This window comes from Hemitrygon akajei, unplaced genomic scaffold (assembly GCF_048418815.1).
Source record: "Hemitrygon akajei unplaced genomic scaffold, sHemAka1.3 Scf000040, whole genome shotgun sequence".
NCBI lineage: Eukaryota > Metazoa > Chordata > Chondrichthyes > Myliobatiformes > Dasyatidae > Hemitrygon > Hemitrygon akajei.
This window is the reverse complement of record NW_027331926.1, coordinates 8,584,029-8,656,117: the sequence shown is the minus strand read 5'-3', so window position 1 is coordinate 8,656,117 and position 72,089 is coordinate 8,584,029.

Sequence of the window (72,089 nt, the reverse complement as noted above, 5' to 3'; positions counted from 1 at the left end):
GTGTCCCGCTGTTCTCTGTTTAAATCGCCGCGGCGCCAACAGAGCATTCGGACAACTTTCCAACCAGAACGCCAAATTAAAGCCTTTTGCATACAGGAGGAAACAAGAACACTCGATGAAAACCCACAGGATCTCGAGATGAAATCCTTGCAGATGCTGGCGGGAGTCCTACGCCTGATTGCTGTTCCCTTCTCCTCTTTCCCCTTCCGAAAGAAAACTATTATAAACTTAGACAACTGTCTTCACTGGCATACGCCCCGCAATTTTAATGGCATTTTTTCTACCGTCCCTTGGCACATCTCCCTCGCCCACGCTCGTTCAGGAACTTGTTTTATGTAGAGTGACTTTAAACAAACCTCGCTCACGCCATGACAATCCCAGCACAATCGAATGTTTCCTTATGAATCCGGTTCGCCAGTAAAGTTCAATCTTTGTGAATCCGGTCTGCTGCCGCTCCGGCTTAATCTTGTCTATCCTGTCCGATTTCTACCAAGAGTGAAGACAATACTCCAATTCAGGCCGAGCGAACGATTGGAAAGCGGGCTGTGCAAAACGTTTCGGTAGATGCACGCTCACCGTGCACTGTCACCGTCTCTTTTTGCGCCGTCGTCACCACTCTCAGGAAGCTGAATCCTTGCACTCTAACTCCGAAACTCACAGCGCCGTCTTCCTGTGACGGGCCAAAGTCAAGGAACCTTTTCCCAGAGAGCGGAGCAGCTGTGGAATTCTCTGCCCCATGAGGCAGTGGAGGCTACTTCAGGTGACATATTTAAGAAAAGGTCCGATAGATTTTTACATAGACGGGGAGTTAAGGGTTATGGGGAAAAGACACGCATGTGGAGATGAGTCAATGGTGAGATCAGACATGATCATATTGAACGGCGGAGCAGGCTCGAAGGGTCAGACAGCCGCTATGTGTTCCTTTCGCTGAAGTTCTCATTAACTAAGCTCAACCCACAGATGGGGCAGAAAATTAGAGGGTGGTTGAGAGAGAGTTCAAAGGAGGGAGAGAAAGGGAAGACGATGCGGAGAGAGAGGTAGAGGGTGGGGGAGAGAGAGGGAGAGCGATGGAGAGTAGTGGAGGTTGGAATAGAGAGGGTGAGCGATGTGGGTGAGGGGTGAAAGGCGGGACAGGAGGGGAAGAGCAATGGGGAGAGGGGGGAGCAATGGTGGAGAAAGAGGGGGCGAGATGGGGAGAGAGGGGAATGAGGAAGAGAGCGGAGGAAGATGAGAGAAGAGAGTGAAAGGAGGGGAGGGAGAGGGGAGAGAGGAGAGAGGGGTGGAGAGAAAGGAAGGAGGAGGCAGAGAGAACAAAAAAAAACAAAGTAAGAGCAGTCCTCAGAGTCCCAGCCTGTGTATTCACGGCCTGGCCCGGGATAACGAGCGGAGGCGGTGAATGTCCCAACTCCAGGCTGGGGAATTCTGGTTGTTGGCTGAGCGGAGAAGTCGGGGTTGAGATGCTGTGGCCTTTAATCCAGCCTGGGTCGGGTGAGTAGACTTAGGGTAACAATGATGAGGAACTGCTTTTCCCACAGACTGGCGAATCTGTGGAATTTTCCGCCCAATTAGCCCCGATTAGTTGTTTGAGATGTTGACTGTGTGCCCATGTAAGAGAGAAGGTTTAACATGCGATGGGTTAAAGAGTCGGCGCATCATCGTGGAAGGAACGGCTTTTGGGGTCCTGCACGTCTTCATCAATCATAATTGTTTGGCTGGCTGACAAACTGGAAAAGTGACAGAATAAAAAAAAACACACTGCGGGAAAGGGTGAAGGGGAACATCGCCTCGGGCGCTTAAAGTCCAAATTTCAAAGTAAATTCATAACAAATGACGGATATGGCTCTCTGTGCTACCGGGCATTCAGTTTCTCCCCGGCGTTCACAACGAAGCAAACAGTAGAATCAATGATAATCAATGTGCAATGTATTGACAATCCATCAATCAATAGGAATGAGTTTCACAATTCTGGAAAGTGACTCCGGACGAGCGTGCCGTTGTGAAACCAATGTTTCTTGAAGCCAGTGCCCTACTGTAGTAGCGAGTTGAGAACGTGGCCTCGACGGCGGAGGGACTTGATAATGGATACTGCTTTCCCCTGGCAGGTTTTCAGGTTAATGCGTTTTGGCTGCACATGCGGGGTGATGGGACAGAGTGGATAGCACGGCTCTGATGGGCCGAAACCCGAGGAGCTTTTTGTATGAGACGGCCGTAGACGTGTGCCGCCGTGCGGGAATCGCTGCGCAGAAGTAGGTCGCCGAGTCCGTCTCCTCGCTGCCGTTGAGCTGCCGAGTGAAGCGGTTCTGGGAAGCTTCGAGTTTACTGGCGAAATTTAGTTTCAAAGGTGGGGCGCAGGTGCCGAACTCGCTGCAGACCCACTCCAGACACCTTCCGATTTGCCGGTACCAGTACGTATTGTAGCTGCTCATGACGCCTCCCTCCGATCTGCACTCAAAATTGAGCTGGTCTCTCGGCCGAATTGCCGCCGCGGTAGGGAACTGGATCACTGTCGGTGCAGCTGCCAGTACTGGATTAGAATGCAAGAGAAAATAATTCACGGTCAGGAGGCTGATAACGGTATAATATTCCGCGTTTTATAAAAGAAACGATATGGGATCGTCTTTGAGTCCTTGATACTATCAGCTGATTCGACCCGCTCTAAGAAAGTAATTCATCAAAATAAAACTCACAATGGTCCAGGAGAGTCAGGGATAAAGTGAGGAAGGTGACGGGCACGTCAGCCGGGAGATGCATTGTCCTTCTGAAACGCTGTTCGTGAGCGAAAGCGCCCTCTTCTTTTTTTCACCTCGACTGTTAGTGGAATGTACCGCCGGAAATAACACCTGACTGTGCGTGGCAATTGTCAATTCATCGTCTGCTTACGTCATCGAGGACTAATTGTCTACGTTGGATACAAAAAGCAATTGCCAGGAGTCATGTATTAGAGAGTGCAGAGAGAGCCCTTCGGCCACATTCTTCTCTGCTGATCATATTTCCTATCGAAGGTTGTCGCATTGCCCTATGAATCGCGCAATGTGTTGATGAAAACTTTCCATTGCACAGACCGGTCTGGATGTCTTTAAGGTGCTTGTAACTAATATGCCCTGCCCAATTATTCTGGCACGCTTTGTAGAAACAGAATAATTTAAAGGCACCTTTTAACATCTTTGCACTTCTCACCTTAAAAGCAGACCTACATCTTTTAGATTCATAGGTTTTGGTCTACAAATTTGAGGAAGGACATTCTTGCTATTGCGGGAGTGCAGCGTAGGTTCACACGGTTAATTCCCGGGATGGCGGGACTGTCATATGTCGAAAGATTGGAGCGACTGGGCTTGTGTACACTGGAATTTAGAAAGATGAAAGGGGATCTAATAGAAACCTAACTGTTAGACTAGCTAGAGGCAGGTAATATGTTCCCGATGTTGGGGGACTCCAGAATCAAAGGCCACAGTTGAGGAATAAGGGGTAGGCCATTTAGAACGGAGTTGAGGAAAAACCTTTTCACCCAGAGAGTTGTGAATCTATGGAATGTACTGTCTCAGAAGGCAGTGGAGGTCAATTCTCTGGATGCTTTCAAGAAAGAGTTATATAGAGCTCTTAAAGATAGCGGAGTCAAGGGATATGGGGTGAAGGCAGGAACGGTGTACTGATTGTAGATGATCAGCCATGATCACAGTGAATGGCGGTGCTGGCTCGAAAAGCTGAATCGCTTAATCCTGCACCTATTGTCTATTTTCTATTGTCCTAGAGGAAATGCTGCTATTATCTCACTTTCTATGCCCCTCATGACTTTATAACGCTTCTTCAAGGCATTCCTCATCCTCCTTCTCTTTAGGAACTACAGACCCCGGGTTCCCAACCGCTCGTTGCAACTAGAGATTCCCATATACGCCCTAAGCGCCTCTCCCCCACCAGTTGCGGCCACGATCGTCTGCACCTGCCGAACTGTAAGTGAATGGACGAGTGCCGTATCGAACGGCCATGAGCATTCAGTGTCAGGAATTGAGTTTGCGTTTGAGGGATACCACGTCATCAAAGTATAACACAATAGCGAGGAAGCCTAATATTAAATCCATTGCCTCTTCCCATTCCGTTATGTCAGTCCACAGCATCGTCTGTTGCCGATGTAAAATCATTCAGCCATTTTGTGGGCAAGCAACTCCCCATTGTCCGCCTGTCTCGCATCTAACCTGACTGTACGGGGAGCGGTTTCTTAAACCTCCAGCACTTGCCCTCCCCATTCCCTTCTTGGTTCTTTCATTCACCCTTTCTAGCTCTTGTCACACCTGTTCTCTTCACCTTGCATCCCCATCACCTCCCTCTGGTGTCCGCCCTCCTTCCGTTTATATGATGTTCCATTCTCCTATCAGGTCATTTCTTCAGGCCATTAACCTTTCCAGATTGCAACTCCCAGCATCCTACTACACCGCTTCACCCACCCACCTCTCTTCCACTCACGTGGTTGTACCATTGAAATTCGAGGTTGTTGTTACTTCCTTCCCCAACCTTCTGGTTCTGCCTTCCTCACTCTTTCTTTCCAGTCCTGATGAAGTATCGCATAGATCCTGCCTCAGATGTTGACTCCTGCAGCATTTTGTGTGCGGTGCATATGGGTTTGTAGGGAAGAAAACTGGCCTTGTTTCGCTTTATTGACTGAAAGGAAGTATTTACTGTTTTTCACTAACCGGTTTCATGTTCGAAGAGCACCGTCTGTTGTCAAAATAGGGATCATATTCTCCGTGGTTGCAGATTGCATTTGTTTTATTCTCGCTACAAGAATATCTTACAATAATAATACAAAGGTTAATAATCATCAGCACCATCATTCTCAGACTGGTAAAATCTAGGGATGTTTTCAATGGAGCATCATACTCTTCCATTGGTTAACTTTAACTTCATTTCTCTGTGTAATGATCTTATTTATGTTTAGTGGTGTGTACTTCATATTACAATTACATGCGCTCGCGTGGAGCGTTGAAGCCCGTTTTCGATGATGAAGGTATGACCTCATCCCTTTTACCTGTATGTTGTATAGATTCTAAATGCCCCCTTCAGTAATAGGCTCACTTTAACAAAAGCTAGCTCGAGTGCCCCAGTTTTTTTTTCAATTTTTCTTCGTACGTTTTCGAGGTATTAAATTATTAATATCGGATCATCGAATTACATTTGTTTTATGGTCACTGTTGAAATCTGATTGGCAGATGTTCTTTAGCCTGCCAACAAAAGTTTTCCTTTTATCACACAAAACATACAGAACTCAGTACATGGAAAAGCAGCAGAAATATGCCGAATTGAAAGAGGAAACTGGAAGGCTTTGGAACGTGAGCAGACTATGCATTGTTGGGGTTCCCATCCCCCTTCAAATCTAATTTAACCCCCCCGCTCCATAGTACTAACAAAACTCCCTGCAACGATGTTAATCCCTCTGTAGTTCAGGTGTAATCCGTCTCTCTGGTACAGGTCCCACCTTCTGTCTTCTCTCCGTAAACTTTGACGCCCTTACTGATTAAGAACCTATGAACATATACCCCATGCCACCTGGCTCAAGGGCAGATTCTACCCCGCTCTAAAAAGGTCTATGGCCATTGAGTGGTCCGCAGGTCCGATAAAACGGGCTTTTGACCTCGCACTCTAATCTGGCTAATTAGATATTTGTCTTAATGTGCGGGTGGGAAGGTGAACATCTTAGTCTGGCTACTGAGTACTGTTGCATGAGACTTTAAACTCCACTTTGTCTTTGTCTTTTGTCGGTTCAGCGAGCTGCAATTCTAACTTCCACCACCAGCCGCTCCCCGGCGTTGTCAACAGGTTTTTGTTGGGAGTCCCTCTCTCTCTGAGCCACTGTGTAGACTCCACGCGCAGAAGTATACGGCCGAGTTCTTCAATTCTAGGTTGGAGTTCCTCAGAGTGAAGGTCTCTCCGTCCGGTCTCTTGGCGGTGAAACCGTCCACGGGCTCGTCGGAATTGACAGCGCCGGTAGCAGCGGAGTAAAACAGGTTCTCCAGCTCTTTCCCCGGGAGCTGTCTGTACCAGTACATGGAAGGGTCAGCACTCGTACCCTTCACTGTGCACGTCATCGTCACGTTCCCGCCGGGGGATCTTGAGAGCACGGCCGGTATCTGGGCGATAGTCTGCGAGCTGACCTCTAGGAAAGAGACGGGGAGAGGAGCATGGTTAATGATGCTGGTGGAGATCTGGAAGTGTGGGGGAGGTTGGTTGTGCAGGGGATCAGTGTAGCTCTGGAAACGTAAGAGGAAAGGACATTTTCGCTAATGATTAAAAACAGTGGAACATTTGAAAGAAATGGAAAAGCAGCCTGGGAAATAAAGAAAAATAGAGGGAATTAAAACGAAATTTTGAGAAAGAGGGAAAATCATCTGTGAACGAAAATATAGGTGCAAAGACTGCAAGGAGGAAGTGAGGAAGAGAACGAGAATTGGGCAGGAAGATTGAACGCAGTCTGGAGCAGGAGAAAGATGGACGGATTGTAAAAGGAGGATAATTTATTTAGAAAGAAATTAGAAGATGAACACAGAGGGGCGACAAGTGGATCAGGATATAAAGAAGGAAAAGGGGAAAATGAGAATAAAAGTGTTTTTCGAGTTTGTCGGGGCAGGAAATTGCTTACCGTGGGCCCAGATCATAAGTCCGAGTAACACAAACATCCTTGTTTAGAAACGTTCCTTCAGATAATGAGCGAGTCTTGTGCTCAGCTGCCGTTTATCACATTTGTAAAGGCAGAGAGAGCCAGTAAGATGCCACGCCCATTTTAGCAGAAAGACCCACCCTCCACCTACAATTCGACTCTTGATTGGCGGATGAATACAGTATAAATGACATATCAATCGCTTTTCTTTTTTTGTTCAGCAGTAATCCAGTACACTGAAAGCTTGACTAGCGCTAGTTAATATAAATTTACATTGAAATATTTCCAGCGTTCAGCGCCAGCGACCCGGGTTCAAATCCCGCCGCTGGCTGTAAAGGAGTTTATCGGCTCTCCTGGTGAACGCGTGGCTTTCCACCGGGTATCGAAAGCACTTGCGTAAACAAATAAAAATATCATGATCCTCACATTGCTGCCCTTATTGTCCATGAGGCATTAGGCTCTGTTCTGCAGATCAATGACACTCTCCTCAACACGAATCCGTTCTTGGCTGGCAAGCTGCAGGGGATCGAGGTCTGATCTGGCCACGGTCGGAGGTGAGACAGGATCAGCATCGCTAGTGTTTTCATGTTATGAGAGTTCACGGCCACTGGACGGTAGTCATTCGAGACTTTAAGTTGGCCATTGTTGGCTACTGTGACATGCATGATGTTTCCACGCTTTCAACCCTGAGAGTCAAGTTGGAAATGCGCTGGGGAACTCCATACAGCCGCTGAGCAGGCTCCCTCAGGACCTTGGGAGTTCATAACTTGAGATGACAATGCTTTGCCCTGTCCGAGTCTCCCCAAAGTCATTCTCTCCTGCTCAGTAGTTTTGGTGAACTGGGGAATTGGTGGAAGGTGAGGATGGGGTTGACGAACTGGACGTTCGGAGTTGGGATCTGGGGTTTTGGATGGCAGGTGCAGGGCAAGGAGCGTGTCTGGCTTAGATGAGAGCATTTGGCAATTGACTTGACTTGCATATCGTTCATGCAGATCAAAGCATTGAGGTAGTAACATGATACATTAAAATAAATAACTGGATTGCAGGTCGAGAATAACGTGCGATATCCTACCCAGTTTGAGCGGTGAGTACGCTGTCCTTGAGCAAGTGGTGCGGACTTTGAAACATTTGTGTTTTCTTCTCGACGGAAGGGGGTAGTAGGAAATATTGGGCTGAATTGATAATAGACTGTGCCGGCTGCTTTGTCGAGGCAGTGGGATGTATAGTTAGAGTCTGTGGAGATCAGGCTATATCCCGTGATGTGCTGAGCCGTGTCTTAACAGGCAATGATACATCCACGGATATCGTTATACATGGGCTGATGTGTCTGCATGGCACGCAAACTAACGATGTTTATTATGTCTGAGCACTGGTAGCTAATTATCTTCTATACTGGTGGGTCCCCGGTCTGGTAGGACTTTTCGACCGGGCATGAACCTAAGATGTTGCGGGAGCAGTTGACCCAACACACCACCGGCGCAACTCCCCTCCATCTCCCGGAGGCAGAACAGCAACCAAATAGATAGATAGATAGATAGATACTTTATTCATCCCCATGGGGAAATTCAACTTTTTTTCCAATGTCCCATCCACTTGTTGTAGCAAAACTAATTACATACAATACTTAACTCAGTAAAAAATATGATATGCATCTAAATCACTATCTCAAAAAGCATTAATAATAGCTTTTAAAAAGTTCTTAAGTCCTGGCGGTAGAATTGTAAAGCCTAATGGCATTGGGGAGTATTGACCTCTTCATCCTGTCTGAGGAGCATTGCATCGATAGTAACCTGTCGCTGAAACTGCTTCTCTGTCTCTGGATGGTGCTATGTAGAGGATGTTCAGAGTTATCCATAATTGACCGTAGCCTACTCAGCGCCCTTCGCTCAGCTACCGATGTTAAACTCTCCAGTACTTTGCCCACGACAGAGCCCGCCTTCCTTTCCAGCTTATTAAGACATGAGGCGTCCCTCTTCTTAATGCTTCCTCCCCAACACGCCACCACAAAGAAGAGGGCGCTCTCCACAACTGACCTTTAGAACATCTTCAGCATCTCACTACAGACATTGAATGACGCCAACCTTCTTAGGAAGTACAGTCGACTCTGTGCCTTCCTGCACAAGGCATCTGTGTTGGCAGTCCAACACATTTCGGACTTTGTGCCGGGAGCTAAAATAAGGATTCCTGCAGTTAAGTTCGTTCATTTCGCCGGTAACGGAACAGAGACTGATATCTCAGCAGGACGTGCCTCAGCTGGAGGTGTCAATTAGCATCCGGTCTCTCTCTCAGAATTGGTGGAACCCATTCAAAGCTGGTCCGTGGATCGAGTGCGCTCTCTACCGTCGCTGTGGAGAAAACACTCACCAAACCCAAGTTTATTCAAATACAATTAATTTCTTAAGCGAATTCATTCGTTCTAAGTTTCCACTACAAACTCTGCTGTCCTGTATGACAGAGGAGACTGGAATCTGACAAGAGGGTGGGGATCTCCGTGGATCACAGAAGGTCGAAGGCAGAACACCACAGCACATGAACTGGCGCTCTGAATCGAGGTTAGAGTCACAGAAAAGTAGGGCTCAGAAACAAACGCTTCGGCCTATATAGCTGTGCCGAACTATTTAAACTACCCAATATCATTGACCAATGCCCGGATCAGATGCCCTCCATAGCTCTGCCATACATGAACCAAAAGCACCTTCGCTGAAATGCTGATATCGGAATCTCATGCACCATTTGCGCGCGCTGTTCCTTCCTCATCCCCTGACTGAAGACGTTTCCTTTCATGTTCTCCTTAAGCATTTCAACTTTCACTCTCAGCGCATTTCCTTACGCTGCCCCATCCAGCCTCTGTGTGAAGGCCTGCTTGCATTTATATCCCTCATACTCGGGCAGGTGGCGCTCGTGAGTCTTGGACCGTAGCCCGCCGAGGGTAAGGAAAGCTCTGATTTTACACCTCCGCTGCCTTCCGGCCATACGCCCCCATGGGAAAGGCTTGGGGGGTAAGCCCCGAGGAAGAAATCCAGATCCGGCGTCCCTAAGGAAGCTTGATGTTGTTTGCAGCTTGACTCTGGCAACCTCTACGACGACAACTGCTGTCAAGCTGTAGCGGCGCTCGCCCTTCCCTTGGACGACATCAGTGACGTGAAGAAGCCGCTGCATGGACAACAGCCGGTTCTTCAAATCCTCCCACCCAGGTTGGCGCCCTGGAGTGGATGCAGTTCACCAGAGACGCGAACCAATGATCCCCTGGGATCTGTGGCTACGAGAATTATTACTACTTCTGCTCATCCTCATAATTGTGTCTACCTCTGTCAAATCCCCCCTCAATCTTCTGCATTACAAGCAAAAACGTCCTAACCTATCCAACCTCTCCTGATAACCAGCGTCCTGGAGTCCCGGCGACGTTCTTGCAAATTTTACTTTCAAACGTACTTGGATCGTTCCTGTAGGTAGATGAAAGACTCTGAACCCAATACTGTAAATGTTGTCTCTCCAACTTCTTATTCAACTGCAATATATCCTGCACCCAATCGTCATCTAAACTTAGATTATCGTCCAGCCTCTAGTTTAGCAGTCTGTTCTCGTTTCAGTCACACCTCGTGATTCCAGCTTCGGATCCTCCAGCACTTGGATCACGGCAGTCTCTCGCCAGAGAAGGAATGGCCGCGAATCCGCATCAGCCATTTTACTTTCTCTGAACTCTGGCACACGTGAGGAGGCGGCCCGTTGAAATTGCTTCTGGTTTGCAATCCGCACGCACAGGAAGGCAAGAAACCACCAGGGGTAGTTGCCCCTACTCAATTCACCCTGAGAACATCCCTCCCTACCAGCGTGCCCATGTACAGCAGTCGGAGCCTCAAGAAGGCAATGTCCTCCATCACAACTCCCCCACCATCAGCACCACGCCATCCTCTCGCAGTCCCCAGCGGACAGGAGGTAGAGAAGGTGAAAGTCCCCATAGGACTAGGTTCAGGAACAATGACTTCCCTTCAACCATTCGGGGCAAACGGACCGGCACAAATCGAATCACTTGTAAAGCAATGGAGTGTGTATTTTTTTCTTTATTACTGTGTTGTGAACTGCATGGATTGTGTATAATTACTGTTTAATTGACTTTTTTTTCTGATAAATCTTGTGTCTCTGATGCCGCTAGCAGCTCGTTTTTTTCACTGCGCCTGTGTACAGACGGAGTTGTGCAGACGGCAAGAAACTCAACCTCGGGTTTTGCTTTTCAAAATTAAGTTTGACTTCTCCACGCTGCGAATAATCTTACAGCCCTCCAGCTGGCTTCCGCTCCCCTGACTCTGTCGCTTCTGGGGTTTTTTGTCGCGCTCCTGTATCTGCCGGCTCCGCTGTGAGTACTCCAGGCACAGAAAAGCAAGGCCGAGTGACTGACTTGCAGCTCGGAGGAGTTCAGGAGGAACAGCGTTTCCTCGGGTCGCACGGCGGCGAATCCATCGACAGCCTCCGGCGGAGTAACCGAACCCGGGCTCACGGAATAAAACAGGTTCCGAAGCTGCTCTCCCGCGCGCTGCCGGTACCAGAACATACTAAAGGTACCGCTGCCCGTCAGAGTGCATTTCAGAGTCACGGTGTCGCCTGGAGAGCCGCTGTAGGCCACTGGAGTCTGCCGGATGGTTTGCGAGCTCGCCGCTGGGGAAAAATATCGTGGAACGTCAGTGAACAGGCAGAGTCGGACGGTGGGGTGCGGAGAGATAGTTTCGGCGCGGTGGGGAAAATGGATCCACGTAGTTCGGGAAAGATAGGTAGTAAATTTAGCAAAGAAGATATAAGGAGTCAAGAAATCGTAGAATTGGAACTGTGTGCAGTGTTGCAGTCTCCGTATCCTCCCCCACCCCGGCCCCTTTTCAGTCCCAAACGTCAGGAGCACGGTGCAGAGTTCCCGTCACCATATCTCTCCCTGTGCCAGATTCGCACCGTGAACCCAAGATGGGACAGTACAGCTCAAGCACAAGCCTGATGCTAGTCTACGTAATCGAGTCTGCCGGCACGTGTTCCATGGCCCCCTCTTATCTCTCTATTCACGGGTCTATCTAAATAATTCTTCTAAGTCACCGCCAAACACCCACTGTGATTACAAAAGTGGTCATGGAAATCTCCTTCTATCATTCCCTGTTTCCCTTTAAACTCCGGCCCTCTGACATCTCCGCACTCACTGTGGTTGTCCGCCCTGATATGTTTACAGACCTCAATCACTATCCTTCCACCGCCGACTCCACTGCTTGTCTAACATCTAATTAAAGCTAACACTGACCAGTTTCGTGACAACATATTGGGAATCCGTTCACAAAAACAAAAACGTAAATAAAATAAAATTAAAAAGCAACAACAGCACACAGGATTCTTCCGACAAATGCGGCGAGAAGAATTGACACATCATTTCAAATGTTGCCGCGACACAAATAAAAAAAAATGCACCCTTGCACCCTGACTTTCAGATATTTATCTTTACAACTTTAACTGCTAAAGATCCTTCTCGCGTCCATGGCCACGTTCGGATCTCACTATGGACGGACACTAAATTTCATCTGTCCTACGTGTCTCGCCATGGACAATGATCCTTGATTCATGCATCTGAACTCCTTAAAGGAAGCGAAAAAACGATAAGCAAATTAAATCTTTGCAAACATTCTTACGAAAAACACCGTCGCGATTAGCAGTATCAATCGCTCAGTCGACATTTGTTGTTTCATCTTCAAGTAAGATGGCAGACTATATGCCGCCATCTCTTTATTGCGACTCTCGTCATGTGATTGGCTGTTTCGCTCCTGTGTCTCTGATTGGAGAAGTGTGCGCAAAATCGGATAGATGAAGGCCGGATGTCCCAGTGTTGCAGAGGAAACAGGGAGCACTCCGTTTCCACACGCAGATCATCTCAGCGGTAATACCTACGGCAATTTTTAGACTTTATGCAAATTACGCATCTTACTGGATTGCAATAAACTCACTAGATATCAATCAAAAATTTAAAACGGGAGATCCCCTCTTTGAAATTAATATTAGAACAGCAGAGTAGCTGTTTGCGCGACGCCATTACAGCTCGGGCGTTCCTGAGTTCAAGGTGAATTTCAGACGGCATCCGTGCGAAGTTTGTACTTTCTCCACGTGAACCATGTTGTTTTCCTCCCACCTTCCAAAGACGGACCGTTTGGGAGGTTGATTGGTCATTCTATTGTCCTGTGGTTAAGCTAGGGTTAAAATAGATTGGCCACGCGGCTCGTTCGGTCGGAAGGGCCTGTTGCGCGGTGTAATTCTAGATAAATAAATAATATTAAAGTACTAGGGGATGGTGTGACGTTAGGAATTTTCAGACTCTTATTTAGAGTCAAGATCAAAGTTCAGTTTTGCACAAGTACAGCTGAATTAGTTTATTGCCACTCTGTGAAACATTCCAGGATTGATTGTGATTCAATGCCAAGCATAAAGCACAGGACAGTATCATTACAGACAACACAATAACAACCAGCAGTTTACAAGGCACTGGTGCAAACAGCCGTGAGCAACCAACGATGAGCAGAACGGTCACGTGTGCAAACGTCAGCCAACAAATCTCACCGCCTTTGTATCCAGCGCCCATGAAGTGATCCGGGCAGAATGGATGAATGCTAGATGCAGGATAAACTGCTAACGCAAGGGGGGAGTGGATGCGGGGTGGGTGGGGATGGACATTGCATCAACACAAGCCAGCGGTTTTACGATGTTCTGAGTTTGATGTGATTTCGAATGTCAACGCCGCTTGTTTTGAGGCTCCAAGTCACAGGATGGCAAGGGGCTGTAGAGGGTTGTAGAATCAACTCACTCGGTGCATCCAGCAAGAGGCCAGAGAGGGCTGTGGAATAACCCAGACCCAGGAGGATCTCAATCATCCCCACTAGTCTGTATATTGTTGGGAGATGAGCATCGCGCCCACCAGCACTGAGGACCCTCGCCACCAGGGCCATGCCTTCGTCTCCTTGCTAACATCGGGCAGCAGGTAGAGGAGACCGAAGACCTGGACTTAACGATTCAGGAACAGCTTCATACACCCTTCCAGCTGATTTATGAAGGTACATGAACTCATGAAAACGGCTTTGTTATTACCCTTATACTCTCTCTCTCTCCCTCTCTCGCTGCTCGCAGCTATCCCAATAATAAGCCCTGGATCACTAGTCACATCAAAGGCCTCCTAAACCAGAAGAAGAGGGCCTTTAAAGATGGTGATCGGTTGGAGCTTAAAAGAGTTCAGAAGGAACTCAGAGTACAGATAAGGGGGGCAAAGGAGCAGTATAGGAGGAAGCTAGAACAAAAGCTGCAGAAAAAAAGCATGAAGGAGGTGTGGGATGGGATGAAGATCATCACCGGATGCTGTGCAAATCTCTCTCTCTCTCTCTCTCTCTCTCTCTCTCTCTCTCTCTCTCTCTCTCTCTCTCTCTCTCTCTCTCTCTCTCTCTCTCTCTCGCTCTCTCTCTCGCTCTCTACGACATTAAGTAACGTTTTGTGGAGTACCATCTAATTTCCCAACCCTTCTGTGTCACTGTCCCTCTCTCTTTCTTGCTTTCACTGTCTCTCTCCATCTCAGTCTATCTCTCCCTCTGTCTCCCCAGCTTTTCGTGATTTTTCTGAACACAGCACCAACTTAGCGTCCTGAGGGCGACATAGGCCCGCGTTTCGTTCTGATTTCTCCGTTACCGCGTGGGTCTCCTCAATGTCCTTCAATTTCCTCCCATAGTGGAAAGACGTAAGCGTCGATTCGTCAAATGGTCACGTGGGTGAGAATGCCCCGCACGGGTCCGTTGGGCTGGTTGGATTGCTGTATCGCCAAAGAAAGTAAATGACAAATTATCCGGGAATTTTAAAAGAAACCACATTAGAATTAATAGAAATATGTTATCACTTCTTCCGGTTGACAAAAGCACGCGAGTCCTGGATCTGTCACTGTAACACAATCATGGACGACGTGAGCCCCATAGATAACCTGTGCTGCCACCTCGAGGAAGAAAAGGTGTACATCAATACAGCCGAGGAAACAGAGGTACCACGGCGTTTGTCGGGGATCAGTCGCACGTCCATCCTCCAAGATGCGGAACGGTTTTCGAAGGGAATTCCACCGCCTGAAGCTCTGCGAGGTACTGCAAGCGGAGAAGAGGACGGTCTATTGAGAGGGCGAGGGTCCCGTCATTTCCAGTGACAAGCACGTATCGCTGGACATCTTGTTCGTGTATCCAACAGGCGTGTAGGTGCTGATGGAGACTTGCCCAGCGGAGGTGAACAACAGGTCCAGTGCCCACAGATTCTCTACCAGTACCAGCGTGCATGCGATGTGCGTCTTCTTTCCGCCGGCTCCAATCGAGGGTGAAGAATGTATTGCGTGAGTAGTGAAGGGCCACTAATTGCAGTTTGGCCCGAAAAGGGAGTTCAGCTGTCTTGAGTCAACTCAGAGGTCGCCCATCCCATTCTCCGTCAACACTCCCTTCTCTACGCCTATCTAGGTCTCCATCACCCTCCTCCTCCCTTACATACATCCCTGTCCTTGCTATTGCCTCTATCCCTTACACCTCTCGGCATCTCGGTAGCCTCACCCTCCTCTACATAGCCCCCGTCGTTGTGATCTTCCCCTCCTCTACACTCCTCTCCATCTCCGTCAGACCGTCACTCTCTTAAATAGGCCTCGTTTCTGTTATTTTTCCCTCCCCTACATCCCTCCCCGAATCCGTGATCCCCTCCTACACCGACGGTCACACCAGCCTCCATGAACAGCTCCCTCACCATTACCTTGTCTGTTACTTTTGTTTTCCAATGTCTGCAGAATCTGTTCTATCGAAAAGGATAGGTTTAACAGGAGGGGGATAATGCGATGAAGCTTCTCTACACACTGGAAGTGGCTGATGCAATTAAAGTTACAATGCGGAGTAGGATTCAGGGGCAGCATGGTTGACGTGACGCTATGACATCGCCAGTGAGCCGGGTTCAGTTCTATAAGGAGTTCCTACGTTCTACTCTGGACCGTGTAAATTTCATGCGGGTGTTCCGGTTTCATCCCACATTCCGAAGACTAAAGGGTAGTAGGTTATTTGGTCATCTGGGTGTAATTGGACGATGTTGGGTCACTCTGCTGAATCTCTAAAAAAGTCTCTGAGATAGGGAAGGATTAGCGAGATAACGCTTCCAGGCTGAAAGTATAGCTTCCTGATGAAATGATGAACATTTAGGAGTAACATGTTCAGACAGAGAGAGGCATGTACAAGGAATTTGCTAAAAATACCACAGCTATTAGAAGAATCACACCGGAATTTCCCAGCAGGTCGGGCAGCGTCCACAGATAGTGGAACAACATGAGCTCTTAGTTGTAAAGTAAATAAAATGAGAAAGAATTAAATTGAATTGAATTGACAGTATTTCTCATATCCTTCACAAACATGAGGAGTAAAAAGCTTTCCATTACGTCTCCATCTCAGTATGCAACGTGTAATAATGGTAATTTATAATAAATAGAACCGTAGATGTAATGTAGAGTACACTCAAGTCATCATTCTGACGGCCTGGTGGAAGAAGCAGCCCCGGTTCCTATTGGTACCGCTTTCTGGATGGGAGCAGTTGGAATAGATTGTGGTTGGGATGGCCGTCCTTGTTAACGTCCTCAATCATGGGAAGTTCACAACTACAAATGGGCCAAGCTGTTCGCATTATACACTGCAGAGGCCTACAATTAAGGGAGCTACAGTTCCCATACCAGGCAGTGGTACAGCCAGTCAGCATGCTGTTAATTGTGCCCCTGTAGAATGTTGCTAGGATTTGGGGGCCCATACAAAACTTCCTCATCCCTCTGAGGATCAGAGAGTTCTTGGGGTCCGAGTCCATAGGACACTCAAAGCTGCTGCGCAGTTCGACACTGTGGTTAAAAAGGCATATGTTGTATTGGCCTTGACCAAACGTGGGTTTGAGTTTAACAGCCGAGAGGTAATGTTGCAGCTATATAGGAATCTGGTCAGACCTCACTTGGAGTACTGTGCTCAATTCTGTTCGCCTCACTACAGGAAGGACGTGGAAACCATAGTAAGGTTGCAGCAGGGATTAACAAGGATGTTGCCTGGATTGGGGAGCATGCCTTATGAGAATAGGTTGAGTGAACTCGGCCTTTTCTCCTTGGAGAGACGTATTTGGGAGGTGACCTGATAGAGGAGTATAACATGATGAGTGGCTGGAGGGCTGTAATCAGTGATGTTTCACAGGGAGCTGCGGTGGGGCCTCTGCAGTCTGTGAAGTATATAAACGTCCCGGATGTAAATATAGATGGGTGGGGCATTAAATTTCTGTATGGTCCCGAGATGTATGGAATTGTTGATGGTGCAGAAAACTGTAAAGTGATATTGCGCGATGCGGATCAGTTGCAGTTATGGACAGAGAAATTGCAGATGGTGCTTATTCCAGTAAAAAAAAACGTGAGGTGTTTGACTATGGTAGGGCAAATGCAAATATAATGTCACCCTAACAAATGTCTTTTATCAGTGAGATCCTGGGTTACAAGCTCATAGATCCTTAAAAGCGACTGTCCATGTCTATATGATGGTTAAGAAGCATTATGGAATTCCTGTATTTATTAGTCAAGGCACTGACCTCAAACGTCAAGATGTTATGTTGCAACTTTATAGAAATCTCGTTAGTCTGCTTTTTGAGAATTGCAGAGAGTTATGGTCACCGCACTACAGGAAGAAATCTGAAGAGTGGGAAGGGTTCTGAGGAGATTCACCAGGAAACTGACAGTATTAGCAAACATGTGCTATCATGAGAAGCTGGAGAAACTTGATTGTTTTCGCAGGAGCAGCGGGGGCTGAGGAGAGATCTGATAGAACATAGGCGCACACGATATAGGAGCAGAAATAGCCCATTCGGCCCATCGAATCTGCTCCTTCATTCAAGCATGGGCTCCTCCAATTCTTCCAGTCATCCTCTCTCCTCTGCCTTCTCCCATTACCCTTTTGATATCTGCCTAATCAAGAACCTATCTATCTCTGCCTTAAATGCATTCCATGACTTGGCCTGCACAGCCGTCCGTGGCAAGAAATTCTACAGATTTACCGCCTTCTGACTAAAGTAATTTCTCCTGCCTCTCAGTTCTAAAAGGATGTCCGTCAAGCTTTCTTCTCCTAGAACCCCCTACCTTGGAGAACACCTGTCATACCCACTCTGCGCAGGCCTTTTAACATTCCTACTGGTTCTATAATATTCCCTCTCCTTCTCCTGAACTCAAGGGAATACAGCCCAAGAGCTGACAGACGTTCCTCATACGGTAACCCTTTCTTTCCAGGAAGCAAACTCGTGAACTTTCTCTGATCTCTCCCCAGTGGAGGTTCATAAGATTATGAAAGGTGTAGACATGCATAATTCTTTTCCCAGGATGTAAGTAGGATCTCAGGGTAATTTTTATTTTACTCGGATAATCAACAGATGTAATAATCAGAGAGGCTTCAGTAATTCTATGTTTTGGTCATGTTCGATCTTGAAAAATATTGGAAAGATGTATCCCAAACTTTATCTGTACTTTTTTAAAGTTAATTTTAAGCCCAATCCTTTGTCTGCTTTACATGGTATTGTTGAGCAAAGATTTATAATTTTGGAGCCTTCTCATTTGCGGTTACTGGCTTTTATTTCTATTTGTCTTGGATAGCGATCTTGCTTAAATGGAAGGAGGTGCCCCCGCCCCCACACCGCAAACACATGCTTAATGGTTATGCGATGTTGTGTCATGTTTAAATCTAGAGAAGATTCGTTGTTCGAATTCTGATTCAAAAATCCATGGGGACCCTTTCTGAACTATTTTAATAATCTTTGAATTGTTATTGTTATAGATCTGGGATATTACACCAAAGCACTACCTGGTACAGTGCTCTTTTTTCTCCTTTTTGTCACCCAACTTTTTCTTGTTAGTGGGTGTTGGCTTTTTATACAATATAATTAACCATATAATTATTGTATTTCAGAATTCAAATTATTTTATTTGATTGATCATGATCAATGATTGCATCAGTGTGATTTATATATACTGCATTTTGTGCTATCTTTTTTTGATTTATAATAAATATACTTATGAATTTTGTATTTGTGTATATGAAATTTAATGAAATATTTGAAAGAGAATCAAGGACGGCAGGAATGCCCCATCTGGTCTGGTGGGAAAGGCTGATACATTAGAGCCTTTTAAAGGAAGCTTCGATAGACGTACACATGTGATGAAGAAGGAGGGTAGTGGACATGAAATATGTAAAAAGGATTCGTTTTTCGGTGTTTTTGATTTGCTTCTTAGCTAGTGAGTCTCCGGATTGTAGACCGAACTGCCTGTTCCTGTGTTGTACGCTCCTGTATAAAGTTGTAAATTACGTTGTGCAAATCGGAAACCGTTAGGTTCTCCGGAAAAATAGAGGTGCCACACACGCAGCTGACTTCTGTATTTGTCAGGGGTTCGCAGTCCCGAAACCGTTGCTAGGTGGCACCTGTTCTTTGAAGTTTTTTTTATCGAAAGGATAGACGCGTCGGAGCTTCTACAACAATAGAAATTCGGGCCGGTGCTGGCACTTATTGCAGAAATTTAGATCATTTATCGGAAAGATACGAGGGTGAGTGTGTTCGGACATTTCTCGGAGACATTTCCTGCTCTCAGTCTTAAAGAATACAAATGGAGAACAGATGGCCGCAGACAAAGCTGGTGATGTCGCGCCAGATGAACAAACAGTTTGGTTCCCCAGGTCGAGCGCAAGGACTTCACACACACACACACACACACACACACACACAGATATAATTAGAACATAGATATGGATATAGATATGCAGTTACCAGACAGACAGATAGATAGAGAAATAGACAGACAAGGACACACCCGCACACGTACACACAAACACACACAAATATAGATAGATAGATAGATAGATAGATAGATAGATAGATAGATAGATAGATAGATAGATAGATAGACAGATAGATAGATAGATATAGATATTGATATCGATATAGATAGGCAGTCAGTCAGACAGATGGACTGAGATAAATTAGATAGAAAGCCATAGAGGCAGACAGACAGATATAGATAGATCAACAGGTAGATAGATAGACCGATGGAATGATAGATAGATGGATAGATAAAAAGCGGGACCGATAGACAGTAAGGCAGATATTTTAGATAGACAGATGAATAATTAGGTATTACATCTACTATAGCTGAAAATATTCTGTTAATGGGTTACTAAGCGTCAGTTGTGTCGCTATGGAGACCAGTGGGAACATTTGCCTGCCGGGAATTTCCGGAGTCAAGGGTTCCGATGAACGTGCCGCGGTTATGAAACCGTTGCCACTGACGAGATGAGTGGAGGTGGGAGGGGAGGGTGGGGAAGGGAGTTGGTGGTTATGTTTGGCGATAGGTTTTTGCAGCATATGTCAGGCTGCCGGCACTGCTGTGGTGCTATCGCTAGCGCAGAAATACACAGCCGTGTCCCCGGGGAGCAGCCCAGTCAGGTTGAGATGGTAGGAATCGTCTGAACCCCTAACTGCTGACAGTCTGTTCTTGAATCCTTCGGATATCTCCGGGGCGTTATTCCTATAGGCGTAGATCATCTCCAACTGTTGTCAAATGTAGAATGGCTACCCACCACCACTACCCTCTGTCATCTAAGTCCAGCGCAAATTTGAATCCAAGCTTTACAATGCAGCTCGGTCTTACGGATCAGCATATCGGAACAGGTCCGTCTCAAAAGTCTTACTTCCAGTCGGTTCCCAACTGTCCGTTCATGGCTGGCACAATGCCTCAGGAACCCAGGGACACTTACATTTAAAATGACCAATTCACCTACCAGACCAATGGGATATTTTGCTGCGGTAAGGGAGAAGTGTCAACGAGGATTAATGCAGTCCTGACAACGCCGAGTAAACAGTGCCTTCAGACTTAAGAGCGATTTCACGGTCTCCTTCAGCTGCACTCTGAACTTGGCCTGGACCGCGGCGTAAAGGGCCGTGTTGGTGCAGCAGCTCAGAAGTTGTACCATGTAGCCCAGCTCCCGCAGTGAATCCGGCGGCATCACGTAACGATATAGGCTATCCCAGACGGAATACACCATCAGCAGCGCCCACAGCAGGATGAAATTCCCCGACATCACCAGCAGTAACAGGAGGGATTGTCTGCGGTTCTTCATCTCCGGGTCGACGGGCGTCTCGCCATCGCGCGAACAACGGAGTCTCCTCCGGGCTCGGCTGGCCACTAAGACGTACCTGATGGTTAAACTGTTGAGCAGGAGAATCAGGACAAAGGGAAGTATTGAGGTGAGGAGGAAATGAATCATAAGAAAAGTTGTATACGCAGGTAGGGAAAAATAACCCAGACTTTTCCAACAGAGCATGGGCGACATTGCCATCGAATATACCCCATCGAGGAAAAAGTACCAGAAAATATTCTTTACGCAACTCAGCAGAGTCACTGTCCCTAGAACCAGAGCCGCCGCTCTCCCGGTGCAGTACTTTCCTTTCAGCTTCTGAAAACAAATGGCGACAAATCGATCAAAGGTGAAAGTGACGGTGAACCAGACAGAACAGTCCGAGGCGGCGTAGAGCAGGACGGCGTGGATGTTACACACGGGAACATGGACTGACCAGAATAACAGCTGAATTGGCATGTAGGTCACCAGAAACTTGCTCAGTACCAGATCGAAGAGAACGACGAGCTGATCGGCCGCAACCATGGCAACCAGATACATTGTGACGCCTTTGGAGAGACCGCACTTTCTCCTCGACAGGATGAGGATTGTCACCAGGTTCACTGTGCGGAGGTAAATGTGGACTATTAACACACACTTGGATGGGAACTTTTTCCAAAAGCAGTTATTTTAATCGATAGCACTTCAGGCACAAGATATGGACATGGAATCAATATAACTACTAAGGAGATTATCGGGAACCATTATTAAACAGGTAGTGATTATAATGTACCGGCTGAAGTTCCGGAGAACGAGGGGAGTTTCAGTGAAACCTATAGGATATTGAAATGCCTAGATATCGTGGACGTGGAGGAGTGTAACATCTGTAGTGGGGGAGTCTGCAACTAGAAAACGAGGCTTACAATAGAAAGGCATCACTTTCAAAAAGATGTGAGTAGAAATTGCTTTAGACCTGAGCTGGTGTGAATGTGTAGAATTCCACGTCAGAGACGGCTGTGACGTGACAGCATACTGCAATCGTTTACCACAGAATAGTATTTAGTTTTCAATTTATCGTTCCCAAGTAGCTGACCTCGCCTTCAGCAACATTGTGCTCGGTGCGCCTAGACGCTAATACTTTCCCTTAAACAATCGATATCCGTCTGCAGGCCCCCAGATCCTACTGGACTATTTGTGTTGGCGGTAAATCCTGGCAGTAATGATGGCCACGTGACCTCATTCTCTTTAACGCTGGGGCTTCGAGATACTTATTTATTTATCCATTTATTTATTTATTTATTTATTTATTTATTTATTTATTTATTTATTTAGTTAGTTAGTTAGTAAGTTAGTTAGTTATTCATTCCTTCCTTCCTTCCTTCCTTCCCTCCTTCTTTCCTTCCTTGCTTCATTCCTTCCTTCCTTCCAGCGATGCAGACCCTCCAACAAACATCGAGAAAGCTGAATTATCCCACCATGTCCCATATGGATTGTGGAACATAAAGCACCGGAAGCATCTGTACTCTTCACGGAGAGTGCAGATGTAATTTGCCAGAATACTGCCTGGATTGGAGGGCACTCACTGTGAGGAGAGGTTGTGAGAGCTCCGACTTGCTTCTCTGGGAGTGAAGGTGCATGTGAGGTCGCTTGGTGGCAGTGTTTAACAGGAGAAGTGACACAGATAACGTTTGCCTGACAGAGAAGTAACCGGGACGCTGACAGCCCCGAAGTTGTAGAAAGAGCGTCCGGAACTCGCTCTGCCGGTGCTGCTGAAGCGGTACCGGTTTGAGAGACCTGGCATGCAATTAGCGAGTCGTTAAAGGACAGGTATGAATGAAAAGCTGACATATTTTTCAACGTTCACTATGAGGAATAGATGAATCACTTACCAGGAACAGCTACAAATGGCGAGTACAGGATAGTAAACCCGTTGGACGGCATCAAGCGCCTGATAGATTCGATTGTCCAACGGTAATCCTCTAGGATTTTTATCCAGATATGGATACGCCCTGAAAATATTCCTTACAGATGCCGCAGCGTTCCGCGAAGCATTCTCCTGTCCCATTCCTTGAATACTCCAGATTCCTGTTCCCGTTCCAGCCTCTATCCGCTCTCTACCTGGAGCCCGCTGGTCTCTGATAGCGTAGACTGACGGCTCTGAATGAGACTGGCGTTGAGAGGGAGTCATATTAATAGAACAGGCAACCAGCAGCCACACCTCCGCGGTGACGTCGACAATCCCCACGGACTCTCCCTTAATTAGATGCCACGGAATGACAGCTGCTATTAAGCCTTAAACTTTTATTTGCAAACCGCCAGAGAAACAAAACATACGCAGATTGGAAGTGTATCTAATAATCCCAGTAGTCGGCTGTCCACCGATCCGTGTGGTGTCTGTAAGTGGACACAAAGTTGAGAAACTTATTGACACAGCACAGACACTGACATACAACTAATCTGGAAAGGAATGCACAAGCAGCAAAGAAGAAAAAACAATAATACTGATAAGAACAGATTAAAATAATGATTGCACAGATACTAAGTTATATTTGCATCTTAATTTAGTGGTGCGCCACGTCCTACTGCTATTGCATCCGTCTTCTTAAACACAGAGTTAACTTGCGCAGCTGCTTTGAGTGTCCTGTGGACTCGGACCCCAATATCACTCTGACCCTTCACAGGGTCAATAGTCTTTCCATTGATGCTACATTCTGCTATCATATCTGACCTACCATAATGAACCACTTCACACGTATCTGGGTTGAAGTCCATCAGCCACTCCTCAGCACAGTTTTGCATCCTATCAATGCCCCGCTGTAAATTGTGATAGCACACCACAGTATCCACAACACCTCCAATCTTTGTGTCATCAAGAAACTGACGAACCCATCCCTCCACCTCCTCATGCAGTTCATTTATAAAAATCACGGAGAATAATGGTGGCAGAGTAGATTCCTGAGTCACAACACTGGTGACCGAACTCCATGCAGAATATGACCCATCTACAACCACGCATTGCCTTCTGTGGGCAAGCCAGTTCTGGATCCACAAGGCAATGTGCCCTTGGATCCAATGAATCTTTACTTTCTCAATGAGCCTTGCATGGGGTACCTTATCAAATGCCTTGCTGAAATCATATACACTACATCTGCTGCTCTTCCTTCTTCAATGTAGGAAGTCACATCCTCAAAAAATCATTCAGGCTCGTAAAGCACGACCTACACTTGACAAAGCATGCTGACTATTCCTAATCATATTATATCTCTCCAAATGTTCATATATCCTGCGTCTCAGAGTCTTCTCCGCCAATTTACCAACCATGAGATAAGACTCACTGGTCTATAATTCCCTCGTTTTCTCTACTCCCATCTTTGAATAAAGTATCAATATCCGCAACCCTCCAATCCTCCGGAGCCTCTCCTATTCTCATGGATGATTAAAAGTTCATCGACAGAAGCTTAGCAATCTCCTTCCTCGTCTCCCACATTTGCCTGGAGTACATTTCCTCCGATCCGGGTGACTTAACCAAATTGATGCTTTCCAAAAGCTGCAGCATATCCTCTTTCTTAATATCTGCATGCTCAAGCTTTTATGTCCGCTCCAAGTCATCACTACAATCACCAAGATCTTTCCCCATAGTGAATACCGAAGTAAAGTATCCATTCAGTACTTCTGCTATTTCCTCCAGCTCCATACACACCTTCCCACTGTCTCACGTGATAGGTCTCAGTTTTTCAAGTCAAATGCTCTTGCTCTTCACATACTTATAGAATGCCTTGGGGTTCCCCTTAATCCTGTCCGCCGGACCTTCTCATGGTCCCTTCTGGCTCTCCTAATTTCCATCTTAAGGTCTTTCTGTTGGCCTTATTGTCTTTTAGATCTCTAACATTACATAGCTCTGTGAAGCTGTTGTGAGTTTTAGATTTATCACAGCCTTTGTACACCACGGTTCCTGTACACAACCAATACTTCCCTGTCTCATTGGAACGTACCTCTACAGAACTCCACCCAGAACTCCACACAGTACGTACCTCTACAGAACTCCCTGAGGATTTACCAGATATCTTCCGTACCTTTCCCTCAGAACATCTGTTCCGAATTTAAGCTTAAATTTTCTGCTTAATAGCCTCATAATTCCCCTTACTCCAATTAAACGGTTTTCTACCTTGACTGTTTCTATCTCTCTCCAATGCTATTGTAAAGAGATAGAATTATCATCACTATCTCCAAAATGCTCCCCCATTGTTAAATCTGACACCTGACGAGGTAGATTTACAAAAAAATAATCAAGAACAGACTCACCTCCTGTAGACTTTGCTACATATCGTGTCAAGAAACCTTACGGAACACACATAACAAACTCTACCCCATCTACACACCTTGCTCTAGGGAGATGCCAATAGATATTTGTGAAATTAAAAACTTTAATCACGACAACTCTGCTAAAGTTTCACCTTTCCAGGATCTGTTTCCCTATCTGCTCCTAGATATCACTTTTACCATTGGGCGGCCTATAAAAAACACCCAGTGACGTTATTAACCCCTTCCTTTTCCTAATGTCCACCCACAGATACTGTGTAGACAATCCCTCCATGGCGTCCACCTTTGCTGCAGCCGTGACACTATCTCTGATCCATAGTGCCTGGCACTAAGCTCTTTTGCCTCCCTCCCTGTCCTTTCTGAAACATCTAAAACCCGACAATTGAAGTAACCATTCCTATCGCAGAGTCATCCAAGTCTCTGTAATGGCCATCACGTCATAGCTCCAAATACTGAGCCACGCTCTAAGCTCATCCGCTTTCTTCACAATACTCCTTACATTAAGGTAGACACATCTCAAACCGTCGGTCTGAGCGGATCCCTTCTCTATCACCTATCTATCCTCCCACAAGCACTGTCTACAAGCTTTCGCTATTTGTCAGCCAACAGCATCTTCCCCAGTCTCTTCAGTTCGGTTCCCACCCCCCAACAATTCGAGGTTAAACTCTCCGTAATATCCTTAGCAAACCTCCCAACCAGGATACCGGTCCCCCGGGATTCAAGTGCAACCGGTAAATTTTGTACAGTCACACCTGCCTCAAATCAACTCCCAGTGATGCAGAAATCTGAATCGCTGCCCTCTACTCCATTCCTTAGCCACTCATTTATCTCCACCTCATTCAATTCCTTTTCACACTGTCGCGTGGCAGAGGCAGTAATCTCGGGATCACGACCTTTGCTGTCCTGCATCTCATCTTACTTCCTCACTCCCTGTAGTCATGTTTTCGGGACCTCTTCCCTTTTCCGACCTATGTTATTGGTATCAATATGTACCACGACCTCTGTCTGTTCTCCCTCTCACTGCAGTATATCTTGGACGCGATCTGAAACATCACGGACCCTGGCATCTGGGAGGCAAACTACCATGCAAGATTCTTTCCTGCGTCCACAGAACCACCCGCCTGACACCCTAACTATGAAATAACCCTATCCCTACTGCCTTCCTTACAGCATAAGAGTGAAATTATGAACCAGATCATGACAGTACTTTGGTAATCACTGTGCTCGGAAATTTGAACTTAGAACAGAATGACACATAGATTGCTCGTGGAACTCAGCAGTTGTGACAGCATCTCTGAAAATGAATGACGGCTCGGACCGGGACCGTTAATTAGGACGACAGCAGCAATGAATGCTTTTCTTTTCTACATACTTTCAATCAGTTCCCTGTTCATCACAGGCATTTGCATCGAATCACAGGCGTCCTGAGCCAAAGCAAAATTAATAAAACTTGTTCATAACTCTCACCATTTTTAGATCATAGGGTCTTGAGGACATAATATACAGGAGCAGAATTAGGACATTTAGCCCATCGAGACTGCTCAATCATCGCTTATCCTTTATTTCGCTTCCTCGCTGCCGTGGCCCGGCCTTCTCCCCGTAACATTTGATGCCGTGTCCAATCAGCAACCCATAAATCTCTGCCTTAAATACACCTAACGACCTGGCCTTAAAAGCTGAATGTGGACACAAATTCCACAATTTCACTATTCCCGGCGACAAAATGTCCTCCAAATCACTGTTTTAAATGTACGCCTCTCTTTTTCTGAGGCTACGCCCCCTTGTCCTATGCACCCCAAACTTGGGCAACATCCTTTCCACATCCTCTCTCCGAGGTTTTTCAACATTTCAAAGGTTTGAGATCCAACTTCATTCCTCTGAATCCTAACGAGCACAGTCCCAGAGGGATCAAACGTTTCTTGTACGACAACTCTTTCATTCCTGGAATCATCCTTCAGAAGCAGGTCTCTCCACTACCAACCACATATTGTGTTGAACGAGGATCCGAAAACTGTTCACAATACCCATCTGAGGTTTCAGCAGTGCCTTGTAAAGACAGCATCTCATCACTGTCCCTGATTCCTAGACCTCTTGAAATGACTCTTTTGGGAGTCCGAACAGTCACCAACTTCTGCATTCCCTTTATCTATCCGACATGTATTCACCTCAAGGAAATCCAGTAGGTTCGTCAGACAAGTGTTTAGCAAATTTCAGAGATGGTTACGTCCCTTAGAGATGATGATATCTGAGCATGTCACCGAGAGGAACAGAGGAACAAGCTGACTTTTTCCTGTCTTGTCCTGTGGTATTGCATCCTTAACAATTGAATCCGACATCTTCCCAACCACTAGGATCAGGCTATCTGGTCTACAATTCCCTTTCAGCTACCTTCCGCCGTTCCTGAAGAGTGAAGTGGCATTTGCAATTTTCCATTTCTCTGGCGCAATGCTAAATTTCAGTGGTTTTGGAATGATTAATACTAACGCCTCTGCAATTGCAAACAATCTTGAAAACAACTTCTTCATTTTGTTTTAGTCAAGACCTATCTCATACGACCGTAATTTCCTTTTCTCGGCTGAAGTACTTCTGAGTCACACGTTAAGTTCCACCTATCATATTTCAAATTGAACTCAATTTGAAATTGTGATGTTGTGACTACTGCTTCCTAAAGATTCGTTTACCTTAAGCGCTGTCATCATCTCCGGTTCATTTCAACGCACCCAATGCATAAGAAATGATATACAAATCGGCTTGAGGAAAATCTGCACAAACAAGCCAAAACAATCGAGCTGCATGTAGAAAAATCCCGTGGTTATCATAATATTGACCTTTGTGGGTACATTTCTTTCCCGTTGAAATCTGTAGTCTGTAGTCCAGTTGCTCTTCGGAGGCCTGTATAAAGGTCCCACGAGTGTCCTTTTACCCTGTCAGTCTCTTAACACAACCCACAGTGATTCCACAGCTTACGGTCCTATCTCACATCTTTCTAGTGAGCTGATGCCATTCTTTACCCGCAGAGCCACGCTACCTACTCAGCAGCCTTCCTATCCTTCCGACACAACGTGTAGCCTTGGGCATTCAGTTCGGAAATGCGACCACCTTCAGCCACGATTCAGGGATAGCCACCACATACTACTATTACAAATCAGCAACAGTGAATATATGCTTTGAGACAGGTTTGTTTATAATAAATAAAACATTTATTAAACACGGTAAAAAAAAAAAGTAAACGAACGATTAAATTAACCGGAAGTCAGCTGTGACACGGCAGCTCGAACAGTTCTTAAAGCGATAATGCGAAAACAGTTCTTAAAACGAATAAAACAGTTCCTAAAAGCAGTAATGCGAAAGTCCAAAATGACTAACATTCAGTTAAAGGAGAGGCTTTCCTTGGGAGAATAAATTCTCTTTCGTGGCGTTACTGCTGATCCCAGTAGAATAATGTTATTCCCCCGGAGGATTTCCGTTCGAAGGAAAAAAAACGGCTTACAGGCACTGACCTTTCTTTGACGAAACTTGCTATTCAACCCTCTACTCTTCTGGCAGAACAGGAGCTATCATGGATACTCGTTACTAATTCCTCGTGCAAAGATTGAACAAAGGTCGACTCTGTTTCACCGTCGACATTAACTTTACCAATATTTCGGGATTTCCGAACTCCTTTAAAATCTTCACTCTCCACTGACTAAACCGGCTGTATTGTAGCTAAACTGCCGGCAATAACCTTTGAGACTTAAAACAGAAAGTAAATGTCCACTTCTAAACTGCGTCATAATATCGGAATATGCAGCAACATGGAGTCGGTGGCGAATTCAGCCACGAACTGCCGACGTCAGAGGGTGGGGTTCTCCTTTTATACCCTGTTGAAAAAAACTATCACAGGACCTCTCACTTGCGGGAAAGTGACGTCACTCCACCATCACAAGAGCATTACCTCATGCCCAGCATAACCTCAATTACATCATGGTCACATGACAGGTACAAGATACCCACGGGTACGAAACACTGCAATCTGAGAGTCTTTAACGGTGCAACAACTTAATCGCTTATATGCCTTAACCTGGATCTAGATGTCAGTGGCATTCGGCTCTTTTCGTAAGAAAGAGGTATTACCGCTCAGTTGCAGGTGGCAGGTATATATGTGATCGACAGGAGAGGGAAAAGGAATAAACACACTGTGCAGAACATCTGGAGTTATTTCTATCAATAAAAGTTTTATCGACTTGGGTATTGTTGGCGGGGCAACGGACCATGGGAATGCCGCACCGTCATGTTCTCCGGAACTGAGTCCAACGCTGTGGCTCAGAATGGAAGGGAGAGTGGAGCACTTATATGGAACTGACTAGCTGGAGTTTCAGACAGGTAGTTCCGTGGAGACATGTAAATGGTGGAGAAAAAGGCCAGGATATGGGGCAGCGGGATAGTGACGCAATGTATAGTTGTTTTCGCTAAAATGACTCAACAGTTTTGTCACAATATCGTCCTACCCTACAATAAAATGCTTCGCCTCCTGATTTTGTCGTATAGTGTATCCGTTTCCGTAGTGAACACCTGTGAAATAATCATCAAGGATTTTCCGAAGTTATTGTCTCCTGATATCCTTCTTTCTCGTTTAAATGTCCCACAATTCTCCTCGCTTCCTATTTGCGCCTCATATATATTTTCAATGTGCCTTGATTCAACATTCACGCTTTGTTTAATAACCCTCAGCATGTCTGGCTCGATATAGGATGAGTAAACATTAAACATCATTTATTTTCTTATGTCCATATTTACAATGCTTCGAAACATTCAGCTTCTCGAACATTGCATTGTCTTGCTTAACACTTAGCTTCATCCTCAGAGAGAAAAAAAACGACATATTATCACTGAGATTGATATTGTAAGATAGCTACGTGTCATACGTGGAATTAGAACAAACGTCGGTTATTAATTCCGTCTCATGAGTGCCTGCCCAATGCATTTCTATTCGTCATTCGGCCCAATGACCGCTTTCGCGTGAACACCAGTCTGATTACAACCTGTAATTACCAGAACTCTTCAGCGATTATGGACACTGTTCCCAAAATGGTTCCCATCGAATTACTGATAATATGGTCGGTATAACTCCATATATTTTTTCTTATCGTGACTCGCGGGCACAGGAAATATAACAATTGAAAACATATGTTCATTATTTACGTCTATAATGACAAATGAACTTAATGGGTACTTTGCACATCTGTTTGCTCTGGAAGGCACTATCAGTGTGCCAGACTCCCGAGAGTGTCAGGAATCGGGAGTGAGTGCAAATGAAAAAAGAGCTCGTCAGAAAAAGAAAGGCGTTAAGATATAATTCTCCTCGGACAGACGTACTCCTTCCTCGACTCCTGAGAGAGGCTGCTTAAGAGATGATGTATATACTGGTCATCTTTTTTCAAGAATCTCTTGATTCTGGCATGTCTCGAAGGAGTGGATGATTACAAATGCTACTCCACTCTTTATGCCGAAGAAAGCAAAATATTGGATATTTTAGGCTAGTTCGCTTAATTTAACAGGGGAAGTGTTGGAATCCATTATTAAGGATGTGATTACGAGTTACTAGGAGTCTTATGATGAAATAAGTCAAAGTCAGCATGCTTTCTCCGAATGGAAAAGTAGCCGGACAAGACTGTTAGATTTCTTTGCGGAAGGGACAAGCGGGGAGTTGGGAATAAAGGTGAGGTAGTGGATGCCATTTACTTGGATTTTCAGAATGTATTTGACAAGTACAGCACATGAGACTGCTTAACAAAATAGAATGCTATGGCGTTCCAGGAAAGATACAGGCATGGATAGAGGAATGGATGTCAGTCAGGAGGCAACGAGTGGGAATAAAGGGACCTTTTCTGGTCGGCTGCCGGTGACTAGTTGTGATCCTGAGTGTCAATATTGGGACATCTACTTTTCACGTTGTTTGTCCTTGATTTGGCAATGGTATTAATTACCATTAATTTGTGTCAAAGTTTATGAAGCTTCTATTTCTTTAATTCTTAAAAAAGATAAAGACCCTACTGAATGTGCATCCTATCGGCCTATATCTTTGCTGAATACGGATTTTAAGATCTTTAGTAAAATTTTGGCTATTAGATTAGAAAATATATTGCCTCGGATTATTTCTGAAGATCAGACAGGATTTATTAAAAATCGCTATTCATCTTTTAACATTAGAAAATTAATTAATATTGTTTATACCTCTTCATCTAAAATCCCAGAATATGTCATCTCTTTAGATGCCGAAAAAGCATTTGATAGAGTCGAATGGTCATATTTATTTAATACACTGCAACATTTTAATTTTAGTTCAAAATTTATATCATGGATTAAATTAATATATCATAAACCTTTAGCTTCGGTCTTTACCAATAATCAAAGATCCCATTTTTCAGTTATTTCGGGGTACAAGGCAAGGTTGTCCTTTAAGCCCTTTATTATTTGACATTGCTTTAGAACCCTTGGCTATAGCTATTCGTGAATCACCCAATATTTTAGGTATTACCCGTGGGGAGACGATGTATAAGGTATCATTATATGCGGATGATTTGTTATTATATATATCTGACCCTGAAAGATCTATTCCTGCTATTTCTTCTTTGCTTGCTCAATTTAGTAATTTTTCTGGATATAAATTGAATTTTAATAAGAGTGAACTTTTTCCATTAAATATGCATATTTCAATTTATAATCAGGTACCATACAGAGTTGTTACAGATTATTTTACTTATTTAGGTATTAAAATTACTAAAAAACATAAAGATTTATTTAAAACTAATTTTTTACCTTTAATAGATCAAATTAAGCAACTTGCTAATAGGTGGTCCCCATTATCTTTGTCTTTGGTAGGCAGAGTTAATGCCATTAAGATGATGATACTACCTAAATTTCTATATCTATTTCAAGCATTACCAATTTTTATTCCTAAATCTTTTTTTGATATGGTTGACTCTAAAATATCTTCGTATTTGTGGCAGAACAAAAATCCTAGGCTAGGTAAAAAAAATATTTACAGAATCCTAAGAAGGAGGGCGGCTTGGCTCTACCAAATTTAAGATTTTACTATTGGGCAGTTAATATACGGTATTTGATATTTTGGACACAAGAATCGACTACAGTTGCTGCCCCACAATGGGTAAATTTGGAATGTAAATCTGTGCAAGATTTCTCATTGATCTCAATCTTAGGATCTTCACTTCCTTTTTCGTTACTCAAAATGAATAAACAGATAACTAATCCCATAGTGAAGTATACATTAGGAATCTGGATTCAATTTCGTAAATTTTTTGGTTTGAATAAGTTTATGCTGTTAAGTCCTATAATATCTAACTACTTCTTCCGACCATCATCTATAGATCAAGCTTTTCTTTTATGGAAAACAAAAGGTATAACATGTTTTCGTGATCAGTTTTTGGATGATAACATTATGTCCTTTGAACAGTTATCTAATAAATATAATTTATCTAAAACCCATTTTTTTTTAGATATTTACAAGTTAGAAATTTTCTATATAATGAACTAAAGTCTTTTTCGAAAGAATGTCCATTGGACATTACAGAAAGAATTTTAGCTCTCAATCCTTGTCAAAAGGGTTTAGTAGCTCTCATTTACAATATGATTATAAATGTACAGCCAGATGTATCAGAAAAATTAAGAAGGAATGGCAGGAAGAATTGCATTGCCCAATATCTACTGAGCAATGGGAAATTTTTTTATCATTGGTAAACTCATCCTCTATCTGTGCTAAACATGCTCTAATACAATTTAAGGTTGTACATAGAGCTCACATGTCTAAAGATAAACTTGCTCGATTTTATTCTTATGTTAATCCAACCTGTGATATATGTCATTCTGATGTTGCTTCATTGACCCATATGTTTTGGTCTTGTCCTTGTTTACAAAACTATTGGAAAGATATTTTTAATATTATTTCAAGAGTTTTAAATATTAATCTCCAACCACATCCTTTTACCGCAATTTTTGGTCTACCAATGACAGATAATAAGCGTTTTTCCGCTTCATCCCAACGAAATATTGCATTTGTTACACTAATGGCTAGAAGGTCTATTTTACTGAATTGGAAAGAAACTAACCCTCCAACTGTATTTCAGTGGTTTTCTCAAACTATTTCCTGTTTGAGCTTAGAAAAAATTAGAAGTGTGGTTTTTAATTCTTCAGTTAAATTTGAGGAAACTTGGAGACCATTTATTCAACATTTTCATATGAATTAAATGGTCTGATCCTGAACATTGTTACTATCCTGAAGTGTATGGATGGAGGTTCGGAGTCATCGGCACTACTGTATGTAATTAACATTATGCAATTGCACATGTTGGTTTTTTTTTATTAGTTGTTTTTTTTTTAAATTCTTTTAGTTTTTTTGGGGGGGGGTTCTTTTTTTTCCTTTTTCTTTTTTTCTTAAATCCTCTACACTAATACTATGAGTTTGGGAGACTTTATATATTGATTAATACATATCTGATTGTTAATTAATCTATTAATTGTGTACTCTCAAATGTTTTGTACTTATATTTTACTTATGTTTTTCTTAAAAATTAATACAAAGATTTGAAAAGAAAAGAAAGAAATTACGGAAACCGTTCTGCAAATTACTGATGGGTGGGACGATTGTCGAGCACAGCCTACAAGTCTCTAGTTTCCTGCCGCCGATCTCAGTGTTTCCCTCTCACGATAGTACACGCGCCCACTGTTTGCTTCGAGCACGTGATCTTCCCAGTGTACTGCGTTCTTTCCCCGTGTTACATCAACGCCTACTATCATTGAGGTATCATCATCTATCAACAGGGTCAATGGAGAATTACAAACTCTCCAGCTCACTGTCCTTCGGGTCATGTCAAAGTCAAAGAAAACTGTATTATCAAACTATGCTATGTCACCAAAAACTACCTTGAGGTTGCTTTCCTTGCTGGCATCCAGAGTACAATAGAGAGATGAAACAGAATCATTTAAGTGCCATTGCCAAACCTGAGACTCTGCAAATAACCAATGTGGGGTAGTTGACAAACAAGGCATAAAGAAATTATTGAATAACGAATGAATGTATGGATAGGTAGGCAGATAGATTGATGGACAAATATAAAAAAAAAACACTGAGAGTTTGAGTCGTAGAATCCTTCAAAATGAGTTCATAGCCTGTGGAATCATTTCATGTTTGAGGTTAGTGAGGATATCTAGGTTGGTTCATGAGGCCGATCGTTGTAGGGTATCAATTGTTCGTGAATTTGTTTAGTGAGAACTGCCAACCCCTTTCCTCCCTCCCGATAGCTGCAGCTAGAAGAGTGTATGTCCTGGGTGGTGGAGGTCCTTGATGATCGATAGTGATTTCTTCAGGTAACGCTCTTTGTGGATGTGTTCAGTGTTCGGGAGGACTGTGCATTTTTATGGACAGTGCCCGAGTTTTTTTTCCCTGTTCCTGCGCATTGGTCAATAACAGGGCTTGACGGAACCAGTCATGGTACTCTCAACAGCCCATGGACAGAGGTGTGACAGACTTTTACAAGCCATCACGAATCTGCGGCAACTTCGGAGGAAGTGGAGGTGTTGTCCTGTCTTCTTTGTAATGGCATTTACGCGCTTGTCGCAGAACGGATCTTTGCAAACGATGACGGTCAGGTATTTAAATTTACCGACCCTTGACCCATCTGATATATATCCGGTTTCCTATTCTCATTGCCGGAGGATTGGAGAATGGCAAATGTAGTAGACCACGGTAGTGCATAGCAAAACTCTTTGTACATGCACCCACCGTACTCCCTTCAACACCCCCCCATTCCCAAAACAGTTCAAATGGAATTGTAGTGGGTCCAGTGGAGGATCACGGTAATGACCACTGGAATTAAACGAATGAAGATATGGACCTGTACTCGCTGGAGATTAGAAGAATGAGGGGAGTTGGGGGAAATCTCATTGAAATCCATGGAATTATAAAACGAACAACATAAAGTGGATGTGGAGGAATCCGGGAAGACAGGGCACAACCACAGAACAGACGGGTCCATTTAGAACAGGAATGAAATGAAATTTTAACAGCAAGTGATTGACGAAGCTGAGGAATTGACTGTTCTGGACGTCTGAGGATGCCGCGTCTTTGGGGGATTTTCAATGTTGAGTTTTATAAGGAAATTGTGATGTTATTCGGATGGAATTGAAAAGACGCTGAATGTAACGTCCAGGCAGGCGTAATGGTCGCGAATGGTCTAATTCTGCTGATTTTTATCCGCTTCCTCTGCTCTCTGTTTGTCTGTACGTCCATACGATATCGGAGTAGAATTAATTTCACCCATCCAGTGTGCTCCGCCATTTCAACATGACTGTTCCAATTTTCAACTAAACTCTCGGGTTCCGCTTTCTCCCCGTATCTCTTCATCCCTGACCAATTAGGAAACTATCAAAGTCTGCCTTGAGTATACATAATGGCGACGACATCTGCCTGTGGCGATTTGATGAATTTACTTAAGGAAAAATAAGGAAGTATGTGAAGCTTCGCAAGTTCGGATCGAACGGGACACAAGTAGTCAAAGGAAGCCGGAAAAGAACTAACAGAGGAGAAAAGTGAGGAAAATGCAGATGCTGTAATTCCAAGGCAAGACACAGGAAATGTTACAGGAACTCAGGAAGACAGGCTGTATTTACGGAAATGAATGAACAGCAGACGTTTTCGCTGGAGACTCACCTGCAGGAAATTAGGAAATCTGTGAGAAACAAGGAAAAGTTATTGGCAATCAGGATTTCCTCACAGGCACATGTCTGTGTCAGTATCTCTTCAAGGTCACTCCTCCTTGTGCCTCCACCACCACAGTATGAAGTGCATTCCATGCACCCACTACTCTCTGTGTAAAGGTCTTGCTCTGTAGAGTTCATTTGAAATTACCGCCCGAAGATCCTCCGTCACTTTGTGTATGTCTCAGAGTAAATATTTTTATTTGTGTCGTCTGCAAGATTATTAGTCAACTAATTTGCATACATCCGAGTCAGTGAAATACATCACAAACCCCGGAAAATAAACTCTCTGTCGAATATTAACTAAAGATGCGCGTCGTCCTTTCGGAGAGTTGACGTACCAATCAGTATCTCATGTGGAATGCTCCACTGCAAGATGCTATTCCTGAAAAGTCAGCAGGAAAGAGCTCTTATGGCTTCAGACCAATTGAAGGTATTTATGCTGGCGCCATAGTTCTGAGAGCATCTCACATTTCGTGCCGAAAATAAATAAATAAATAGACATCCGGTGCTTTATCTCAGTAATCACCTTCCCACCTACCCAATGTACTCAATCCAATTCGACAGATTGGACCTCTACTGCATAAAGCGTCCAAGAAATTCCTTTATTTACCAGAAAGCATTGCGACGGCAGTTGCTGCTTGAGACGGACGAACTGCGACTGGGCCAGGGGGTTTGCAAGTGCTGGTTACTGAATTATGCTCGAGATAACAGACAGATGCCAAAGAGCTCCGGATCAGATGGAGATTTGCAGTCTGTCCACGGTAGACAGTCTTCCCGACATGTTCAATAGATAGGGTTCTTGGAACCAAAAGCTCTTGCCAGAGGAAACAGATGTAGCTACACGGGGCGTACCTGAGCAGGCATTCGGGCGGACGGAATACCGACAGGGCACGAGAGACATATTGCTGTGCTGATGTCAAAGCTTCCCATGCAAATAATGGTAAAATCACCAACATGGTGGGAGTGAAGGGAGACATTAAAGGGAACTCGAGAAGGAAGTAAACTGGAAGGAGCACAGTGTTTGCGGATTCGGAACACTTCCCCGATTGTGCATGGAGTGGGGAGGGCGGTAGCTAATCGCGGTTGTCCACTTCCTCAATGGAACTGCACGTGCCACTGAAGAAATGGGATAATTTGCCGTGGAATGGGAGAAGCGACACCGAGGCTGAATGTGGTCCAGAAAACGACGAGTGCACTTTGCCATTAGACTTAATGGAGATATCACAGCCTCCTTCAGCTGAACCCTAAACCTGCCCTGGATCACGGCGTAAAGGGCAGTGTTGGTGCAACAGCTCAGCAATTGCAGCATGTAGCCCAGCTCCCGCATAGATTCCGGGGGTGTCAAGTCAATGTAAAAATACAGGCTATCCCACACAGAATACACCGTCAGCAGCGCCCAGAGCAGAATGAAATTCCCCGACATCACCAGCAGTAACAGGAGGGATTGCCTGCGGTTCTTCATCTGCGGGTCGGCGGGCGTCTCGCCATCGCGCGAAACATAAAGTCGCTTCCGGGCTCGGCTGGCCACGAAGACGTGCCTGATGGTTAAACTGTTGAGCAGCAGAATCAGGATAAAGGGTAATATTGGGGTGAGGAGGAAATGAATCAGTGTAAATGTTGCATCCTGAGATGGGGAAAAACGTGAAGAAATCCAACATAGCAAGGACGAAAGTATCATCGAATATGTCCCATCGAGGAACAAGTACCAGAAAATGTTCTTTAGGCAGCTCAGCAGAGTCACTGTCCCCAGAACCAGAGCCGCCGCTCTCCCGGTGCAGTATTTTCGTTTCAACTTCTGAAAGCAAATGGCGACATATCGATCAAAGGTGAAAGTGACGGTGAACCAGACAGAACAGTCCGTTACGGCGTAGAACACGATGGCGTGGATATTACACACGCGAACACGAGTCGACCAGAGTAAAAGCTCAGATGGCACAAAAGTCCCTGGAATCTTGCTCAGTAGAAGATCGAAGAGAACGACCAGCTGATCCGCTGCTACCATGGCAACCAGGTACCTTGTGGCGCCTTTGGAAAGACCGCACTTACCCCGCGACAGGATGAAGATTGTCACCACGTTAACTGTGTGGAGGGATTTAAACACCATTAACACCCATTTCTATGGAAACATTCTAAAACTACAATTCCTTTAATCGTTAGCTCTTTAGAGCAGACTAGAGAGAAATTTCGAAAGAATGAGGCTGTTGAATGTGTGGAATTCAAAGGCACAGACGGCTATGGTGGCCAGTTCATTGGAACGATTTGTAGCGGGGATTGATCGGCTCTTGATTCGTCGGGGCTTCAATGGATACGGGGAGAAGGCGCCAGAATGTGGATGGGAGGGATGATAAATGAGCTATGATGGAATGGCGGTGAAAGCTCGGTGGTCGAATGAACGAATTCAGCTCCGGAGCCTTATGCGCTAAGCAGTGGTATCAACCGATGGCTGGAATGTGCACAGATCAATCGCGCCAGAAGGAGTTGCAAACGGGTGGTGTTAAGATAATAATGATCTGATTAACGTTACAAGTAACACTGTGACAGAAATACAACTCCCCTCAACTGCAGATATGAGAGAACATGTGACCATAAGAACATTAACAAAAGAAAAAGGAACAGTTCATCGTTTCGGTTTGGCATGCTCCGGCAATGAAGATGATCATGGCTGATCTGACCATGGATTCATCGCCGCATACCTGCCTTTTCCACAGAGCCATTAATTATTCTACAACGCAAATTCTCTGAAATATATTTCAAAAGCTAACCTCCACTGCTTCATTATGCAGATAATTCCCCTGATTCTCCTGTCTCTGGGAAAACCAGTGCCTCCTCATCTCCGTCTGAAATTTACATCCAAAAATCTTCGGCTATTTCCCTCCGTTATGGTCTTACGTACCAGTGGAAACAACTTTCCTTCCTCTATCTTATCCATCTCTGCAATCATTTTAAATGTTTCTGTAAGATTTTCTCTCTAATCTCTGAATTCCAACGAGTACGATCCCAGGTGAGTCTACTTCTCCTCATAGTCAAAACACCACATCTCTGCAGTGAACTCTGAAACCAACTTGTGAAACGCCGACAAATTCCACTTTATCCTTCCTCAAGTCAGGAGAGCAGAACTGCACAATATTCCAGACACTGCCTAACTAGTACTTCGTGCAGGTGCAGCATAACCAGCCTGCTCTTAATTTAAATTTTTATGGCAACGAAGGCCAACTTCCGAATTGTCTTCCGGATAGCCTGCTGCACCTGCAAACCAACCTTTTGTGATCCAAGCACAAGCACTTGAATGTCCCCCCGCACAACAGCACACTGCAATCGTTCACCACTTAAATAATATGCTGTTCTTCCACTTGTCCTTCCCAAGTGGGTGAACTCGCATTTATCAACATTGTACTCAATCGTACAGACCCTACTGCATTCGCTGAACCTATCCATATCCCTCAGTAGTCTCTCAGTTTCATTAGCACACTTTGTGACGGCGATAAATCATTGGCAGTGATGATGCCCATGTGACCTCATGCTCTTCAACAGGTGAGACGTTGGAGCTTTTTTTTAAAAAAAAATAATACAGCGATGCAGCCCAGTCCAGCAAGCTTCTACAAAGGCGATTAATCCAGCCCTGACCCAAATGGACCCATCAATATGGGAATCATAAACAGCAGACATTCTGGTCACCACAGTACAGGAAGGACGTATAAGTTTCACGGAGGTGCATATGAAATGTATCAGTATTATGACCGGAATCTCTGAGAGGAGAGTTTTTTGTGCGTGCTCAAATTTGCTTCTCTTGGAGTGAAGGAGCATGAGAGGTCACTTGGTGGAAGTGCTTGACAGGAGAAGCGGCAGAGATGAAGATTGCCTGACAGATAATTAAACGGGATACGGAGGGCACTAACAGTGGAAAGAGAAATTCCGCAATGCATCGAAACATAGAAAACCTGGAGCACGAAACAGGCCAATCGGCCTGCATTGTTGTACCTCACATGCCCTTTCCTTAAAAATTACCTACGATTACGCATAGCCCTATATTTTTCTAAGCTCCATGTATCAAAACAGGAATCTCTTCAAAGATGCGATTATAGCCGCCTCCCCCAATGTTGCCGGCAGCCCATTCCACGCACTCATCACTCTCTGCGTAAATTAATTACACCCGACATCTCCTCTGTACCTCCTTCCAAGCACATTAAAACTGTACACTCTCGTGCCAGCCATTTCAGCCCTGGGAGAAAGCCTCTGACTATCCACACGACCAGTAACTCTCGTCATCTTATACACCTCTATCAGGTCACCTCTCATCCTCTGTCCTGCCAAGGAGAAAGACCTGAGTTCACTCCACCTATTCTCATTCCCAATCCAGGCAACAACCTTGTAAATCTCCTCTGCACCCTTTCTATGGTTTCTACATTCGTCCTGTAGTGAGGCGACCAGGATGGAGCTCAGCTCTCCTAAGTGGGGTCTGACCAGCGTCCTATGTAGCAGCAACATTACCTCCCGGTTTTTAAACTCAGTCCTCCGATTGATGAAGGCCAGTACACCGTGTGACATTTTTAAGCGCAGAACAAATATTAGCAGCAGCTTTTAGTGTCTTATGCATTCAGACGCCAGATCCCTCTTAACCTCCGTACAGGCAAGAGTCTTATCGTTCAGACTATATTCTCCCATCATATCTGGCCAAGCAAAATGAAAAACTTCGCATTTATCTTGTTTAAAATCCGTCTGCCACTTTACAGCGCAGTTTTGCATCCTACCAATGTCACGCTGTAACCACTGACAGCTCTCCACACTACCCACCACACCCCGAACATAGCGGGTGCATATGAAATGTATCAGAATACTGACTGGATTGGAGAGCATCCACTGTGAGGAGAGTTTGTGTGTGCTCAGTCGTGCTTTTCTTGGAGCGAACGGGCATGAGACGTCACTTGGTGAAGGGTTTGATAGAAGAGGCAGCGATAACGTTAGCCTGACAGATAATTAATCGGGACCCGAGGGCACCAACGTTGGAAAAAGATGTCTTGCGATGCTTCGAAACATCGAAGACCTATGTACCGAACATGCCCTTCCCTTAGAGATTACATCGGGTTACTCATAGCCCTCTATATTTCTGAGCTCTGTGTATCAACAAAGTAGTCTCTTCGAAGACCCTATCGTATCCGCCTCCCCCACTGATATCGGCAGCCCATTCCACGCACTCATCACTTTGTGCGTAAAGTATTTACCCCTGACATCTCCTCTACACCAGCATCTAAACAAGGTGTACAAGATATTAAGTGGAATAGACAGAGTGGACGTCCAGCTCCTCTTCCCCAGGACACCACTGCTCAGTACAAGAGGACGTCGCTTTAAGGTAAAGGGAGGGAAGTTCAAGGGGGATATTAGAGGAAGGTTTTTCACTCAGAGAGTGGTTGGTGTGTGGAATGCACTGCCTGAGTCAGTGGTGGAGGCAGATACACTAGTGTAGTTTAAGAGACTACTAGAGAGGTATATGGAGGAATTTAAGGTGGCGGGTTATATGGGAGGCAGGGTTTGAGGGTCGGCACAACATTATGGGCCGAAGAGCTTGTACTGTGCTGTACTATTCTATGTTCTATTTTAACCACATTAAAATTGTGACTTCTCGTGCCAGTCATTTCAGCACTGGGAAAAAAACCATTGAGTACTTTGGGTATGTGGGGAAGGTGATTGCTGAGAAAAGGGCACCGGATCTTTCTGTATTTATTGAGATTCGGCACGAAATGTGAGATTCTGTCAGATGTACGGCTCTAGTACAATCACGTCCGATTGGTATCGATACATCAGAGCTTTTCCCCGCTGACCCTTCAGGAACAGCGCCTTGCACTGGAGCATTCCACTTCAGATGCTGATTGGATCGTATCCTTTCCGAAACTTCGACCGACATCTTCCTTCGGTTTCCGGGAGTCTGTCATTTTTTCCTTCTCTGTTTGATCATCCTGTGTTCTCCTCATTTCCCGCCACTGTCTGTGACGGCCTAGGTTTCCTCCCACAGTCCAAATCCTAATACTTTTATGTTGATAGCTTAATAGGTCATTGAAAGTTGTCCCATGATTCGGGCCATTGGGAACGAGAAGCATTCCGCCAGCCATGGGAACGGACTGGAAGTAAGGCATTTGAGAAGGACACGATCCGGGAGGCTGATCCTTAAGCCCGAGTTGCAGGGGATAGCATGGATTCAAATTTGCTCCGGGCACAGAGGACAGATAGAAGGGGTTGGGGAAGCTAGTCTGCATGTGACAAGTGCTGGAGATGTTCTGACGTCTGACTTGGATGAAAATAGGCATGATTAATTAATGTGCTTGTGGACGACACAAAACGTGATGGAGTTGTGGATGTTGAGGGATCTTGTTGAAAGTCCCGATGAGTTGGAAAAATGGCCGATCAAATGACAGGTTTGTTATACTGCCACCAGCAGTTGGCAGAGAGGAAGGCAATGATTTGAATGTTGTAACCCAGGAATCGGATTTTAATCAGAAGGCATAAAGAACAGTAGACAGTCAATTGATCCTGGGTTTGAGATATACACTGTCATCTCGGATGTATAGAAATGGGCTGATTGATAATCTTGCAGATGATACCGTAATCATTTATTTAGAGACATGCACAAGGTGACGGGGAATTTTCAGGTAGTAATTTCGAATACGTTCTAAAAGCCATAACAGGATGCACATCCACGTGTGCTGGTAGATGTCCAGGATTAGTGACCTTGAAGGGAAGCTGAAACAGACACGCGGCTCTGAGGAAAATGGAGGGTTACGTTCATTATACCAGTAGAAAGAAGTACTTACCAGTTATGTTGTATCAGCCCATAATTGAATGATTACTAGTTTGTGATGATCCGGAATTTGCCTGTAAAGTTTTGACAAATCTTTTCCCGTGCACTATGGAGAGTAACATGACCGGTTCCGTCACGCTCTGTTATCGATAAACCAGTGCACAGGAGCAGAAACACCTCGGGCCCAGTTCATCACAGGAGCAGCCTTCCCCACCACTGAGCACATCTTCAAACTGAAGCATGCAGAATCGATCATCAAGGAGCACCACCATCCAGGGCTTGTGCTCTTCCCGCTGCTGCTGTCGGGAAGGAAGGAGGGCGAGCGTATTACCCACACTGCAGCTTCGCGAACAGTTGTTACCCTCCAACCATCGGGCTCATGAACCAGCCTGGATTACCTCACTAATCTCAAACCAAAATGATTCCACAGGCTATGGAATCACTTTCAAGAACTCTGCAACATGATCGCAGAGTTATTTTATTTTTGTCTATCAGCCCATCTCCCTATCAACCAATCCGTTCATTCGTTATTCGATAATCTATTTATTTCTTGTTTGCTCAGTGAGTCATCCATTGCACATGGGCTATTTGCACAGTCTAACTTTTTGCATGGTACTTCAATGTTTCCGTTGCATTTCTCGGTTTTCTGCATGCCAGCAAGAAGAGTAACCTCAAAGTAGTATGTGATGACATAACATGGTTTGATAATAAGATTGTTTTTACATTGACGTGACCACATGATTATTGACCCGATTGAGAGAGAGCTGGAGAGTTCAGAATCCTCTGTTGACCCTGTTGATAGAGTGGACATTTTGATAGAATGATTGATTGAACGCAGTGTAATGGGAATATCACGGGCTCGAAGGAAATCGTGGCCGTGTGTTCTGTCGTGAGAGGGATACACTGTGCTCGGCGGCAGACATCTAGAGTTTTGTAGGCTGTGCTCGGCAATCCTTCTGCCGACACGTAATTTTCAGAAGGGTTCCAGTCAGATGTAAAGATAAAGGAGACAGGCAGAAGTGAAACAGCAGTAAAAAAGGGAGATGCGAATAAAATATTTAGATAGTCCATAAAAACGTCAAACATAGGAGCAGAGGTAGGCCACTGGGCTATCGAGTCTGCTCTGCCATTTTATCATGGCTGAGATCCAACCCACTCAACCACATAGACCTACCTTCACACCATATTCTTTGATGGCCTGAACGATCAGGAAGGGACAGATTTCCGCTCTAAATATCTGCACGTACTTGGTCTGCACAGCAGTCCGCTCTGAAGGGTCTAGTGCTGTATAGATCCGCCATTAAAAATTATCTCTCCACGTCCACCCTATCTAGTCCTTTCAACATTCTGTAGGCTTCAAACATATATTTCCGCATCGTCTAAATTCCAGTGAGTTCAGGCCAAAAGGTGTGAAACGCGCCTCACATGTCAACTCCTACATTCCCGGAATATTCCTCGGGGCACTCTGAAATGACAATCCTTTCTGAGATATGGCGCAAGCCTTCATTCAAATACTCTATTTGCGGCCTGACTGGTGTCCTTGAAAATCTCCTCATTATCTCCTTGACTGTCAGCCATTCTTATCGTTCCTGTAATATCATAGGATTTTATTTTGTTATGCAGCCTCATGTGTGGCAGCTTATCAAATGCCTTCTGAAATTCCAGGTAAGTGACAGCCACTGCGTCTCCACTGTCCGCCTCGTTTGTAACTTTCGAAGCGAACTCTGTCACATTTCCATTCAGATCAACCATGCTGACTTTTATTTATTTTATCATTAGTCTCCAAGTACCTCGCAATCTCATCGTTACCAATAGACTCCAGCCCTTTCGCAGTTCCATTAGGCTAACTGGCCGACCATTTCCACTCTTTTGCCTTGCTCCCTTCGTGAAGAGTGGAGTGACATTTGCAATCCTCCAGTTCTACGGGACATGCCAGAATCAACTCATTCTTGAAAGAAGATAATGAATATACCCATTAACTCATCAGCAACCTCTCACGGGACTATGGGATGTAGTCCATCTGGCCCAGTTGACCTATTCACCTAAAGACCTTTGTGTTTGCCGAGCACTTTTTCATTTGAAATCACCATGTCACTCACTCCCGGTTCCTGACTCTCTCGGGACTCTGCCTGCCTGATAGTGACATCCACAGCAAACTCACATGCGAGGAACCCGTTAAGTTCATTTGTCATTTCTTAGTCTCCATGGCTTCCTCATAATCGTAAAGAAAGAACATTCGTTTTCAATTGTTACAGTTCTTGTGGAAATTCGACAGACCAATTTATCAATATATCGATGGGGAAGTATTGGGCAATATTTCGATCGTAGAAGTGTTAAGGTCGTTATAGTTTGTGATCAGTCTTGTCTACACGGTAGAGCGCTCAGTCGGCCGAATGCCGGATAGAAATGCATTGGGCAAGAATTGGGAAGCTCTCGTTATCGCCTTCGGGGCAAAGTCCACGCCTGACATGTGAATATTGTACAATATGGATCTCAGTATTAGCATGGTGTTCTGAGACTGAAGATGAGTACGAAGAAGGACAATACAAGTTTGGAGAAGCTAAATTATACGAAGCATGTTAAATATGGACAGGAGAAAATAAATGACATTTAATGTTTCGTCATCTTATACTGAGCCATACGTGCGGACATTATTAATCAAAGCGCGAATGTTGAATCAAGGGATGTTGAGACGGTATATGAGGCGCAAATGGGGAGCGATGAGATTGCTATGCCTTTTAAATAAGAAAGTAGGGTATCCGCAGACAAGAAGTTCGAAAATTCCTTCATGATTACCTCACATCGGCATTCGTCACGGAAACGGATACACTGCAGGACAAGATCAGGAAGCGAAGGGTATTATTGCACGTTACGACGATATCGTGGGGAAAAAAGTGCTGAGACATTTTAGTGAACTCAACTCTGCATTGGGTCAGTATCCCGCTGCCCCATATTCTGGCCTTATTCACTAACTAGGTGTTTCCCCTGATCCTCCTGTTGGCTCCTCCAACTAGATAGATAGATAAATGGATAGATAGATAATTTATTCATCCCCATGGGGAAATTCAACATTTTTCCAATGTCCCATACACTTGTTGTAGCAAAACTAATTACATGCAATACTTAACTCAATATAAATATGCATCTAAAATCACCCTCTCAAAAAGCATTAGTAAATAGCTTTTAAAAAGTTCTTAAATAGTTTACTAAGAAATACATTGAATGGTAAATTAAGCTCAGTTCTGACCCCGGCACTTTAACATATCCTACCCCTGGCGTTTGAATTGTAAAGCCGAATGGCATTGGGGAGTAATGATCTCTTCATCCTGTCTGAGGAGCATTGCATCGAAAGCAACCTGTCGCTGAAACTGCTTCTCTGTCTCCGGATGGTGCTATGTAGAGGATGTTCAGGGTTTTCCATGATTGACCGTAGCCTACTCAGCGCCCTTTGCTCTACTACCGATGTCATACTCTCCAGTTTTGTGCGCACGACAGAGCCCGCCTTCCGTACCAGCTTATTAAGACGTGAGGCGTCCCTCTTCTTAATGCTGCCTCCCCAACACGCCACCACAAAGAAAAAGGTGCTCTCCACAACTGACCTGTAGAACATCTTCAGCATCTCACTACAAACTATTCAATCTCCTGCAGTTGCTCCTCTCCCCCTTCCATTCTGAGCCACCGCGTTGGACTCAGTGCTGGAGACTAGGACGCTGCGGCCATGGTCGTTAGTCCAGCCAGCAATATCCAAGTCGGTACCCCTGTTATTGATGGGAACAGCCTCAGAGTGCTCTGCACTGGCTGTTTATTCCTCTCCCCTCTCCTATCGGTCACACAGATACTGGGCACCTGCAACTGAGCAGTAACAGCTCATTCTCCCGTCAAGAGCCAGATGTCACTGACCTCCAGCTCCAGGTTAAGACGTAGAGCGAATGATCTTGTTGCACCGTTACAGACTATCAGATTGTAAATTTTTGTGGCCAACACTGAATCGTGGCTGAGAGATGGTCGCGTTTCAGAATTGAATGACCAAGGCTTCAGGTTGCAGCGGAGGGATCGGAAGTTCGGCAGTGTGGGTGGCTCGGCGCTGCAGGTAAATAATGGAAGCTGATCAGTAGATAATGCGGCATGGGATCGTAAGCTGTGGAATCCTTGTCGGCTGAGTTCGGAAACTGCCAGCATGACAGGATGCTCATGGGAGGTATGTGCTGGCCTCCCGACAGAAGCTGAGAAACAGACCACAGATTTCAAGGGGAAAAATGTGTCCCTGAAGGAGAATGTCTGATAGTCTTGGGATTTTTTCTACATGCAGCACGATTGGGCTGGCTTGTTTTTGCAGTTTGTCCTTAAGCCGACGTGGGGATCTGCTCTACTCTATTGGGTGTTATGCAATGAATCGGAAATAAATCGGAAGCTTATGGTAAAAGAACACTTTGGCGGCGATGATCACAATATGGTCAAGTTCAGCTTGACATATGACATAGAGAAATTAAAGTCTGACGCATAGTATTTCAGTGCAGTAAAGGAAATTACAGGGGCATGGGAAAGGCCTGGCCAAAGTAAAATTGAAGGAGATGAGGTCAGCGTTGTCGAGAACGTTTGGTAAAAGCGAACAACACGCAGAATAGATCTATTCTAAAAAGAAAGATATACTCAAATAGAAAAAAAAACACAATAGTATAACCTTAGTTGACAAAGGACGTCCAAATTAACGTAAAAGCAAAAGGGAGGACATACAACTGAGCAAAAATGAAGAGGAAGACCAAAGATTGGGAAGCATTTTAAATCGTACAAAGAGTAACTAAAATAATCATTTCAAGGGAAAGATGACAAGCTAGCAAAAATATCAAAGTGGATAGTAACAGCTTTTTCAAGCATCTAATCTGCTAAAATCTTGCCTGACAAACCCGTTGGATTTCCTTGAGAATAATACATGTTGGATAGTTCAAGGGGATGCAGTAGATGTTGTCCCTTCGTACTCTCAAAGGTCCTTTGACAAGGTGGGACACATGAGGCTGTTCACCAAATTAAGAGTAATTGGTATTGTAAGAACTACGAGTAGCATTTGGTGAATGTTCGGAGGCACCGAGTGGAAAAAAGAATGATCCGTCGCTGATTCGTTGTCAGTGACCAGCAGTGTTCTGCAAGTGACGGTGCAGGTTCCACTTTCTATGGTCTATGTGAATGATGTAGATGATGGAACAGATTGTGTTTTTTCTGTCGAAGTTTGCAGATGGTCCGAATACTGGAGTAGGGGCAGGTAGTGTTCAAAAAGACGAAGTTTGCAGAGGGCCTTAGACAAATTAGTAGAATTTGCCCGATATTGGCAAGTGAAATACAATGTTGGATAATGCATGGTCAAGCAGTTCGGCGATAAAATTAAATGCGTAGACGAGTTGCTAATCGTGGAGACCATTTGCTAAACTGCGGTGCAAAGGGATTTGGGAGTCCTTGTGCAGAACACCTAAAGGCTTAATATACAGGTAGAGTCGGAGGTAAGGAAGGGAAATATAATGAGAGTATTCTTTTCAAGTGGTTTAGAAAACAGGAACAGTAATGCGTTGCACTGCTGAAGCCTCAACGTGAGTACTGTGAACGGTTTTTGGATCTTCATCTAACAAAAGATATGCTGGCATTGGAGTGGGTCCAGAGGAGGTTCACAAGGATGATTCCAGGACTAAAACGTTTATCATACGAGAAACATTTCATGCCACTGGGTCTCTACTCACTGGGATTCGGACGAATGAGGTGGGATCTCAATTAAACCTTTAGAATGTTGGAAAACCTCGGCAGAGAGGATGTGGAAAGGATGTTTTTCCCAAGTCTGGGGTGTCTGAGACAAGAGGGCGCAGCCTCAGAATACAGAGGCGTCCACTTAAAACAGAGATGCGGAGAATTTTCTTTCGCCAGAGGGTGGTGAATTTGCGGGATTTGCTACCACAGTCAGCTGTGGAGGCCGTGTCGTTAAGTTTATTTAACGCAGAGATTTATAGATTGTTGACTGGTCACGATATCAATCGTTACGACGGAAAGGCCGGGAAATAGCGGTGAGGAAGGGAAATAGAAGATCAGCCATGACTGAGCAGACTCGATGGGCCAAATGACTTTATTGTGCTCCTGTCTGTTGCGGATTTACGGACTTTTGGACTTAAATCGGTTAGATTTACGGGCACTTAAAAAAAATCCGTTTTTGCTTAGGCTCTCTGCCACGCTGATTAGTTGCAAATGCCGGTGATGAGCAGGGATCTGACTGAAATTATATAGAGAGGAAACGTACATTGCTGCAGTCAAGTCGCAATAAATGGTCTTGGCCCGAAACGTCGAGTGCTTATTCATCTCCAGAAATGCTGCCTGACCTGTTGAGTTGCCGCAGCAATTTTCTGTGTGATTCCGCTCTGTTTAAAAGTCAAACTGTAATAACCTGGTTCATATATGTTGTATGTATTTAATTTAGCAGTTGGGTAAGATCAGTCCGTTCTGCTGGCAACCTGCTTGGATTACTGTTAAAGATTAGGAATGTGTGCCATCCGACTAGCAAGGAAGAATCAGAGGGAGGTTTTCTTGGTGAGGGACAGTAGCTTGGTCTTGATTTATTTATTTTTTTTGGTTTGCCGGGAGATGAGGAAAAATACCGATCGGAGGATACAATCCGGCGAGAGACCCGTTTGTTTGAGATGGATTGCGAGCGACATCCGGAAGATGGTGTCTTCTGTCGCGGTGACCGAGGGCCCAGCGCGCGAGTGACAAGGAAGTTCTGCTGTACATTGACTGTTTAATTAGAATGGGCTTTCATCTTTTTGTTCTTCGTTACTAACACCATCGCTAAGTTGTTACGTACACGTAACCCTGTTTAAATCTCAACAGCGACGGAACACACCTGAAGTCTGGTTTTGCTGTTAGCAAAACACTATTTTTATCGTAACTACGTAATATTGTAACTTCAACCAGGTAAGTGAAGAGGCGACGGTGTTATTCATTTATAGATGTAAATAAAGTTACCGAACTTATTGAAGCTTCAGTGGTAAGTTATATAGTCTTACGATGGTATGTAAGGAAAGTTGAATTCCGTTCACAGGCTAATTAGTGCGAGATGTTCGTACTCCAAAGGCGAATGTTGTGAGAAAGCAATTACGTCGATATTATACAGATTCCACTACAGCAATACAAAATAACAATAGAAGTAGCTTTTATCTCCGGCGTTGTTCCAGTCCACACCCACGAAGTATCACCGACAGTTATCTTCAGCGAAAATCCTTTCAACACAGGTTGTACAAGACCCGAATTCAGATCCAGGTCAACCCAGAGTGGTGGCCACAGGATACCCAAACAGAATCCACTTTTGAATTATCACCAACAGTCGCTTATCACAAAGCGGACCTTCTTCAAGGCGACCAACCAGGCAGGAGTCGACACATCGGTTGATTCAACAATGTTACCCCAAACACACAACCTGATAACCACTTGTCCACTTCTACGACATACGAAATAGCAGTGATTTGCCACAGGGCTACAGTTCTTCAGTGAAGTACCACACGCAGACAAAGGGTGAACACACACGTGGTACTCACAGATGAGTTCCCCTCACCAAGACAGACAGACAGACAGACATACTTTATTGATCCCGAAAAAAATGGGGTTTCGCTCTCACTCCTGCGGATTAACAAAGAAACAATCAGCCTTTCGTAGCCGAATGGAAACAAACTCACCCTCACGGGCTACTTACAGAGAGTGTCCAAACAGTGATCTCCTTGTCAATAGGTTTCTTCTGTTTCAAATCCATCTCTCCTCTCTTCTTTTCCTGCAAACTTGCTCAAGTTGCAGAACACTTGTGGGAGTCATTTATCAATACTCAGGATCGATCTCAACTCACCCCGTTTGGGCTACTGAAAGTTTAAACCAGGGACAGACTTTCATTGAGAGAATCCATCTTTCCTCTAACTGTGTCTGTCTCTGTGTACTTGCATATTTAAAACATGTTGCAGAGAAACCATAACGTCGATTTTACATCACATAACTTCACTCTCTCTCCCCGCTCTCTCTCTCTCTCTCTCTCTCTCTCTCTCTCTCTCTCTCTCTCCTCTCTCTCTCTCTCTCTCTCTCTCTCTCTCTCTCTCTCTCCTCTCTCTCTCTCTCTCTCTCTCTCTCTCTCTCTCTCTCTCTCTCTCCCTCTCTCTCTCTTTCTCTCTCTCTCTCACAGGCGGCCGGCGCTCTCTCTTTCTCTTTGTCACGGTTTAGACACGGTTCTACAAGGCACAGATTCCATCAGAAACGCCTAGGATTCCATCTCAAAGTTAAGATTCATAAATATACTCCCTTTAATCATATGCTGTCTGTTATTTCATTGCGCTATTTATTTAACAGGGTTGCAAATTACACAGCAGCAAAACCAATCGGGATTTGGTTTGGAATCGAGCCATCTCAATCTCAGTAGTTTTGGTGGGACCGGAGAGTACTTTGCCTGGACTTCGGCAGCCAAAGAAACCGTGTGGCGGGATCAGTATATATACGTTTCTAAATACCACGAGATGCATTCTCTTGCTGGGAAACTCAATAAATCCCTAATAGAAAAATAACCACGATAGAATCAACGAAAGACAGCATCCACAGTCGTTCAAACGGTCAGAGTAAGATCAGTCTCGTCTGAGCTCTCTCCTTAACAAGACGCCTTCGGGAAGGGCGCTCACTGGAAGTTTTTCTCGATATCATGACTGATTTATTGTCCTTCTTAATCCCATTGTCTTCCCTTCTCCCCGGAACATTTGAAAACCTTTGCCATTGGCAACTTTGCTGTCTCCGCTTTAAACAAAAGGTCATGCGGACTGATTTCAATCTATTTCACCACGTGGTTATATTCTATGTAACAGTATCGTGCACAATCTAGGTTTGTTTTATAAGAGGTTGAAAGACATCCCAGAACCATCCACACTGGTGAGCTGAAAGATGAACCGATACTTGTCCCAGCTGACATTCCATCAACCTCACCCTCACATCAATTTACCAGCAGCCCTCCCAAGCTGAGTGAGGTGGATGAGGCAGTGAAGATGGCAAGGTCGGTATCAGCGCCAGGCACTAACGGTGTTCCATATTGCGTCAACTAATAAGCCCCGGATGTTCTGAAGTTTCTCTGGAGAAACATGAGAGCTGCGTGGGATTAGCAAGCGATCCCCAAAGCCTGGGGAAGAGCGGGTGGAATTCTGATCCGAAAAGAAAAGTATTCGTCCGCCATACAACATTTGCGCTAAATAAACATTCTGAACATAGAAGGCGAGATCTTTTTCAGCATTTTGGCGCAAGGACTTACGAAGTATCTGAAACAAACAAATTTCATTGATACGTCAATCCAAAAGGGTGACATAGCAGGCTTCTCGGGACACCTTGAACATACCAGCGTCATATGGCATCAAATCCACATGGCTAAGAAAGAAGGAAAGGATCTGCATGTCTTGTTCCTCGACCGGGCCAACGCCTGTGGAGCAGTTCCTCATTCCCTACTGTGGACTGCTTTTGAATTCTTTCAGATGCCTGCATAGTAACAAATCTGGTAAAACACTGCTTCTGGGAATTGCAAGTTTGTCTCACAACATCAGATTTCGCCACAGCTTGGCAGCCAGTGGAAGTAAGCAGCATGGCGGGGTGCACCATCTCCCCACTGGCCTACACTGAAGCAATCGAGCTCATTATCAGAGCATCAAAATGAGATACAGGAGGAAAACGACTACAGTTTGATCAAGGGTTAACACCGATATGAACCTTTAATGACGATATAACAATACTGACGAAACTGTCCCCTGGAAAAGCTTCTTCAAAACATCACATGGGCGGGGATGAAGATCAAGCCCTGCAAGTGAGAAGCATCTCCATTGTCAAAGGTCAAGTCACGGATCAAAGATTTCATATTGACGGAACACCTGTCCCACCTGTTTCAGAAATGCCAGTGAAGAGCTTGGGTCGATGGTATGATGTTAAGCTCAAGGACACAGAGCAGTTTAAACAACTCAAAAAGGACACTATCATCTACATAGCTCGCGTCCAGAGGACCTGGCTGCCAGGAAAACTCAAGCTGTGGTGCTTCCAGTTCAGCGGACTCCCAAGACTCATGTGGCCTTTCGCAGTGTATGAAATTCCCATGACAAGGTGGAAAAGCTCGAAAGAGTGATCAGCACACATTTGAAGCAGTGGCTTGGACTTCCACGATGCTTAAGTCCTGTTGGACTGTACGGGAATGGCAGATTCGAATTACCAATTGCATGTCTTGTGGTAGAATTTAAATGCACCAAAGCAAGGATGGTCATGACCCTCACTGAATCTGAAGATATTGTTATTCGATCGCCTGCTCGCCGTGTGGCTACTGGGAGGATGTGGACTCCCATCTGAAGCCGTTCAGAGTGCTATGTCTGCTCTTCGCTTCAGGGACGTGGGTGGCCAAGTCCGGCTTTGGAGAGCCGGACTTGGGATCGTCCCAGAGTATCCTTAATGGAACAGGACAACATCAGTTCAGAAGAGACGACTCGTGGTGGAGGAATGAGAAGACAGGGGCAGGCAGAGCGACACGCCAGGACGCTCTAAGTGGCCAAGCAGGACCGATGCTCTAATTGAGAGATCCTGGAAAACAGGAAATTCAGCTTGCGTAGCATCTGGGGGATGGAGGAATTTAGGCTAAGTTTTGTTATCAGAGCAAATTATAACCTCCTACTCACACCCCAGAACCTGAACCAGGTGGGGGATTCGTGGCTACATCTACGACCAGTCTATTGATGAAGATGGGGGTGAGGGGTTATTTACCCCAACAAGCAATCAAGTCCCTGTCAAATGCAGCTGGAGAAAGCAGTAACTGGATTTGGATTAAAAGGAAAGACAACAACTGGGCTGCAAGATTAAGACAGGTGGGTATGGAACCGAGGGGTGTGTACCTGGGACGCCAGGTAGCAACTTTGCACCCTCTGGAGACGTCGTGGGCTTATCAAAGAAACGTCGAAGGAGGAGTGTGCCCACATGATTACTACGCTGAGGTACCTACCCTCCTTGTCAGCACTCCAAGCCCATCGCCCACTTTCAGATTGCCGACTTATCATTGGGATTGAAATATCAGGTCCTATTAGCTCTACCAGCTGGGTGGCCTGCGAAATAGAGACAGAGAGAGAAAAACATCTTCACACTGTTTCACTGTGTCTCGACACCAATGAACCGATTGCCAATGACCCAGAGAAAGTATCGCATTCGGCCAACGTATACAATTTATACCCTGTTCATGTTTAATGCTCTTTCACTTTCCTCTTTTAATTCAGCATATAATGGTGTTTGTCAAACATTGATTTCTGTATGTTATCTGAGTTCGCAATAGCTTTATCTATTGAATAATTTGTTGTTCTTTGTCTGTCCTGTGTTACTATATCCGGACACTTATTATGGATTGTCCCTTCTGGAGTACCTGATCAATTGGCATATAATTTGTAGGAATCTGACACTTGTATTTATGATAAGTTATTGTGTCTTCTGTGCTTCTCAGCAGCTGGTGAAACCTCATGTCCGGACATAGACAAGCGGGCTCTTCTCATTTGTTTAGAACTTTCAGACTGTCCTGGTGGTGTTTAGAATTGTGGCCTCTGGAGATGTCCATAAACATTACTGTGTAGGTCCTTTTCTGATTGGACGGCGGAGATTAGAGAAGTTCCGCAGTAATCAATGTTGAGACCGTTTCTTATCGCGTTATACATCAATGATTTGGGTGAAGGATTTGATTGCTTTGTGACAGGGTTTCAGACCCAGGCGAAGGTACATGGAATGGCATGGAGAGCTGAGGATGCAGGGTGCTTGCAGAAGGAATTAGACAGACTGGAGAAGAGACATAGAATTATGAAGGAATTTAATATAGAGAAGTGCCCAGTGTTACCCTTTGAAAGAGGGAATAAATTCGTGGACTATTTCGTAAATGGGAAGAACATTTGAATTGAAAATCAGATTGGCAGAGCCACAGGAAAATCTCCAGATTGAGTCAGTGGTGAGGAGCTAAAATGCATGTTCCAATCCATTTTTAGTAGACTGGTATATGAATGCGTGCAGGGTGGCGAGCCGGCAGCGTGTTGGTCGCGCTGTGGTGATCGGATACTCCCTGTCGTAGCCGGACTATTATAGAAAACGGGATAATATTGAAAGAAACGGAAGTGCAGAGCATTTTTGGAAGATTCCCAACAGGAAAATTTGCAGAAAGTTGAGGAAGCCAAATGCAATGTTAGCATCATTTCCAGACGACTGGGATATAAAAACAACTCTTTAGCAACCTACTAATCTGTATACTCTTCCAGCTTCCTGCCTCAGAAGCACGTAGCACGGGCAGCAATTCCTGGAGTGTCCTGCCTTTTCACTTCTCTCTTAACTCGCTGATCTGGCAGAGCAGTACTTCATCACTCATCGCACCCATGTCATTGGTAACTCAATGGATCACGATTTCAAGCTGCTCACTCTCCCAGTTAAGAATGCTGAGGACTCATTCGGAGATATCCCCGACATTGTCGCCGACAGAAGCACCAGTCCGCACCACTAACGAATATCCTATCATGACAACGTGATACTCACCCTGCCGCCCCATCCACCCCACACGCACAGACACCGCTAAACTCCTACTTCCCTTCTGAGGCACTGATGCAATCTAAGTGCCTGAGAACCTAACACTGTGACTGAACACTGTTAGGTGATTCTTCCGCTCCTCCCCCCACCAAACTCCGCGACGGTATCGAAAACGTTGAAGGAGATCGTCACATGGGAACTCTTTCCTGGCTCCTTCAGCTATTTCTCCTTCCTGGCTGTCAAACTGTCTCCTCTGCCTTGTGCCCTGGGTGTAACTCCCTCTCTATATGTCTTGTCTATCATTACTTCAGCCTCCCGAATGATCTGGAGCTCGTCCAGTTCAGCCTTTACCTCCTTAACGCGGATTGTCAGAAGCTGAGCTGAACGCAGCTCTCACCTTCTCTGTGCCTTCCCTGATCCCGCAATGGGAGCATTCAACTATCCTGCCTGCCTCCTTTCTTATCTTATCTGATCGGATATAACGAAGGGAAAGGAAAAAAGTTCTTGGCCAAGTGCTTTTCTTTTCTTTGCCTACTTTGACTGAAGCCTCCCTGATCTGACGCCTCGGCGAGCAGAAGCCTGAAGATCACCTGCTTGACTGTCCATTCAGACGATGGCTACTGCAGTTCACCCTGGCTTCCTCCTGCTGATCAAACGGAAACGCCGCCTGGACCCTTATTAAAGCTGTTTTTCACTGTAAGGATCCTCTGTCGTTTTTTTATACCCGTGCTAGGAGAAGTCCTCTCCTCCAAGATCACTCGAGGTCCAGATTGGCGGCTGGTTCTACGCCCTCTTATGGAAAATCATTATTTTGCAAATATCGAACTCGACATCATTGTCAATCTACCTGTGCAACTGTAATTTCTAAGAACTATCAATGCAATAATCATGTTTAATCTGTTTATATCATGTTATTGTTTATTTGTTTGTTTTTATTTGCTCCGTGTACCTTATAATGTTATAATAGTTGACTTCAATCTACATATTGAGGAAGAGGATTTCTTGGAACGTATCGGGATGGTTTTCTCAACCAACATGTCGAGGAACCAACTAGAGAGCAGGTCATTCTAGATTGGATATTGAGCAATGAGGAAGGGTGAGTTAGCAATCTTGTCGTGCGAGGCCCCTTGGGTAAGAGTGGCCATAATATGGTGGAATTCTTCATTAAGATGGAGAGTGACATAGTTAATTCAGAAACAAAGGTTCTGAACTTAAAGAAGGATAACTTTGAAGGTAAGATACGTGAATTAGCTAAGATAGACAGGCAAACTATACTTAAAGGGTTGACAGTGGATATGCAATGGCAAGCACTTAAAGATCGCATGGATAAACTACAACAGTTGTTCATCCCAGTTTGGCAAAAGAATAAACCGGGGAAGCTAATGCACCCGTGGCTGACAAGGGAAATTACGGATAGTATCAAGTCCAAAGAAGAAACAAATAAATTAGTAAAAAAAAAAAGCGGCACACCTGAGGACTGGGATAAATTCAGAGACCAGCAGAGGAGGACAAAGGGCTTAATTATTAAATGGAAAAAATATTATGACAGAAAGCTGACAGGGAACATAAAGGTGACTGTAAAAGCTTTTATAGATACGTGAAAAGAAAAAGATTGGTCAGGACAAATGTAGGTCCTTTACAATCAGAAGCAGGTGAATTGATCATTGGAAACAAAGACATGGCATACCAATTAAATAACTACTTTGGTTCCGTCTTCACTAAGGAGGACATAAATAATCTTCCGGAAATAGTAAGGGACCGAGGGTCTAGTGATATTGAGGAACTGTGGGAAATACATGCTAGTCGTGAAGTGAAGTTAGGTAAATTGAAGGGATTAAAGGAAGATAAATCCCCAGGGCCAGATGGTCTGCATCCCAGAGTGCTAAAGGAAGTAGCCCAATAAATAATGGATGCATTAGTGATATTTTTTCAAAACTCCTTAGATTCTGCATTAGTTCTTGAGGATTGGAGGGTGGCTAATGTAAAACCACCTTTTTTAAAAAAGGATGGAGAGAGAAACCGTGGAATTATAGACCGGTTAGTCTGATTTCGGTGGTGGGGAAAATGCTAGAGTCGGTTATCAAAGATGTGACAACAGCACATTTGGAAAGAGGTGAAATCATCGGACAAAGTCAGCATGGATTTGTGAAAGGAAAATCATGTCTGACGAATCTTACAGAATGTTTTGAAGATGTAACTAGTAGAGTGGATAGGGGAGAGCCAGTGGATGTAGTATATTTAGATTTTCAAAAGGCTTTTGATAAGGTCCCACACAGGAGATTAGTGTGCAAACTTAAAGCACACGGTACTGGATGTATGGTATTGATGTGGATAGAGAATTGGTTGCACACAGGAAGCAAATAGTGGGAGTAAACGGGATCTTTTCAGAATGGCAGGCAATGACAAGTGGGGGACCGAAAGGCTCAGTGCAGGGACCCCAGTGGTTTACAATATGTATTAATGATTTAGACGAGGGAATTAAATGCACCTCACCTTGCGGATGACACGAAGCTGGGCGGCGGTGTTAGCTGTGAGGAGGATGCTAACAGGATGCAGGGTGATTTGGATAGGTTAGGTGAGTGGACAAATTCAGGGCAGATGCAAATTAATGTGGATAAATGTGAGCTTATCCACTTTGATTGCAAGAACAGGAAAACAGATTATTATCTGAACCGTGGCCGATTAGGAAAAGGTGAGATGCAACGAGACCTGGGTGTCATTGTACACCAGTCATTGAACGTGGACATGCAGGTACAGCAGGCGGTGAAAAAGGCAAATTGTATGTTGGCATTTATAGCAAAAGGATTTGAGTAAAGAATCAGGGAGGTTCTACTGCAGTTGTACAAGGCCATGGTGAGACCGCACCTAGAATATTGTGGGCAGTTTTGGTCCCCAAATCTGAGGAAAGGCATTCTTGCCATAGAGGGAGTACAGAAAAGGTTCACCAGATTGATTCCTAGGATGGCAGGACTTTCATATGAAGAAAGACTGGATCGACTAGGCTTCTACTGTCTGGAATTTAGAAGATTGCGGGGGCATCTTATTGAATCGTATAAAATTCTAAAGGTATTGGACAGGCTAGATGAAGGAAGATTGTGTCCTATGTTGGGGCAGTCCAGAACGAGAGGTCACAGTTTAAGGATAAAGGGGAAGCCTTTTAGGACCGAGATGAGGAAAAACTTCTTCAAACAGAGAGTGGTGAATCTGTGGAATTCTCTGCCACATGAAACAGTTGACGCCGGTCAATTGGCTATATTTAAGAGGAAGTTAGATATGGCCCTTGTGGCTAAAAGGCTCAGAGGCTATGGAGAGAAAGCAGGTACAGGGTTCTGAGTTGAATGATCAGCCATGATCATACTGAATGGCGGTGCAGGATCGAAGGGCCGAATGCACCTATTTTCTATGTTTCTATGTTTCCTTTCCAGATTGGTTGTATATCAATGTCCAGCTGTGTGTCAATAAGGTTCTCAATTTTGTGCCAATTTACAGAGACGACACGCATCCGTGGAGAGCAGATTGCAGGGATTATTAGATACACGACCAATATGCTTTTGAAACGCTTCTCTGACTGTTTGCAAATAAAGGGTTAACTGCACCTGTCATTCCGTAGAACCTAATTAAGCGAGTGTCCGTGGGGATTGTCGACGTCACCGCGGAGGTGTGGCTACTGCCGAACTGTTCTATTGATATGTCCCCCTCTCAACGCCAGTCTGAGTCAGAGACGCCAGTCTACGCGATCAGAGACAAGCGGGCTCCAGGTAGAGAGAGGACAGAGGCTGGATCGGGAACAGGATCTGGAGTCTTCCCGCAATGGATCAGCAAAATACATCACGTAACGCTGCGGCATCTTTAAGGAATATTGACCTGGCGTATCAATATCTGGATAAAAATCCTAAAGGAATACCTACCGTTGGATTTTCGAATCTATCAGGCGCTTAGTACCGTCAAAATGATTTATTATCCTATACTCGCCATTGTAGCTGTCCCTGGTAAGAGTCTCGTCTCTTCCTCCTGAATAACGTTGAAAAATATAAGCTTCTCTTTAATACCTGTTCTCTAACGACGCACTAATTGCATGGCAGGAGTCTCAAACCGGTACCGCTTCAGTAACACTGGCTGAGTGAATTACGAAAGTTCTCTCTCCAGCTTTGGGGCTGTCAGCGTCCCGGTTACCTTTCTGTCTGGCAAACGTTATCTGTGTCTCTTTTCCTGTCAAACACTGCCATCAAGTGGCCTCTCATGCAACTTCACTCACAGAGAAGCAAGTTCGAGCGCACACAAGCTCTCCGCACAGTGCGCACCCTCCAATCCAGGCAGTATTCTGGTGAATTACATCTGCATCCTCTGTGAAACATACACATGCTTCCGGTACTTTATGCTGGTTTGCAGCAGCAGCAGCAGCATGCTAACAAGAAAGCAAAAGGGATATTGGCCGTCATTGCTAGATGCGGGAATTTAAGAACAGGTTGCACAAGGTACTGGTGAGGCAGCAGCTGGAGTACTGCGTCCGGGACTCGTCTCCGGACTTGAGAAGCAATTTACTGGCGTTGTAGTCGTTTCCCCATTTTGATTCCAGACATGAGGTGGCGAGACTATAAGGAAAGGTTGAGTCGCCTCGGACTGCGCACACTGGAATTCAGAAGGATCAGAGACGATCTTTTTAGCAACATGTAAAAATACTAAAGGGATAGTTAAGACAAGGACAGGAAGGTCGTTTCCACAGGTAGGTGAGACTAGATCTAGGGAACATAGACTGCAGTTTCTGGGGAGTGAATTTCGTACGGAGATGAATTCGCCCATTCGGCTACTAATTCTTCTGCTCTAATGTTCTCTCGTGTTTACAGATGAAGGAAGTTGAATTTCTGTTGCCATGATACTTGGCACTTAATCACTTATCCTACTCCTGACGCCAAAGATCAGAATACATTCCAGCCATCCATTGATATCACTGCGTAGCCCATAGGGCTCAGGAGTTGAATTCAGACATTCGAGCACCGAGGCCTCTCCGCCATTCCAACACAGCTGATTTATTACCCCTCTCAACCACCTTCTGGCGGCTATTCTCCATATCCATTGACGCCCCGACGAATCAGGGGTATATCACTCTCTGCTACAAATTTTGGCAGCGAACTGACTCCCATAGCGGTCTGTGCCGAGAAAGTCCACATATTCAGCAGATTCTGTCTAAACAAATTTCCATCTACCTCTGTTCTAAAGTGATGTCGTTCTATTGGGAATATTCATCCTCCAGTTGAAGACTCCACATCTACAGAAGCTATCGTCTCCACGTCCACGAAATCCGACCTTGCAAAATTCGATAGGTTTCAATGAGATTCCACTAATTGTTCTGAACTTCCTCACTACCCATTTAATAATAGCTCTCCATAATCTCCTTAGTAGAAGCATTGCTTCAATGTCCACCTCCGGTGTCGGAAATGCAATCGATTAAAATAGTTGATTTCAGAGAATCTTTCCATCCAAGTCTGTGTTAATGGTTTTATTTCCCTCCGCATAGTGAACGTGGTGACAATCGTCATCCTGTCGCGAGGAAAGTGCGGTCTCTCCATAGGCGTCACAAGGTACCTGGTTGCCATGGTAACAGCGGATCTACTGGTCGTTCTCTTCGATCTGGTATTGAACAAGATTCCGTTGAGTTACATGCCACTGGAGGTTTTCCTCTGGTCGGATCGTGTTCCCGTGTGTAATATCCACGCGGTCATGCTCTACACTGTCACGGACTGTTCTGTCTGGTTCACCGTCACTTTCACCTTTGATCGATTTGTCGCCATTTGTTTTCAGAAGCTAAAACGAAAATGCTGCAGCGGGAGAGCGGCGGCTCTGGTTCTGGGGACAGTGACTGTGCTGAGCTGCCTAAAGAACATTTCCTGGTACTTTTTGCTCGATGGGTCATATTCCATGTCACTCTGGTTCATGCTCTGTTTACGTTCATTCCGTTTACTCCTATCTCTGGAGACAACATTTCTGCTGATTCATTCCCTCCTCACCCCAATATTCCCCTTTATCTTGATTCTCCTGTTAAACAGTTTAACTATCAGACACGTCTTAGTGGCCAGCCGAGCCCGGAGGAGACTCCGTGGTTCGTGCGATGGCGAGACGCACGCCGACCCGGAGATGAAGAACCGCAGGCAATCGCTCCTGTTAATGCTGGTGATGTCTGGGAATTTCATCCTGCTGTGGGCGCTGCTGACGGTGTATTCCGTATGGGATAACGTGTTTCCTTACATTAACGTTTCTCCCCCGGATAGTCCGCGTGAACTGGGTTACATGCTTCAACTGCTGAGCTGCTGTACCAACACGGCTCTTTACGCCGTGGCCCAGACCAGGTTCAGGGTACAGTTCAAGGAGACGGTGAAATCACCCTACTATCTTATGATAAAGTTCACTCGGCGTTGTCAGGAGAGCATTAATCCTCAGTGACGCCTCCAAATACCCCACGTGCAGTCCACTGGGGCTGTGGCCGGCCGCGAGTAGCTCCCGCACTTCATCCCTCCATGCAACAACAGGAAAAAGCATTGTCCCAGGCTGCCTGCACTCTGCTCCTCCCAGATTAATTTCTTCATGGGTTCCCTGTAATGTCTCCCTCAGTTCCAGTTCAAGTGGGTGATTCTACCCTTATTTGCATGCGACGCCTTAACATCACCATAGCGATACGACTGTTGTGCCCTGCCGTTTTCCATTAGGCCGAATGCCTGCTCAGGTCCGCCGGATGCAGCTCCTTCTCTTTCCACTAACGAGGAATGTTGGTTCCAAGAGCTCCTGCCTTCGAAGCGTTCAGGAAGACTGGTTATCCTGAACAGAGTTGAAGTCTCCGCTTTCAGCAATAGAACACACCTGGAGTCTGATTTTGCTGTTAACAATCACTATTTTGTTAGTAACTATTTAATACAATAATTTAAACCAGGTAAACCGAGGGTTAGCAGTATTATGCATAATTAGGTGCGTAAAAAAATAAAGTTCCCAAACATTCAAAACTCAAGTGGCAAGTGTTAGTCTTATGATGGTATGCAAGAAATTTCTGTTCAATTTAAATGCACATAAATTGAAGTGAGGGAGAGATATTTGTAATCCAAACAAACAGGTGTCATCGATATTCTCGTTGTTCTCTGAATGCTCAGACGAAACATCGCTTACAGTAGCTTATCACAAGTCTGACGTCTTCAAGGGTTCCACCATCCAGGCAAGGGTGGACACGCCGTTATATTCCACAAGGTTACCACAATCACACACGTGATAGCTACATACCCGTATCCACGACCTACGAAATATCTCCAGCAGTGATTTTCCAGAGGGGTGCCTTACTTCAGTGAACTACCACACCCAGTCAAAGTGTAAACACACACGTGGTATTCACAAAGCTTTTCCCCTCACCAGAGAACCACTCCTGCGGATTAACTCTGTGACAACCACACTTTCGTATCCGAATGGAAACGAACTCATCCTCACTGGCTGCTTGGAGACAGAGTACAAATAGTGATCTCTTTGTCACAAGGTTTCTACTCTTTGAAACCTTCCCCTCCTCTCCTCTCTGCAACCTTCTTCTACTTCCAGCGACTTGTGAGTGTCATTCAATAATACTCTGGATCGATCTCAACTCAACCATTTCGGCTACTGAATGTTTACACCAGCGGTGTACTCACTGGTGTCTCCCATTGAACAAATTGATCTTGACTCTGGCAGTCTGCTCTATGTCCTTGTATATGCGAAAACAAGGCACAGGAAAATGTAAACATTCATGGTCCACCAAATGACGCCACCACACTCACCATTGCAATGTAGCAAATTTTGGAGTCTGCAGAAATCCGGCAGTATCTCAACGTCAATCTTAATTCTCTCGGCCTTTTTGAAGTGACAGTCCACAGGAAGAATGAGCCCTGGGGGTATATAACAGTCGAAACACCTGCCCGTGCACAGGTAATTCAGTAACTCTGCTGTGTGGGTCAATCATCTGCAGAAATACAAACGTAGATTTGTATGCCGCCAGCAGGTGGCAGATTCTGATGGAGAGATTTTATGTTGTAACTCAGGAATCTCATTTTCATCACAACGCATAAAGAACAGTCCATAGTTAATGTCCGACAGTGAATCCTCTGGGATTTGTGATATATATAAAACAGATTAGGATGTCTGCAAATAGGGAAATTAATAATCTTGCAGATGACACAAAACTATTTATTTGCAACCATATATAAAGCTTCTGGCAATGTTCATGTGGTAGGTTCAAACGCCCTCTAAAGGGCAAGACGTTTACACAGAGAGTCGTGGGTACATGGGATGCACTTCATGTTGTGGTGTTCGAGGCATAAGGACAAGTGGCCTTTAAAAGATGCCGAAGCAGACAGAGGTCGTTGGGGAAAATGGAAGGATATGCTCATTTTAAAAGCAGAAATGATTAGTTAGCAATTATAGAAACACAGAAAATCTACAACACATTGCAGGAACTTCGGACCACAATTTTTTGCCGCGCTTTACTTTATTAATTTATTATTTACTTTATTAATTAGCTAGTGTTACCAATAAGACTCTTTTTTTTTAATCTACATGTGCCTATCCAGGAGTATCTTAAAAACCCAATCGTATCTGCCTGCACCACCGTCACCGGCAGGTCATTACACGTAAGCACCAATCTCTGCGTTGAAAATATAACCTGACATCTCCACTACCACCTACCAGCGGCTTAAAACTGTACCCACTCCAGATAGCTATTTCAACCCTGGGATAAAGTATCTGACTATCCACATGATCAATGTATCTCATCAACTTATACAGCTCTATAAGGTCAACACTCATCCTCCGTCACTCCAAGGAGAAAAGATCTATTCTCGTAAGGCATGCTACCCAATTCAGGCAACATACATGCAAATCTGCTCTACACACTATCTATGTTTTCCACATCCTTCTTGTTTTGAGGCGACTAAATTTGAGCACAGTACTACAAGTGGGGTTGACCAGTGTCCTGTATAGCTGCAACGAAACCTCTCGCCTCTTGAACACAATCCCACGACTAATGACGGCGAAAGCTCCATACGCCTTCTTAACCACAGAGTCAACGTGCGCAGCTAATTTGAGCGTCCTATGGACTCGGACCACAGGATCCTTCTGAACCTTGAAACTGCCAAGGATCTTGCCAATAATACTATATTCTGCCATTATATTTGAGCTACCAAAATGAACCACTTCACACTTATCTGGGTTGAACACCAGCTGCCACTACTCTGCCCAGGTTTCGATCCAATCAATGTCCCGCTGGAACTTCTGACAGCCCTCTACACTATCCAATATACTCCAACCTTTGTGTAATCAGCAGGTTTACTAACCCATACTTCCAGTTCACCGATATGCACGCAGTATATGACCCGTCTACAAACTGTCTTTGCCTTCGGTGTGCAAGCCAGTTCTGGATACTCAAAGCAATGTCCCCTTGGATCCCATGCCTCCGTACTTTCTCAACAAGCCTTGCATTGGGTACCTTTTTAAATGCCTTGCTGAAATCCATATACACTACATCTACTGCTCTTCCTTCACCTCCATGTTTAGTCAAATCGGCGAAACATTCAATTACTGATGTAATGTATGACCTGCCCTGGTCAAAGCCATGCTGACTATTCCTAATCATATTATACCTATCGAAATGTTCATACATCCTGCCTCTCACGATCGTCTTCATTAACTTACCAACCACTGAAGTAAGTCTCACTGGTCTGTAGTTCCCTGCGCTATCTCTGCCCCCTTTCTTGAATAATGTAACAACATCCGCAAACCGCCAGTCCTACGGAATCTCTCGCGCCGCAACTGATGATGCAAAGATCATCGTCAGAGGCTCAGCAATCTCCACCCTTATCTCCTGCAGTTACCTGGGATAGGTCTCATCCGGTGCCGGCGACTGATCCAACCTGATACTTTCTAAAACTCCAGCACCATCTTTCCTAATATGTAGATCCTCAAGTTTTTCAGTTAGCTGTAAGTCATCACTACAGTCACCCAGAACCTACTCCACAGTGAATACTGAAATAAGGAATGCATTAGGTGCCTCTCCTATTTCTTCCGCTTCCATACACACTTTTCCACTGTTACACGTGATAGGGCTTATGCTTTCAGGTCTTATCCTCTTGCTCTTCACATACTTGTAGAAACAATTGTGGTTTTCTTTCATCCTGCCCGCCAAGTCCTTCTCATGACATCTTTTGTCTCAACTAATATCCTTTTTAAGCTCCTCCTGTTAGTCTTTTAGAATCGCCTAGATCTCTAACATTACATAGCTCTCTGAAATTTTTGAAAACATTTTTTTTTTATTGACTGGCTTTATTGCAGTCTTTGCACAACACGGTTCCTGTACCCTACCACGACTTCCCTGTCTCATTGGAACGTTCGTATCCAGTGGTGCGCGCAAATATACGCCGAACATTTGACACATTTCGTCCATTCAATTCACTGAGAAAATCTGTTCCCAATTTAAGCTTCGAATCTCGTCCCTGATAGCCTCGGAATTCTTCTTCCTCCAATTAAACGCTTTTCTAACTTGTCTGTTCCTATCTCTCTCCAATGCCATTGAAAAGGAGGTAGAATTATGATCACTGTCTCCAAAATGCTCTGCCACTGAGAGATCTGATACTCGACCAGTTTTCTTTCCCAATACCAAACCAGGTACAGTCTCCCCTCTTGTAGGCTCATCTACACATTTTATCAAGAAACCTTCATGAACACATCTAGCAAACTCAATCCCATCTAATCCCTCCATCTAGGGAGCTGCAATCGATATTTGGGAAATTAAAATCTCCCATCACGGCAATTCTGCTATTATTACACATTTCCAGGATATCTTTCCCTATCTGCGCCTCGATATCCCTGTTACTATTGTGCGGCCTATAAAAAAATCACCCAGTAAAGTTGTTGACCATTCCTGTTGCAAAACCTAACCCTCAGAGACCTGTAGATAATCCCACCATTACGCCCACCTTTTCTGCAGCCGTGACACACTCTCTGATCAACAGTGTCACGCCCACTCCTCTTTTGCTTCCCCCCTGTCCCTGGCCTCCCAAGTCCCTGTAATAGTCATAGCTCCAAGTACTGATCCACGCTGTAAGCTCATCCGCTTTCTTCACAATACTCCTTGCGTTAAAATGGACTCATCTCAATCTGTCGGTGTGAGCACGTCCCTTCTCTATCACATGCCTATCCTCCCTCTTACACTATTTACATGTTTTCTCTTTTTGTAAGCCAATCTCCTCTTCCTCAGTCTATTCCGTTCGGTTTCCACCACCTAGCAATTCTACTTGAAACTCTCCTCATTAGCCTCAGCAAACCGCCCCACCAGGCGGTTATTGGTCACCCAAGGTTTCAGTTGCAACAGTCCTTTTGGCACAGGTCATACCTTCTCCTAAAGTGGACTCAATGGTCCAAAAATGTCCACTGCTTCAATCCCTCAGTCAGACATTTATCCTCCACCTGATTCTATTCCTATCTTCACCGTTTCGTGATAAATCAATGATCCCGAGATTACTACAATTGCGGTCCTGTTTCTTAACATCCTTCCTGACACCCTGTAATATTTTTTTCGGGACCTTTCCTTTTTCCTACCAATGACATTAGTTTCAATATGGAGCACGACCTCTGGTTATTCTCCCTCCTGCTGTAGGATATCTTAGACACGATCGTAAACAGCCCGGAACCTAGCACCTGGGAAGCAAACTACCATCCCAGTTTCTTTCCTGCGTCCGCAGAATCGCCTGTCCAAACCCTAATTATAGAGACCGCTATCACTACTGCCTTCCCCTTCTTTTCCCTATTCTTTTGAGCCACAGGTCCTGACTCTGAGCCAGTGGCACGGCCACTGTTGCTTCCCACAGGAAGTCTGTCCTACCAACATCAGTACTTCAATTGGTGTACTTATTATCAAGAGGCACCACAGATGGGACACTCTCTATTACCTGACTCTTCCCTTTCCCTCCCGTGATTGTGACCCACTTGTCTGTCTCCCGTAGCCACGGTGCGGCCTCCTGCCTGTAACTCCTTTCTTTGGCCTCCTCGCTCTCCCTGACTATCCGAACGTCATCGAGCTGCAGTTCGACACATCGGGTCCAGATATGGCCGTCCAGGAATCTGGGAGATTTCAGGACCTCGAACATCTGACACCAAGCACAGAATACCGGCCTCACACACATTTATTCTTTCCGCCACTGACAACGGCACACTTACCTCACCGTTCCAGACTGCCTGATTGGAGGTTGTTTGGGCCGTCGTGCTAAAGGTTGGTCTCATTTCTGATATGACTGTCAAGGCTACACGTTGTATCGGAACAATTGGAAGGTCTTTAGATTCAATGCCGTGGCTCTGCAGGTAAAGAATAGCATCAGCTCAGTAAAAACATACGACATCGGATCGTAATCTGTGGAATCATTGTGGGTTGTTTTAAGAAACTGACAGGGTAAAAGGATCCTCATTGGAGGTATATGCAGGCTTCTCAAGAGAGCTAGATTACAGCACACAGGTGGCCGATGTTATGATAGCCATGGGATTGTTCTACATGCAGCTCGATTGGGTTGGTTTGTTTTTACAGTCTGTCCGTAACCCGACTTGTGGATCAGCTATACCTGATTGGGTGCTATGTAATGAATCAGAAATGATTAGGGAGCTTAAGGTAAACGAACATTTGGGAAGCAGTCATTACAATCCAGTTGAGTTCAATTTCAAATATGATAGGGAAAATTAAACTCCGACGCAGCAGTATTTCAGTGGAGTGAAGGATATTACTGTGTTACGAGTAACGTCTTGGCCAAATAAAAAATGAAGGAGACGCTGTCAGAATTGACTGCAGGGCAGAGAGGCGGTGAAGTTCTGGTAAACCAGAGCAATGTGCAGAATGCATGCATTGTAAAAACAAATAAATACTCAAATGACAAATTAGCACAGTCGTGGAAAAACGTAAAAACAAACGAGAAAGCCTATGAAAAGGCAAGAACAACTGGGAAAATAGCGTATTTGGGAAGCTTTTAAGATGAAATATGAAAACAAGATAGTGAAACATATCAAGGTGGGTAGAAAAATCGTTTCCAATTACACAGAATTCAAAGAGAAATAAGAGTCGATTTAAGCCGGCTAGAAAATGTGGCAGGAGAAATAATAATGGGGAAAAAAGAGATGACAGATGAAATACATAAGTATGTTGCATTAATCGTCTCTGCTGAAGATACTAGCAGTATGTCTGATGTTGTAGGGTGTGAAGGAACAGGAGTGGGTGAAGTTATTCTCACAAGAAAGAAGTTATTCATAAAGCTGAAAGACCAACGGATACATCATTCACCCAGACCAGAAGAACTACACATTATGCTTCTCAGAGAGTGATCGGTAGAGATTGTGGAACATCAGCAATGATCTTTCTAAAATTATTGGGCTGTCTCATGGTGCCGGGGCAGAACAATTGCAAATGCCACTTCGCTCTTTAGGAAAGGAGGAAGATAAAAGAAAGGGAGTTATACACCTGAAAGGATGTTTCCCAAGGTTTGCGTGTCTGAGAGAAAAGGGCTTAGCCTTGGAATATAGAGGCGTCCATTTAAAATAGAGAAGCGGAGAACTTTCAGTCGCCAGAGGTGGTGAATTTGGGGAATCTATTATCACATTCAGCTGTGAAGGCTGTGCCCTTGGGTTTATTTAAGGCAGAGATTTATTATATTTTAGAATACGCAAGTATCTGCTGGGAAGGCAGCTGTGGGAGCCCCGGAGAGAAAACAAGGGATGCGCGTCGTGTTAGAGATGACAGAAGGGCGAACAGGACACAATGTGACCTGCGACAACTTCTTCACATCTCAGGAGCTTGGTCAGACGCTCCTGAAGAAGAAAATCAAAATGGTGGGCACTGTGAGGCGGAACAAGCCTGAGCTGCCACCTGCTGTGATTGCAACAAGGGGGAGAGACTCTGGTCTTCCAAGTTTGCTTTCACCCAAAGTTTGCTTTCACAGTTGTCTCGTAGATGCAAAAAACGAACATGAATGTCATCCTTATGAGCACATCACATAAGGCTGCAGAGGGCAGCGCTCAGGAGGGCAGAAAATCAGCCATCATCCTTAAATACAATGCCAACAAAGGAGGAGTGGACAACCTTGACAAAGTAACAGGCACATACAGCTCATAGAAATATCGACCTACAATGCCTCTGTCATGCGCAGTGAGCTGTACCCTACCTGGAGTGTAAGCAAGAGGCTCTGGAGGTGATTCTTCCCGGCGGAGGTTGGGAAGCTCCTTGTGACTCATTTTATGCAAAGACGACGGCACCTTCCCCGCACAGCAGCCTCAGCACCAGTGGTAAGGGCAGTGCCGCGATCAGAACCCGGCCCTGATCAACAACAAGTCCCACAAGAAGCCAACACAAGGGGGCAGAAGAGATGGAGATGCAACTTCTGCTCTGTCTAAAAGGACTGCAAAACACGGACAGCTTGCTGCAAATGTGGGAAACACATATGCAAGGGTCACACACGCACAATTTCCTAACACTGCTTTGAATGCGAAGAGTTGTGTGAAGATATCATTTTTTGTTTTGTCTGTTTGTCAAATGTTAGTTAATGTATAATTAATAGTTAATAGTTATAACTCTGTATATATATATATTAGGTAAAATAGGACAAGATATTTTGATAGTAGATGCTTTTTCTCCATTAACTTATTCTTTTGTCTAAAATACTCCCCCGCTCTCTGAAACATTCAGTAAGGATTAATAAACCATTTATTAATGTCAGAAATGCTATCTAAACATTCTACAAGGAATTGTGGTTCATAATCTGGTATAGCCACTTGTTATGAGCGGATTCTTGAGCGGGTCAAACTTGAACCGGATCATACTGTGAAGGTATTGAATATTAACAGTATGTAAGGGTTAATTCAGCAGATTGTAGTGTTTTATGTATGTTCTGAGTGCTTGCAATGGCTTTATCTATTGAATAAGTTGTTGTTCTCTGTCTATCCTCTGTTACTATATCCGGGCGGTTATTATGGATTACTGTTCGGTAGTTATATAATTTTTTGCAAAGTGAGTCTTGTATTTATAAGTTGTTGTGACTTTTCTGTTTCTCAGCAGCTGGTGAAACCTCATACCCGGACACAACCAATCACGCTAATTTCTCATTCGCTCGGAACTTTCTGACTATCCTGGTGGTGTTTAATATTGTGGCCTTTTGGAGATGTCAATAAACATTACGGCATAGGTCGTTGGACAGCGGTGATCAGTGCTGTTCCGCATCAATCGTTGTTGAGTCTGCTTCTTATCGCGTTGTACATCAATGATTTGAATGAAGGGTTTGATTGCATGGTGACATTAATCTGCATACTCTTACTTCTTCCTGCCTCACAAGCACGTAGAACGGGCAGCAAATCCCTAAGGTCCTGCCTTTTAACTTTACTCTTAACTCCTGGAACTGGCAGTGCAGTACTTCGTCACACATCGTAAGCATGTCATTGGTAACTCAAACGGCCACGATTTCTGGTTTTTCACTCTTACTGTTAAAAATGCAGAGGACTCGATCTGAGATAAACCTGATGTTGTCGAGACAGAACCACCTGCCCGCCCCACTAACGAATATCTTATCATCACATCGTGACATTCACCATGACGCCCCCCACCTACACATACAGACGCCGCTCAACGCCCATTTCCCCTCTGAGTCACAGAAGCAAACTAAGTGCCTGAGACCCGACCACTGTGACTGTACACTCTTTGGTTATTCTCACCCTCACCCCTACAAATTCGCGACGGTATCTAAAATGTTGGGGGTGATGGTCACATGGGAACTCTGTCCTGGCCCGTTCAGCCGTTTCTCCTACCCGAAGGTCACGCAGTCTCCTGTGGCCTGCGCCTAGGGTGCATATGTCTCTATATGTCCTGTCTATCGCTTCAGCCTCCCGAATGAACTGGATCTCGTCCAGTTCCAACTCCACCTCCTTAAGGTGGATTGTTAGAAGCTGCAGCTGAACGCAACTCTCGCAACTATAATCGTCAGGGCCACTGGACGTCTCCAAGCCTCCCCAGATGCCGCAACAGGAGCTTGTTAACTATCCTGACGGGCATCTCTGTTATCCATCTGATCAGATATGACGAAGGGAAGTGAAACATATCTTAAGCAAGCACTTTTTCTTTTCCATTGCCTACTTCGACTGAAGCCTCCTGGAGTTGACACGTCATCTGCCCCTGCCTGCCTCCTGCTGATCAACCGCAAACGCCGCCTGGGCGCTGGTCAAAACTCTTTTTCACGTTATGGATCCGCTGTCGCTTTTCATTCCTGTGCTGAGTGAAGTCCTCTCCTCCACAATCATCCGGCTTCCGGATTGGCCGCTGGATTGAAGCTCTTTTCTGAATATCATTATTGTGAAATTATCTAACTCGAAATTATTTTCAATACACCTATGTAACGGTATTTTTTTAAGAACGGTATCAATGCAAAAATTATTTTCAATCTGTTTATGTCCTTATTTTGCTGATTTTATTTAGCATTTGCTTCGTTTACCCTTTCCAGCCTGGCTGTATTTCAGTGTCTGATTGTGTGTTAACACGTTTCTCGATTTTGTGTCCGTTTACGGACACGGCACGGATCGGTGGACAGCCCACTGCTGGGATTATTAGATACACTTCCAGTCTGCGTTTGTACTGCGTCTCAGACGGTCTGCAAATAAAGGGTTAATTGCACTAGTCATTCCGTAGAATTTAAGTAAATGATTTTCTGTGGCGATTGACCACGTCACTGCGGAGCTGTGGCTGCAGTTTGCCTGGTCTATTAATGTGTACAGTATCCCTCACAAAGACAGTCTCAGCGAGAGTCTCCAGCGACGCCATAAGAGA